The sequence below is a fragment of the Pyrus communis genome, chromosome 9 (assembly GCF_963583255.1).
Source record: "Pyrus communis chromosome 9, drPyrComm1.1, whole genome shotgun sequence".
In the NCBI taxonomy this organism is placed as follows: Eukaryota; Viridiplantae; Streptophyta; class Magnoliopsida; order Rosales; family Rosaceae; genus Pyrus; species Pyrus communis.
Window position 1 is genome coordinate 7,616,067 of NC_084811.1, and position 67,254 is coordinate 7,683,320.

At 37.0% G+C, this 67,254-nt stretch overlaps 1 protein-coding gene, 1 long non-coding RNA gene and 2 pseudogenes across 2 annotated transcripts; 1 reads left to right on the forward strand and 3 right to left on the reverse strand.

Annotated features, from left to right (window-relative positions):
- The first annotated feature begins 3,096 nt into the window (after positions 1–3,096).
- On the forward strand, positions 3,097–4,746 carry LOC137744178 (uncharacterized). Its single transcript, XR_011069599.1, has 4 exons — positions 3,097–3,472; positions 3,584–3,900; positions 4,183–4,370; positions 4,563–4,746. It is a non-coding gene; the product is annotated as an uncharacterized lncRNA (long non-coding RNA).
- A 6,466-nt stretch (positions 4,747–11,212) lies between these two features.
- LOC137744305 (wall-associated receptor kinase-like 20) lies at positions 11,213–15,995 on the reverse strand (annotated as a pseudogene).
- A 1,695-nt stretch (positions 15,996–17,690) lies between these two features.
- On the reverse strand, positions 17,691–41,998 carry LOC137744306 (wall-associated receptor kinase-like 20). Its single transcript, XM_068484147.1, has 4 exons — positions 41,719–41,998; positions 41,141–41,299; positions 25,076–25,801; positions 17,691–18,769 (listed from the first exon to the last, which is right to left on the reverse strand). Exons 1-4 carry the CDS (start codon positions 41,996–41,998, stop codon positions 17,691–17,693), a joined length of 2,244 nt encoding a protein of 747 aa, XP_068340248.1.
- A 231-nt stretch (positions 41,999–42,229) lies between these two features.
- Positions 42,230–57,695, reverse strand: LOC137744308 (uncharacterized; annotated as a pseudogene).
- Positions 57,696–67,254: the final 9,559 nt, after the last annotated feature.

The window sequence follows — 67,254 nt, forward strand, 5'->3', positions numbered from 1 at the left end:
ATTAGTAATGTAATGTATTTCCACATAACTATTATGGAATTTATTAATTATGAAATTTAAAACTTTCATTTATATGGGATATGTCAAAAGAAAGAAATTTTATTATATTCAAATGGAAATATTTACATTTGAAGCCAAGTATTAAACAATCATTATGGCTCAAGACCATCCCAATTATGAAAGCTCCCTTCCCAGGCAACAAACGAAGTCATTAGATGCGCTGCCTTGTTGCAAACACAAGAAGCAAAGACAAATTCTACTGACCTCATCGGTTATTTCAAACATTGAACATCAAAGAGGATGCCTTCAATCACATCAAGTTGAGTTTTTCCGTTAAGCAAATGCACATTTTGTGGAAATTTAAAATTTTCCATTTTATGGGAATATGGTTTAAAATGTACATTTTGTACATATTCAATGTGGTTTAAACTTTTCATTTTATGGAAATTAAAAAGTGTCTACCTCTTCGAATATATATAGCACCCACAACGAGTTACGACTTACGAATCTTCTAATATATATCATTCAAACAAATTAAAATACTCAAAATATCAAAAATTAACTAAAAAGAGAGTTTTTTCTTTTTTTTTTCTTTTCTTTTCTTAAACAATATATACACTAAGAGGGTGAGGGAGTGAATTTAAGCATATTGTTGCTAACTCATTGCGAGTAATTGGCACACCCCCTCTCTTTTAGTATAGATAATATACTTTGTTAAAAAAATCAATGATAATAATAAAAATGCAGAACCCCTCTTAGTGTCAATAATATTGTTTGTTAGAAAAAAAAATCTATAATAATAATAATAATAATAATAATAATAACAATAATAATAATAATGCTTAAATTGCTAATATGGACAAAAGCTAAAAGACTTTCATCAAAATTTAAAAATCAATAATATTTCAATCAATAAACATTGGTTGTTAGGACCACGTCCTAATTTTTCCAATTTTTAATTTCATACTCGACGTTACTAGTAGTTGGAATGAGGTACACTTCCAAATTCGGGGGATAAAATGAAATTCTCGCTATAAGTTGGGTGTTTTTTTTGTTATATTTACAACCAAAATTAGGGGATGATGTATTCAAACTCTTATCATTTGCAAAATTAAGATACTTTTGGTATGTCAACAAGTTCGTAGTATTACTAATAAAGGTGGTTTGAACATGTGAACTAAAGATCTACAAATTCTCCGGTTAGAAGATGCGATTACGGGATAGAGGATCAGGGTAAATAGGGTAGATTAATACATAAGAAGACTTCGAAAGAGACTTAAAAAAAAAAAGAAAAGAAAAGAAAAATTAGTATCCGGTCACTGGTTACTAATGTTCACTGACTGAAACCTTATTAGTTTTCAAAATTTGATAAAAGTCCCTAGCATTAATACAATAATGAATTTACATGTCAGTTACATAATTTAGGATTTTAATCTCACACCTTTATTGAACTCCTAACTAAATTTCAATTCAAAACATTTCCAAAAAATAAAAAATAGAATAAGTTTGTATCCCTTAATTTTTTATAAAAAGGTTTCCAATTTTTTAATCTTATATGTACTCATTCATGTAATTTTTCAATTTTAATCTTAAAATGTACCAATTCTTAAATATACCAATTTGTTGTATGTAAAATGTAACCCTTTTTTTAATAAAATCTATTCAATTTTTTTCTAATCCATTTTAAACTTATATGGGTACATACTTTTTCTTGATTTGAGAATGTATACATATCAAGTTTAATCAAAGAAATTTACTAATGTTATTAAGCTTAATATCTATTATTTTGTGTGGTTTTGAAGAATGTACCCATTTTATACTCACACACACACACACACACAAACACACACAAAATATATTGGAGAGTATAATTTATATTTTAGTAATTTTAATCCATAAATTATGGGTTTTTTTATATTTAAAATCTCATTAATATAAACGACTATAAATTTCAATTTTTAATCTAAAAATATAGTAACCTACATAGAAATACATTATCACATTAATTTTAAGAACTTCGATAAAAATTTGAAAAACCAACAAGGTTTGAGTCAAAGAATATTAATAGTTAAGGACCGCATTCAAAGTGTCCATAAAAAAAATATTTAGAACTGATGGAAAACTTAGTACAAAATCAAGTGCAGCATTGTTCTAACATTCATACATCTAAGGCCAATCTCGGCCAGCCATGTGCCCAGCCCGACCAACGGAATCTCGGTACCAGTGTTGAGCTCAAAAAAGCGAATTGCTTTCGCATTTTTCGCTTTCTGTGTTTTGTTTGCAGAAAGCTTCACCCCTGGTGCGATTTTAAATGGTTCAGTTGTTATATATAGGGCGAGGAAGACGGCAAAAGGGCAGATGAATCATGTCGGTCTTCACATGCACTGTTTGGCCAATAACTAAACAGAAGACGTTGCGTTTATATAAGTTTTCTTTTCAGTTTTCACATGCAAGGTATTATTGAAATGGAAATGGAACGTCATACTGACGGTGACCGACCATTGACTTATTTTACGTAAGTTACTCTTAAATTGTATTGACTCTTCGTGTTCGGCAGGAATTGTAGTTGTATACCTCAACTCAAAAGGCTTGCTTAGAAGTATTTGTAAATTTACATAGAATGTTTTTGATGAAATTAATTTTGAGTTTTAAAAATATTTTAAGTATTTTTTGAAAGAAGTATCATATATGTGTTTCTTGTAAGAAGCACAAGTATTTTTTTATGATCCACTTTAATTTTTACTAAGAATTGGTTTGGAAAATTTCAACAAAAACGCTTTCAATCATTTAAAATCACTTTCAAACGAACCCTAACTTTTATATGAGACTTTGGATGTAACAACCCGTCCAAAATTTTTACGAAATTTGAAATGAGGGTAAATTGGTAATTTCACGTTAGGAGATATTTTCCCTTTTTTTTTTTTGTGTGTGTGTGTGTGTGTTTGTTTTTTTTCTTTTGGGCTTGCTTAGTGTGCCAATGGGGGCCCACCCTAGCTTTTTGGTCCCCGGCTCTCTCTCTTTTCCCCCTCTCTTTTCTCTTTCTTCTCTCCCTATGAAGTTCTCTTTCATCTTTGTCTTTCTTTCCTTCCCCGAGCACACCCACATGCACGAAGGATTACCAATCAGCCACCTCCAACCTTCCCTCTCTCTCTCTCTAATCTCCCTCATCCCTCTCGGACTCTCTCACATCTCACATCTCTCGTCCCTCTTCTTCCTCTGCAAGTGCAGGCACTGAGACCACCACCACCACCATCGTATGTCAACAAATCCGGTGAGTTCCACGATTTCCGATTAGGTGAGCCTTGGAGTCACTTTTCTCTGCCTCAAATTGATGTTTGGTTTGATTGCCAAGTCTGTATACTCGTTGTTGTGAAGGATCAACACGAAATCGACTCGGAGTAACAAACCCAGTTTTTCGACGACTTTTGAGTGGTTTTCCGGCCAACTCCGGCCACGACCAAGAACACCAATGGTATATTTCTATTCCCCTCCTTCGTAGCTTCAAATCCATATATGGCATGCTTGTTATAGTTGTGACATGGAGCTAATCGGACTCCGTTTATCTTTCTGGCCATTTTTGCAGAAATCAGCTAACCCATGGCCTAAAACCCGGTTGACTTGACCCGCAACCCAGAATTGGATCCAACTCGACCCAGACCCGATGGAATATTTTTTAGAATATTCTTTTAGGGAATATTCCTTATGTTGACTTTTACGAAATTTGCTTGACACCTCTCTTAGGGTATTTTGACACCCTGATTCCAAATCTGGGTTCCGTTTTCCCAAATTCAATCATTTTAGTAGGGCTTTACTAATTGGTCCCTGTATGTGCTTAAGTGTGTTTATCAGTGGCAATTCCGTCCTCCCTAGTTTGAACGTCTCTTCAATGATGGATTATCTGTGAGTGGACCCCTTCTAAAATGCATGATTTTATTACTAGAACTGCATACTTGAAAATCATGATTTTATGACTACGGTTTATGAAAAGTTTACTGAGTTATTGGATTTACGCTTTATGAAATATCATGCTTTATCGAGTTTACATTACTAAGATATTTATGAATATGATTTATGATATGATGTTTGAGCTATTGAGCTCTGATGAGATATATTTTGGAAAGATTATGTTCATAATTTTCTATGCTTACTTAGTGGTTATTCATACTTTATGCCTTCAAGCAGGAGATGTAGTGCCTACGGGTGAATGATATATATATGCCTTCAGGCGGGTGATGTAGGGCATTCGGGCAAAAGATTTATATATGCCTTCAGGCAGGTGATGTAGGGCCTTTGGGCGGAAGATTTATTTATGTGTTCGGGCGTGTGATGTAGGGCCTTCGAGCGGAAGATTTATATATGCCTTTGAGCAGGTGATGTAGGGCCTTTAAGCGATTGTGATACCACTACTAAGCACACTACATACGATATATGTTTTATGGCAGGTTATGCTATATGAGTTTTCTAAAATTGGGGATTAGTAGGTTTAGGTTGAAGAATAATTGTTTTCGTATTACTTATATATAAACTTGGTCCACTCATACTTTGTTTTGCGTACCCTTCAGGTCTTAGAATTGAGGCGTACAATCCTGGCGTCAGGGCACTCCCGCATCGATATCTTCGAGTCTTGTCGGTGTAGGACCCATTCCTTTGTTCGTACCTTTTCATAGTATTTCTTCTACAGTATTCTTGATTAGTTGTATGCTCTGAACACGTTCCCACTTTTGCATATTCTTTATTAGTAAAATTTACGTGTTTTATTTACGTTTGTTCTTTCTTCATAATTTACATGCATGTTAATATGGCTTCGTCACCTTCGGGTGTCCGCCAACATATGCCTACCATGATGTTTGTAGAATATCGGGGTTGAGTGTGTCATTGAATGTGGTCCTTATTCAACTACGACATAGTGGTACATTCTACAATAGAAGGGAAAAAAAAAACAACGTATGTGCATATTCAACTACGGCACATGATTAGCAAGCAAATATAACAAGCAAATGATCATTTTTTTAACAAAATAATGTACTATTATTAAGGGGAGGGAAGAGTCTGAAACTATTACAAAATTTAGGGAAAGGAGAGTTTGACCTCGGGATACGTAACATAGGTAGAAATCTAACACACTATCCACAAAGAAATTTTACCACATGTAAGCAAATGATATCGTACCATTTGAATATGTAAAATCTATTTACAGCAAGAAGAGTGGAGAAAAAATGTCTACCTCTTCGAAACGGGTTAGGAATCTTATATATATCATTCAAACAAATTAAAATACTTAAATATAAAAAATTAACAAAAAGAAGAGTTAGAAAAGAAAACACCAGATATTGGGAGATAATTGCCTAAAAAAAAAAAGATTACAATCAATAAATATTGGTTATTAAGGATCGCATTCTAATTTTTCCAACTTTTAATTTCATACTCAACATTACTGATAGTTTGAATGAGGTACACTTCCAAACTCGGGGATATAAAATGAAATTCTTGCTATAAAGTTGGGTACTTTTTGTTTTTTTCACAACCAAAATTAGGGGATGAGTTATTAAAATAAAATAAAATAATTATGGTACGAGTTATTCAAAGGGAGTTTTAACAAAAAATCCGCGGCACTGTTCACTTTAACGAAAAACCATATTTTTACACTAAAAAGTCAATTCTAGTACTATTCACTTTACCCTTTGTTTTGTCTTTATCATTAAAACTCAAAGTTTTCAAACCCTTTTCATTAGTTTTACTTTATTCAAACTCTTATCATTGTGTGAAAAAATAATTGTTATTAATCAATTGAGTTACAAATTATTTGCAAAATTAATAAAATTTTTGGGTGTGTCACAAGACTCACACCATCGTAGTATTACTAATTAAGGTGGTTTGGACATGTGAAGTTGTGAACTAAAGATCTACAGATACTCCAATTAGAAGATGCTATTTTGAGACAGAGACTCAAAGCAAATAGGGTAGTGGAATACATAAGAACATCTAGAAAGAGATTCTAAAAAAATATATGGAGTATTTAGAGTTAACAGAAGATTTGAAACAAAACCGAATGTAGTGTCGTTCTAAAATTCAAACAACCGACACCACTAAGTGAAATGAAGTTTTGTTATTGTTGTTCTAAGTTATATAAAGATTTTCCACTTAGAGATATGGGGATTTGTGTTAAGTTGCACCGTGAGTGATTATTTTACTTGTGTCATAACACAATAGCACTCTGGCCCATAATATATCAACCCACCCATCAAAGTTAATTAAAGATACATCAAATTCATGAGCATCAACGTCGACTAATATTACGCACAATAATTATTAATACAACGTAAGTAACAGTTTGATCATCATGTTAATGAACTTCACCTTAAACGGGAAAAGAGTGGGAGAAAAAAAGTTGGACAATGTGATATTTTGTGGCCGGCCATATAGGAGCTTGTTTTGGAGTCATGCAATTGGCTCTTGTGTTAGTGTAGTTGGTGAACTATCTTGAATAGAGGAAGGAATCCAACTAATCGGTTCACTTTTGCAGTTCCAAGTGAGCACGACAAAGACAAACATCCAATGGAACCCGCCATTCTCTCTATTTCAGCTCGTTTGTCATTGTCATGTCTCCAATGATTTTGACCAATATACGTTACCAATTTGTTTTCCTCTCCTTTTTTTTGGGATACACAATGCCACCGTCTTCCAGCTTCACCAACTTGATTGCTTGTTTGTGTTAAAGTTGAAAATCCTTCATTGCTGAAAAAAACTTACATATAACAGATTTATCGTCACTGTAATATTCCGTTTTAATAAAACAATGATATGTATAAGTTTTTCAACACATCATTTTATTATGGAATTTAGAAGCCACTTGTTCCATCTAAAAAGCAATTATATCTGCAAGACTTATTCCCATAATTGTTTGACGATGGTTAGTATTTCCAGATCTTCCCGTATGCTTTGATTAATCAAAGTTTTGTTGTCATTTTTACAAAAGAAGTTTTGTTGTCATCTCCCATTCTTCTTTTTGAGGGTATAATATTTGAGAGTTGAGAATAACTTGATTACTAAGTTGAATGGATGTACTTAGTAAGGTCCGTTTGGTTTGTAACGAAGCAACACGCTAAACGAATAGCTAATGAGTTAATTACATCATTTTAGTAAATGCCGGCATGCTAATTTACTACCAAGCTCGATCAGCGAGTAGAATGAATGTGGTTGTGGTGTCGACCCCGCTGTTGACTTCTGTTATTCGAGCGATTGCGGTTGAGGAAGGAACACGTCTCGGCCTCTGGGTTCTAAAGCCTGAAGACAAAGCTGCTAATTTCTATGAAGTTCAAATAAGGTTCGGCTTTCAATGTGCCAAACACTGAGTAACTAGGAGCACCTAAACTTGCAGATAGGCTAATGAGATGACCTCTTTCAACAAGGACTCAAAGACTCGTTATTAACAAAGATTTGGATAGATAGTCAGTTGAACTTGAGGCATTGCTGTCACTCCAGACTAAAGGTGCTCCCTTGAAGCATTACGTTACTCCAAATTGAAGTTGTTCCTCGGTCGCCTGACTCTATGACTCCAGTGTTGTTAATCCAAGATTGGCTCCAGTGCTGTTAATCCAAGATGAAGATATTGCAGGTTGCCAACACAATGCTAAGGATATATCGTAGAGCAAGAATTTGTGCAAAGTAATTTTGTGTGTTGAGTTGAAGATCCTTTTCTGCTGCACTGTTTCTTTGTATTTATAGGATTAATATGCTTGAACGTTTCACCTTTTGAACAAACCAAAACCATCTTCATCCTAATTACCACTCAACGTGCTATTTGGAATAATAATATCAAATTGGCCAAAAAGATAAATCACAAATGGATGGTAACATCTTTTATCCATTAGTTGAGTCCAATTACTATACCATCAGTGTGGATGTAAATTTCCGCCATCTTCTCCTTTAATGAAAAAGTATCTGCAAAATAATAACACCAAAGATTAAGGCCAAAAGCGTCACACGCCCATGATGAATTGGGGGGTGGGGGGCTTTGGTCGAAGAATCTCTGATGTCAAAGTTAGAATTTGAGAGAGAATGTGTTTAGGAAATTTTAGGGAGAGAATGAACTTAGCATTTTAGTGGGGAAAATGGGACTATTTATAGGGGTGTGGCTGGCCCTATTTGTAGAATAGGGTATGGCCACTTTTGGTGGAATTAGGGATTTAATTGTAAGATATTATGTGAAATAATATCTTGCAATTAATCTAGGCAATCAATCCTAATATAAATAGGATAATTGGGAGTTACCTTTTGAGTGGGGATTTGATGAGGAGTGATGAGAGAGATTTGAATAAATACCGTTTTGATCACCTTTGACTCTTCATTGATTGAGTCGTTATTGTCCATTACATGCGCGTGAGAATCGCGGTCTGTCTTGAGAGTAATTTTGTCATTTTAACCCAAAAGTCCACGTGTCTCCTCCATAAATTTCTTGATTATTTTTTGCTCCACAATCAGTACCACCACATGCTAATATGTCACATCACCACAAAATTCCAACTCTTCATCAGCCAACCCCTTGCTAATGAAGATCACGTGCATGCATGATAATCCTTTCATCCAATTGGACTTTAGGATATGATTGTATCATGACAATCCTTTCCATTTTTTGCATCATGTTAATCCTTTTCACCTTTTTTGCATGACATTAATTTTTTAGGAAAACTAACGAAAATTTCAAAAAAACTTTAATTTTAATGAAAAATGACAAATAAAGGTGTAGTACATAGTACCAGAAAAAGGTAAAAAAATGATTTTTGGTTAAAAGTGAACAGTACCGGGAATGTTTTGTTAAAACTCCCTAATTTTTTTTACCAGACTACAAGATAATGATATATCATTATCCACTGCCGCAAATCATTAAGAAGCCAACGTCTATCTTATTATGGAACAAACTTCTCGATTTTGTCGTCCTCTAAGATAATTACTATGATAGTCCAATAGTAATATGCAGGAAAAATATTAAAATTCAACGGACTATATCACACGGGCCAATAGCGTTGTGGCTGTAATGGGATGAAATTATCGTATGCTAGTTAGAATGAATCTCACATTGATGGGAGGAGAGACCTTGCATTGGCTTATATGTAAGTCAGGCTACTCCCCATATTACCAATTATTTTTATGGTGGAACCTCAACTTTCATCATAGTATCATAGCAGGTTGTCCCACGTGTGAAGCCAAATGGCCACACGTGCTTCACGTCACTCTGTTGAGAATAAATTCGCCACACATGAGGAGGTGTGTTGAGAAAAAAATCTCACATTGATGGGAGAAGGGACCTTACATGGCTTATAAGTAAGTTGGGCTACTTCCTTTATTGCCAATTGGTTTTATGGTGGAACCTCAACTTTCTTCCATGGTATTAGAGCAGGTTGTTCCATGTGTTAGGCTTGAAAATTTGTCACATGTGAGAGAGCGTGTTGAGAATGAATCCCAATTGATGAGAGGAAGGACCTTGCACGGGCTTATAAGAGGTTGAACTACTCTCCATATTACCAATTAGTTATATGGTGGAACCTCAACTTTCTTCATGGTACCAGAGTAGGTTGTCCCACATGTATCTACCTTTTTTCATGGTATCAAAGTAGGTTGTTCCACATGTTAGGCTTGAGAATGAATCCACATTGATGAGAGGAGGGACCTTGCATGGGTTTATAAGAGGTTGAGCTACTCCCCATATTACCAATTGGTTTTATGTTGGAACCTTAACTTTCTTCATGGTATCAGAGTAGGTTGTCCCACATGTGAAGCCAAACAGCCACACGTGCTCCACGTCATGCCGTTGTGTTGTCCACATGCTAGGTTTGAAAATTCGCCATATGTGAGGGGGCGTGTTGAGAACAATTCCCACATTGATAAGATGATGGACTTTGCATCAGTTTATAAATAAGTAGTACTACTCACCATATTGCCAATTGATTTATGGTGGAACCTTAACATTCTTCACTACATACATTGCTTTGTATTTTGAAAGTTTTTCGGAGATTCTAACATAAGCGCAGGAAACGAATTTGCCAGATTAGTTTGTTTCTCATATTTTTTCCGTTACCAGTTTGTTGCACATATTTGCTTCTTAATGTTCTTGATTGTTGTTAACTGCTACTAGTTTGTTTCTGATGGCTCCAAGATTGGTTATGAATCATTTTTTTTTTCACTGGTAATTAATTGTTCTGCAAAAACTTTACGTTGATCTCTGTCCCATGGTTCAGCTATTTGGTTGCATCGTGGCACTTCAAGTGTTATGGAGCTTGGGGCAACTTGTAATTCTATTTGTAAGAGACTTTCATTTCTGCACGAGTAGATGGGTTTATTCATGCGGTAGCTTCAAGCTTGCAGTTGCTTTCGCTTTCGTCACCTGGATCCTTACTGCCACATCCTCTCACGTGATGTTTTGATCCTATCGGCATTAGTTTAGAGGATTGTGTTGCATCATTCATTTATTTACTCGTAAATGAAAAGGTTACTGTGACTTGCCAAATTTTTTTCTGAGGCAATTTAGCACCCTCCTATTTTTATTTCAGGCGTCTTTTTAACGTTGCTTCCTCAACTGCATCATATCTTAGTCCACTTAATCTACAAAGACGTATTGAATTAGTTCTACAGATTCAATATGATCTCTAGTTTTCCTACCCTTCGGGATTTAGACAGATAATTTAAATTCGTGGAACTTGCATGTAGATTAATTAATGTCATAGATTTGTTGCATGTGCGGGAACGTACATCCTCCTGCAGTGTGCAGCAGATGTGCGATCAGAACATGTAGACGCCCCCTTATGTCCAACTACCATGCAATGTACCTGAGTTTTGTGTTCTTTCTTGTTATACTTCTGTTTGCTGGTTATGTGTATGTTTGTCAACATGGTAGTGCCACTATATACTGACCTGGTGGTTCGAACAGACGGATGGACGATGGAAGCTGCGCTGAAGAAGCCTCTTGAAACTATAAAGGCGTGTAGATAGTTTGTGGCACCATCACTATTTATTGGGAATCTTGATCGATATTTCTTCCCACAAATTCTTTACCCCTTACTCTTTCTTAGAGTTTCATTTATTTGTTATACTAGAAAACATTTATCGATTGGTCAAGGGATGAAGTTTGATGGCAGTTGAAACATAGAAAAGTTCATACAATTTGATAAGCCATACTTTTTTAAATTAGGATTTAGACTAGTGACAACGGCCTTGTTCAAAGAAACTCTGGTGCTGGAACATCGCTCGTAACAATGCCGATCATATACTCAATCTCATCGGCAACTTCTTTCATTGAACGCCGGTTGTGCCTCTGCTCATCCAAGCACGACCCTGCGAGAAATCCCAGTGCCTGCATTGTTTCAGCTTGCTAGCTCCCTCTTTAATAACTGGATCAATAGTATCCATCAACCTCTCTTCTTTCAAAACCCTCTTCATGTACACCACCAAAGTCACATATTCCTCTACTCTGTTGAGATTGATAACCTTCTTAGACATCAACAGATCCAACAAAACAACTCCAAAGCTGTAAACGTCAATCTTATCCGTGAGTTGAAAGTTAATGCAGTAGTCAGGGTCTAGATAGCCGAGGGTCCCCTGAGCAGTGGTGAAGATTTTAGTGTTTTTACTGGTTTCTGTGCTCTCAACCAGCCTCGAAAGCCCAAAGTCTGAAACTTTTGCCTCAAAATTTTCATCGAGCAAAATGTTGCTGGACTTCACGTCACGGTGGTAAATGGGCGGCACTGCAGAAGAGTGAAGATAGGCAAGCCCTTCGGCTGTTCAGTGAGCGATTCGGAGCCTATGGTGCCAACCGATTGGAGCCCATTTTCCGCTGTGATGACAGTGAAGATGATCTGAAAGAGTTCCATTTGGAACGTGTTCATATACGAGGACAGGCCGCTGATCAAGCTCAATACAGCAGCCAAGGAGTCTCACCAGGCTCCTATGGTTGACCTGGCAAAGAATCCGAACCTCATTCAGAATCTGGTCAATGCCCTTGGTGTTTCCAACCTTGGCACGCTTGATGGCGGTGATGGTTCCATCATCAAGAGTGCCCTTGAAAACTTCCCCAAAGCCATCGGAGCCGATTTTATTGTCTTTTGAAAAGAAGTTGGTTGCTCTTGCTATCTCTTTGTTAGTGAAGAATATTCTGCCTGATTTACCACTGCTTTTGGAATACAAAATCTGCTCATGCTTCTTCATCAAAACCTTTAAAGCTTTTCTTTTCGAGCAACGATGCTGGTTGTAGCCTACGACTCCAATTATGCCAACAAGTACTAATAGTCCCCCAACCACGGCTACAGCTGAACACAAATTATTCATAACGCAGCAAAATAACATATCAGATATCTAACAAGAGAACATTATCCTACAGAACATGCCAAATTATATTAATTGACATGGAATGGACTAGTGAAGAGAGCAAACTACCTAGGACTATAATCTTTCCATTTTTGCAGCCTTTTGCACTCTTACAGTTCGCATCTACACACAACAAATAAAATTAGTTAAACTTTGAACTTATAATGAGAAAGATTTGTCACTAAAATTCTGTGCAGGACGTCTATTTTTAAAGCCAATCTGAGAATTTACAAATAAGACGTAAATAAGTTTTTAACAACAATAATATCGGCACATTATCGATGACAAAATTTTTTACTTACTTTGACACAAACCTCGTCTGCCCCACATTATTTGGATCCGTCAAACACTTGGAATTCAACAATTCCTTGCAATCCACTTGGTTCTTGCAGATTGGCTTGTTGTGCCTTGGCTGATTATCTTCACCAACATACAAACCCACAGTTGAATAGTTTAAAATACAAGAAATAAAGACACCGAGAAATTTACGAGGTTCGGCAAAAACTTGCCTATGTCCTCGGAGAGATATTGCTCTTCACTATGAGAAAAACAGTACAAGTTACACATGAGTTAAATCGACATAACCCAATCCCATATCCCTTGTACACCCACTCACAGAATTTTCCCAAGAGCCTCACTCTACCCCAAGAGTTCTTTCACAAGAGACCTTTCACTCTAGCTCTCTTGATTTCTCTCACCCGTGCCCATGGTAGAGCCAAATGCTCTCACCATCTCTTTGGATGCTTTTTTTCTCTTCCAAACCTTCTCCCTCGGCAAGCATTTAAATAAAAATCAGCCCCTTTTCTTCTCCTCATTTCTTCCACCCGAAAGCCAAATAATTATGGCTTTGAAAAAGCCACAAAACAAGGAACAAATCAAGCCACAAAATAAGGAACAAATCAAGCCACAAAACAAGGAAACATAATCCTCATCATGATGTTCCCTCATCAATATTGTTTTGTTTCCTAGCCTAATTTGGCCATTATCCAACAATCTCCACCTTGGCCAAATTCGAAAACATCACAGAGACTCGAATCAACATTCACCATAAGCACCCAAAGTACAAACTAAGGACAACGGTAACTAAATCAAATTCCCCAAACTTTCTGGTACTCATAATGATCTCCACCTCGACTCAAACTGTACCAAAGTCCATTGGCCTTACGTACCAGCATGCACACTCTGAATCAACCTCGTTGGTCCTGTTCCGATTCAGTCACTGCCAATGCATATGCAGCTGCTGCAAGCAAAAAAAAACATTTAGCTTCAGACAGGATCTCGACACATCCTCGTCTCCTCCAGCATGTTTTCCTCCTCTTCATTGTCTGCAACTTGGAAACTTGTCAGTGCACCCATTTCCAGCAACACCCGTCGAGCCAGACAAACATTCCTCACACTTTTCATTCTTCAGGATCATCTCATCACCTGTGAATCCCATAGCTCCACCTGCTGCAAAACCCCTGCAACACTTGAGACTATACATCACCAGGAGATGTGTTGCTTCAAGTACCTAGAGGGCATACTCGAAGTCTTCCGCCACAAAATTGCTGCTACCTGGACCAAGATCATCCTTTCTTTTTCTCAAAGGACAATTTATCTTTTTATGCCCGAATTCTTTGCAGTCATAGCATTGTGGTCCCTTGCCTTTGGAGCTTGATTTGAACCTGCTGTCTCTCTCAAATCCTCCTCCCAATTTTCTTCCATGATTCCAACCTTGAACAGCTAAAGCAGTCTCGTGCCCACCATCAACAATGGTCTTCCTCTTTTGTGTATCATAAGACACCAAAGAAGCCTGCACCTGCTCCAAACTTACTGTATCTTTTCCATGCAATAAGGTTGTCACAAGATTCTCATACGAATCTGGAAGTGAGGTAAGAAGTAAGAGGGCTTTATCTTCTTCCTCAACCTTAACATCAACTTTCCTCAATTGATCCAAGTATCCATTGAACATATTCATGTGGTCCATGAGATTCCCGCCTTCATCCATCTTCAGCTTGTACAACTTCCTCTTCAGATGTAACTTGTTGGTCAAACTCTTAGCAATATAGAGTTTTTCCAACTTCTCCCACAGTGCAGGCGCAGAATCTTCATCCATAACATTGTTGATAATGTTATCAGTTATGCAGTGTCGAATTGTGCTAACACAACGCGACTCCAGCTCCTCCCACTGGTCATCTGTCATTTCTTTAGGCTTCCCATCTTTTCCCTTCAAAGCTCTAACCAAGCCTTGTTGAGTCAAGACATCCTTTACTCTCATCTGCCAGAGAGTAAAACTGCCCTTCCCATTAAACTTCTCAACTGAAAACGACATGTTTGTAGTCATCATGGTGAATAATAAATCTGAACCTTCAATGAACCAAAGCTTCCAACAAAGCTTTGATACCAATTGTTGTGCCTTGGCTGATTATCTTCACCAACATACAAACCCACAATTGAATAGTTTAAAATACAAGAAATAAAGACACCGAGAAATTTACGAGGTTCGGCAAAAACCTGCCTACATCCTCGGAGAGATATTGCTCTTCACTATGAGAAAAACAGTACAAGTTACACATGAGTTAAATCGACATAACCCAATCCCATATCCCTTGTACACCCACTCACAGAATTTTCCCAAGAGCCTCACTCTACCCCAAAAGTTCTTTCACAAGAGACCTTTCACTCTAGCTCTCTTGATTTCTCTCACCCGTGCCCATGGTAGAGCCAAATGCTCTCACCATCTCTTTGGATGCTTTTTTTCTCTTCCAAACCTTCTCCCTCGGCAAGCATTTAAATAAAAATCAGCCCCTTTTCTTCTCCTCCTTTCTTCCACCCGAAAGCCAAATAATTATGGCTTTGAAAAAGCCACAAAACAAGGAACAAATCAAGCCACAAAATAAGGAACAAATCAAGCCACAAAACAAGGAAACATAATCCTCATCATGATGTTCCCTCATCAATATTGTTTTGTTTCTTAGCCTAATTTGGCCACTATCCAACATGGCTCACTCGGCAGGATCCACTCCAACTCCACACCCGGCTCCGGCCACTTCTTCACACCCACTGTATTAACACTTACACCCTCAAAGTTCACAAAGCTCAGGTACGCCGCGCAACCCTCGTCGTGAATCCTTATGATATAAGAAGTCTGGGACCCACCAGTCCTGAACGAACAACACAGCGGAGCTCTCAGGCACGCCGCCGCGGCCACATTGTCTTAGACGTAGCTGTGTCACGGGCCGTTTGACGAACAGTCTATCGGCGCCTGCAAGTTTAGCAGCGCGTCCGTGCAGTTGAACATCAAGACGGTGTTGCTACTGGTTGTCATCGAGCTGGATGCCTTGGCAGTGAAAGTCGGTTGAGATGCAAGTGTTGGGGGCCAGGCCGGGCGGTCGGATAATGATCCGTTGGGTGTCAGGGTAAATGTGCGTTATGGCGTAGGATGAGCTGTTTAGGGCGTCCAGCCATAGTGTGCCGGCGGTGCAGCGGATGTTGTACCACGGATCGCCACACTCGGGTCCCGCACTTAAGGGAAATGGCACCGGAGTGGTGCCGCATGTGCCGCACCGCCTCATGGCGGCTACATGGTAGGGAGTGGATGACAGTAGTAGTGGCATTATCACTGCACGGAGAATTATTGTAGATATGAATTTCTCCATTGGATTGTTTAAGGAGAGACGGTTGAAATTAGTAAGCTAGGCTTATGAATCCGTACTGCTGGCAGCATTGTCATGCGTTCCTTTTTTCTTTTTTTTTTTCTTTTTTCTCTTTTAACTTGTTAGTCCCCAGTTGTACTGCAAAAGACTTCTAGCCCAATTGTTTAAGTGCGTTTATTTTGATACACTGGTCTTGAGTTCGATTCATCCATTGCTTGTATAAAATAACTTTTTAACTACTAGTTAGATTATGGTTTATGAAAATAATATTAGTAGTACCATCTTTACTTTAGGTGTCACATAAAAGAGAAAAACTCTCATGTCACACGAATTTATTCCCTCTCTTTTTCTCATTCATCAAATCTCTAGGATACAAAAGTATTTATTTGCAACAGGGAGCAGACCTATAACTTCACTGGCTACAATTATTTACTACATGCATGGTTAAAAATATTTATCTCTATACCTGTAGTCCGGAGTTTTATTCCTAGCTCTCTAGAATACAGAAATATTTCTTTGCAATAAAAAAAGCTTGTAACTTCCTCGGCTAAAAGTATTTACTTTGGTTAAAAGTATTTATCCCTACCTAAAGTCCAAGTTTAGATAGCTGGTAAACCAAGTGGACAACTAAGATGATACAAATATCAGCCTTTTTTCTCACACATTCTCTTTTCAGACATTAGAATATTAGGTTAAAATAGAATATCGCTTGTATATAAAATATGATTAATAAAATGGAATCCTCCTTTAGCAATGGCTTCTTTAGATATAAATTGTTGCAAAAATTGAATCAAATTAATGTGGTTTCCAAAGTGGCAGCACAGTGCCTACTTTTTATTATCCCATTATATTGATCCACGGAGTGGCCAAACCCGTTGACAGTTGTCAACTTTGTAACATAACTGATCATCTTGGTCATCCAAATACGGGCATTGTTTGTGGAAGATTGTACAGTATATTGTTCGATTATGATTCATGAGTTGGACATTCCTTGAAAGTTGGAACTTCTCGCAGCTCCTTTGCCCTTTCATCTTTCATGATCCGATTGAATTAACAAACATCTGATGTATTTGATATGCATATCACTTATTCTTTGCATTTGCATGAGCATGTTCCCTTGTCTGCTTAACATTCCAAGATCCTAAAGCATCCTAAACTTTGTTTAATTAGCTTCCTTAAACAATGTGAAATCTCCATTTAGCAATTCCAAAAGATTTTCCATGGTTTCATCTCACACTTATCTCTTCCCTACTGGCCGCGGTGAGATGAACTGAATTTAATCGAGAATAATTGTTGATTGTTTTTATATTTTATTTTTAAGTTGACATATTCTATCAATTTCACATTTAGATTGTATGGACTCGTGTGCTCTTCAACTTAACATCACATTAGTAATTTTTTTTTTCTTTTTCCGATTAATCAATAATAGTTACCCATATGACATATTAAACCATAAGGGAGTGGGAACTAATTAACTCTTTCAGTTAATTTTAATTTTTGTTAGGTATTGCCTATGTTACAATTATATGCAACCGATTTTACTAATTTCGACCAAAAAGTACCAAGAAGAAAATTCTACTAAAAATCTTGGTTCTGCTATTTTAAAGTGCGTCAAGATGATTATATGTATCCAATTAAAGCTTGCTGATGACCTTAAATTTGAAAAGGAATTGCCAAACTATCTTGCCATTGAAAGTTCTAATAAGTTGCTGAATCCTCATTTGTAGCAATGCCAATGATGTACTGAATCTCATCAGCAACTTCCTTCATGGAGGGTCTGTTCTGCCTTCGCTCATCCAAGCATGCCAAGGCTAGAGATGCGAATTCCTTCATAGTCTCCAGCTCTGCGATGCCAGCCCCTTCTTTAAGCCTAGGATCTACGGCATCCATTAGCCTCTCTTCTCTTAAAGTGTTCTTGACATAAACCACCAAGTTCACATCTTCTTCTTCTCTGTTAAAATCAATAGCTTTCTTAGAAGTCAAGAGCTCCAACAGCACCACTCCATAGCTATAAACATCGCTCTTATCTGTCAGTTGAAAGTTCAGGTAGTACTCCGGGTCTAGGTATCCAAGGGACCCCTGAGCGCATGTTGTAACGTGACTTGATTCGGCCACGGCCAGTCTTGACAGTCCAAAATCAGCAACTTTAGCGTTAAGCTTTTCGTCGAGTAAAATGTTGCTTGATTTTACGTCGCGGTGGTAAATCCGTGGCGCAACTGAATCGTGGAGATAGGCAAGTCCTTCAGCTGTTTGATGAGCAATAGTAAGCCTCATACGCCAAGTGAGTGAGACCCTATTAGCAGTGTTGTAATTTCCATGGAGATGTTCGAAAAGGGTACCATTTGGAATGTACTCATAGATTAAAAGTGGCTGTTCAAGCTCAAGGCAACAGCCCATCAATCTGACTAGGCTTCTATGGCTCACTTGACATAGAATTCGAACTTCGTTGAGAATTTGATCCATGCCTTTGGTGTTCCCGGGCTTGGCTCTCTTTACTGCAGTGATAGTTCCATCATCTAGAACACCTTTGAAGACCTCACCAAAGCCACCGGCACCAAGAACTTTATCTTTGGAAAAATTGTTGGTTGCTCTCGTGATTTCTTTGCCTGTGAAGAGCTTGGCTGATTTTCCGGTATTATTGTTTGCATTTAACATGTCTTCCCGGGACTTGGTCAAGCTAAAATGTGTTGCTCTGGCAATTTTCTTTTCGCGTTGCTTGTAGACTATGAATGCAAGTGAGGCTCCAAGTAGCATTGCAACGGCAGCAATGATCAAGCCTATGAAGAAAATATAGAAAAGATCACTACCAGTTATTCAATGACAAACGGTATAAATTAATTTCTTATGGGGTTAATGCTTGCCTCCAATGAATGAAGCTAGTTTCATTCTCAGTTTGCAGGGTCTCCAATTCGGACATTTGAGGTCTACACAAAAACACAGGACTGTTAGCTTATGAGTTGCTAATGGAAGATGGCAGGTACTTATATTTATAACTAAATATCTCATTAGAACTAAAAAAACAAAGGTTCATGCCGACTTGTTAAATTACAATTTGTATGCAAATAGGAATATTGACTCGTTAAATAGTTAAATATAAGTAGTCAAGTTTTTTTCATCTGGATATTTCTTCCAACTCCATTGCTGATGATTTTACTGGGAAATTATTTTATGAGGGTTTGGTCAAGTAAATTATGAGAACAAATTCTAACAGGGCAGCTGAATTTTGTACTGGTCTCTTTTAAGTCTAAGTTGTATAACACGGTATCATAAATTATAAGGTTACAACCTCTAACTTTCTTCTGGTAGTGAAAATATAAAATTTCATAATAATTAATTTACTTAGTTATTTACACCATTTATGTTTATAGAGATTTTCAAAATGAGTTACAGAGTTTCAAAATTTTCTCGTTACACATTTGAAATTATATCAATAAATGTAATCTGTCAGTTTGCCTTCGGTTTCTGCGGTGCATAGAAGCCACAATTGCACTAATATGACCAAACTACGTGAATTGGTCCATGTAATGCAAACGTGGCACCCACTTCGACCCTAAAACCGACCTCATGATTGCTATTAGTGTATAAGCTGTGAGCTAAGTAAAGTTAAAGAAAATAAGCCTTGTTTCTAATTGTGTATTCACTTAGTCTTAGATTATGACAAGTGTAAGGCTGAGATTGTATTGTTGGTTGTGTGTATCCAACTAGGGCCATCAGTTAATGTAAAGGAGTGTGAGTGCTCTCTTTTTGACATGTACAGAAATTATTCCTCTGCAACATTTTGCAAGTGAGAACAACAAGAAAATTTTCGTTTCAGCTTCTTCCCTCTCTGTTTTCCATTTTTCTGTTCAGTTCGTTCTCTTCGGATAAAACTTATCAAATCAAGTTTCTCTAACATGGCCTCAGAGCCTAGTTTGATCATTTGAGATCTGGGTGTAATCTGTGAAGCATTCAAGCTACCTTGAGCTTGTTCCGGTTCAAGCGAAGCTATCGGAACTCCATAGATTCCGATTTCGATTTGTGTTCGTCTTGTCTAAGCTAAGAGATGGCTGGGTCTGGTAGTTCTGAGGTGAGAACTCCGATCTTCTCTGGTGAGAACTACGAGTTCTGGAAGATTAAGATGATGACGATTTTCAAATCTCAAGGGTTATGGAGATTGGTTGAAAAAGGGATTACGATCTCAGAAACAAAGAAGAAGAAGAAGGCTGAAGGAAGCTCAGAGGAAGAAGAAGACGATGAGAAAATGGTCGCAGCATATATGCAAGATGCAAAAGCTCTGGGTATTATTCAGAACGCTGTCTCAGATCAGATATTCCCTAGAATTGCCAATGCAGACTCTGCGAAGATGGCATGGGATCTGTTATATGGTGAGTACCATGGTGGTGATCAGGTAAGATCTGTGAAACTACAAAATCTGAGACGTGAATTTGAGTATGCTAGGATGCATGATGATGAAACTCTGTCTGGGTATCTTACTAGGCTAAATGAATTGATAAATCAGATGAAAACATTTGGTGAGATTCTGTCTAATGAAAGGCTTGTACAGAAAGTTCTCATTAGTCTCAGTAAACCATATGATCCCATATGTCTAGTTATTGAAAATACTAAGTGCTTAGAAACTGTAGAGCTGCAGGAGGTTGTAGCAATTTTGAAGAGTCAAGAACAACGATTTGATTTGCATAGTGTTGATGTCACTAAAAAGGCTTTTGCCTCATTCTCTGTGAGTTCAAAAGGACAAACCAGTGGAAATGCTCAATCTGGTACATTCAAATCCTATAAGCACTTGAATTCGAAGGGAAAGAAATGGGAATCTAAGCCTAAGTTTCAACAGAGGTCATTCACTAATTCTACACAGAACTCAAACTCTTCTGGGTATGTGAAGCAAGATGCAGTTAAACCACAGTGTAGAGTGTGTTCCAAATTCCATTTTGGTGAATGTAGATATAAGGGGAAACCTAAGTGTTATAATTGTGATAAATTTGGTCATTGGGCTAGAGAATGCACTGTAGGGAAGACTGTGCAAAAGGCAAACTCTGCAAATCAGGTGGAAGTGACAGGAAATTTGTTCTATGCTAATAGTGCGATCTCAGAGTCAAATGTCAATGGAAACTGGTATATTGATAGTGGTTGTAGTAACCACATGACAGGGGATGGTAATCTGCTTGTTGACATAAAAACAAATGTTGCTGGAAAAGTGCAAATGCCTACTGGTGTGTTAGTGAATGTTGCTGGAATGGGTTCATTGGAAATAGACACTAATAGAGGAAAGAAGTATATCAGGGAGGTTATGCATCTGCCAGGATTAAAGGAAAACTTACTGAGCGTTGGGCAAATGGATGAGCATGGATACTATCTCTTGTTTGGAGGAGGCTTGTGTAGTGTATTTGATGGACCTTCTCTTGATAATCTTGTGATCAAAGTTAAGAAGAAGGAAAACAGATGTTATCCCCTCTCTTTGTGGAAAAACAGTCAACTTGTTCTGAAAGCTAGCACCGATTCAAATTCTACCTGGATTTGGCACAAGAGATTAGGACATCTAAATCTCAGGAGTCTTAAACAACTCCGAGAAAATGAAATGGTACATGGTCTTCCACATCTTGAAAACATTGATGGTGTATGTGAAGGATGCCAGTTTGGGAAACAACATCGTGAGTGGTTTCCAAAAGAGAAAGCTTGGAGAGCAAGCAGTCCTCTAGAGCTTATACACACTGATTTGTGTGGTCCTATGCAAAATGAATCAATTGCTGGGAATAAGTACTTTATGCTTCTCATTGATGACTATACAAGAATGTCATGGGTTTACTTCCTAAGACAAAAATCTGAGGCTCTAACTTGTTTCAAGAAGTTTAGAGCCATGGTAGAATTACAGAGTGGTTTCAAAGTAAAGTGCCTAAGAAGTGACAGAGGAGGTGAGTTTGTATCAAATGAATTCAACCAATTCTTAGAGGCTGAAGGAATACAAAGACAACTGTCTATGGCCTATACTCCACAGCAAAATGGAGTAGTGGAGAGGAAGAATAGAACAGTTGTAGAGATGGCCAAGGCAATGCTTCATGATAAAAGCATGCCATATTTTCTGTGGGCTGAGGCAGTGCATACAGCAGTGTACATTCTAAACAGATCACCTACAAAAGCACTGGATAATCTGACACCATTTGAGGCATACAGTGGCAGAAAACCAGGAATTGGTCATCTAAAAGTATTTGGATCAATCTGCTATGTGCATATACCATCTGAAATGAGACAGAAACTAGATGCTAAGAGTGTCAAATGTGTGTTTGTTGGATATGCTACATGTGAGAAGGGATACAGAGTGTTTGATCCATGCACTAAGAAGTTAATTCTTTCAAGAGATGTAGTTTTTGATGAAACTATGACCTGGAATTGGAAGGAACATTCAGAGAACTCTGTTGCTGTGACCCACATTCAGAATTCACATGGATTGGGTGAGATTCAAGACTGTGCCTCCAGTTCCTCTACATTCTCTCATACTGAAGAACAAGAAGGCAGCATTCAAGAATCTGTTGAGATTCCTCAGTCTTATGATCATACTCCAGTGAAATGGAGAAGCATAAATGATATTATGGCACAGTGCAATTTGTGTATTGTGGAACCTGAAAAATTCGAAGAAGCTGCTCAAGATCAAGCTTGGATAAAAGCTATGGAAGAAGAACTGATCATGATTGAGAAGAATAGAACTTGGGAATTGGTGGATAGACCAAGTGATAAACATGTTATTGGGGTGAAATGGGTATTCAAAACCAAGTTGAACTTGGATGGATCAGTACAAAAGAACAAGGCACGGCTAGTTGCAAAGGGGTATGTGCAGAAACCAGGAATTGATTACAATGAGACCTTTGCTCCGGTTGCTAGACTTGATACAATCCGAACTTTGATAGCTCTTGCTGCACAGAGAAACTGGAAATTATATCAACTTGATGTTAAATCTGCATTTCTGAATGGACAACTGCAGGAAGAAGTCTATGTTGAACAACCCGAAGGATTTGTGATTAATGGCAAAGAAGATAAAGTCTACAGATTGTATAAGGCTCTGTATGGATTGAAGCAGGCACCTAGAGCCTGGTATGGAGAGATTGATAGTTATTTCACTCAGTGTGGATTCATAAAAAGCTTGAGTGAAGCAATTCTTTATACTAAGACAAGGGGAGATAAGGATATTCTAATTGTCTCTATCTATGTTGATGACATAGTATACACTGGAAATAACCAGGAGATGCTGAATGAGTTCAAAGAAGACATGAAAGATAAATATGAGATGACAGATCTCGGGGTGCTTCATCATTTCTTGGGGATGGGGGTTATACAAACAGATACTAGCATTTTTATCCATCAAAGGAAGTATGCTTCTTCCTTATTGGATAAATTTGGTCTAAAAGAGTGTAAACCTGTCTCCATACCTCTCATTACTTCTGAGAAATTAAGTAAAGATGATGGAAGTGGTGCAGCAAATGAGGAGCAGTATAGGAAGATTGTAGGAAGTCTGTTGTACCTCACTGCCACAAGGCCGGATATAATGTATGCAGCTAGTTTATTAGCTAGATATATGCATTGTCCTACCAATAAACACTATGGAACAGCTAAGAGAGTGCTCAGATATGTTAGGGGCACATTGGACTATGGTTTGAAGTATGAGAAAGGCAAGAAGGCAGTCTTAATTGGTTTTTGCGATAGTGACTGGGGAGGATCTCTTGAAGACAGCAAAAGCACCTCAGGCTATGCATTTTCTTTTGGGAGTGGAGTGTTCTCATGGGCTTCTGTGAAACAACACTGTGTTGCTCTTTCTACTGCAGAAGCCGAGTATATCAGTGCTTCTGAAGCCACAGCTCAGGCCATATGGCTCAGATTTGTTCTGGAAGATTTTGGAGAGTTACAAGTCGATGCAACTCCTCTGCAGTGTGATAACACATCTGCAATCTCAATATCCAAGAACCCTGTGTTTCACCAGAAGACAAAACACATTGACAGGAGATATCACTTCATCAAGGATGCCTTGCAGCAAGTGATAATTGACTTAGTTTACTGTCCTACCAAAGAACAAGTGGCAGACATTTTTACCAAGGCATTACCAAAGGACAGATTCAACTATCTCAGAGACAAGCTTGGAGTTGTATCAGCTCAAAGCTTAAAGGGGAGTATTAGTGTATAAGCTGTGAGCTAAGTAAAGTTAAAGAAAATAAGCCTTGTTTCTAATTGTGTATTCACTTAGTCTTAGATTATGACAAGTGTAAGGCTGAGATTGTATTGTTGGTTGTGTGTATCCAACTAGGGCCATCAGTTAATGTAAAGGAGTGTGAGTGCTCTCTTTTTGACATGTACAGAAATTATTCCTCTGCAACATTTTGCAAGTGAGAACAACAAGAAAATTTTCGTTTCAGCTTCTTCCCTCTCTGTTTTCCATTTTTCTGTTCAGTTCGTTCTCTTCGGATAAAACTTATCAAATCAAGTTTCTCTAACAATTGCCACATCTTTGAGAAAGTCAAATAGTAAAAGAAAATTAATATGATTTGATAAGATCAGTGCAATTAGAAAATATTGAAACATCAAAACTCATTTTAAAAATCACCTGAATATTATAAAATATAATTACCTTCAATAATTCCTCCTAATGTGCTTTGATCTGCATATAACATATTAATTAAACATTTTGCAGAAGAGCCAAATAGGATATGAACATAAAAGAAAAATAAAATCTACTTTGGAATGCTAAATATCTAATGATCGCAGTGCTACAGTACTTGTCTTGATTCAAATTATATAAAAGAATACAGTCAATACATTCTGTAGGCACTTTGATTAAAACCAGCGCATGTGGAGTATCCAACACATGTTAGCCAACTGTATTCCAACCTTAGTTTTCATCTAATTAATAAGTTAATTTCCTTATACCTTGTTTAATTAAACCTGAAAACGGAGTTATAAATTGACTTGACGATGATGAAGATGTCAAACATTCGTGGATGGGACGAGGTAGGTCATCGTGACTTGGGGAGAAACTTTGGATTTTCCCATGAGGGAACTAGCTAGTACTATAATTAAGGCAAAACGAAGGGAAAAGAGACACATACTTTGACATATTGCATTGATGGGGTCCCATTGAAAACCAGTCTTGCACAAGCACCTTCTTTGTCCACTCCGATCTACCAAACACTCCGAGTTAGACAAACCCCGACAATCAACTGAAACCTTGCACTCCGGCTCCCGCGGTGACTCCCACATTATCTCCACCCCAGGCTCAGGCCAACTGTTCAAAGGCCCAGAAAAAGAGTCCAAATTGACAAAACTCTCATAAGCCGAACACCTTTCCTTCATAGCCCTAATTTTGTAGGCATTGGCAGACCCACCAGTCTTGAATAAACAACAAATCCCGAAGCACCCGCAAGCGGAGGCAGCCATTGCGTTGTGCTTAATGTAGTCATGGCATAAGCTATTCGATGAGCAGTTTTTCGAGAGAGTAAGCATTTCATACGAACAGTTCATGCCTATCACTGTGTTGCTGCTGGTGATGTTGAAAGGGAGGTTGTCCTCAAGTATTAGGCCTTGGGATTTAAAGTCGGCCGACATGCACGTAACGTTGTTGGCTAACCCCGGCGGCCGGATAATTAGACGCCGGGTTAGTGGGTTGATTGATGTGATTAAATATGATGAGCTGTTGAGGGCGTCAAACCACAGTGACCCTGCATGGCATCGGACTTTGTAGTGCTGCTTTCCGCAGTCTGGTGCCGTGCTTAGCGGGTAGGGTACCGGAGTGTGGCCGCAGTCCTGGCAGCGCTTTACTGTGGCTAAGTTTCGTCCTGTACAGCATAACATTGAAACTGTGAGAATGAGAAGAGAAACTAGTCTGTTTTCCATTTGGTTTGTAGATGGAGGAAAAATGGTATATGCTTATGTGACTAGAGCGTATTAATTTGGGATTCTGAGGCTGAGCAGTCACACATTTGTTTACTTCTGTTATAAAATATAAGCTGGTATTGTACTTGCGATTGTTTCTCATAGGTAACAAAAGGGCTCCTCGGTTTATTTTGTGGTTACAATGACCTTAAAATTTTTAAGGTTTAAATAAAAGCCGTAAATGTTTACGGCGAAGATTCTTATGTTCAGAAATGAGTAGTGCGTAGAAGTTGAACTTTAACTAGGTGGTAACCTAATGCTCGTGATCAGCATGTTTTATGTCATATAGTATCATTTGGCATTAAATCAAATAAGATACACTAGGAACGTTCTCATCTTTTTCCAATCCAAATATCATTTATTCATAATTTAGAAATAAGAGTATTGCATGCTACGTTAGTTGGTAACCAAATATTGAAATAAAGTTCATGACTCTAGTATTATTGAAAATTCCAAGACTCTAAGAACACCCTTTTAATTTCTTTCTTAATACCTTCTAGGAATCACGAACTTCTTCCGCAAGTGTAGGGATAAATATTCTACCTTTAAAGTTAAAAGCACTTGAGTTATAGTGGTGACATTTTTATATTTGTTTGGAATGGATGAAGTCTTGAATTGGGAAGGGGGAAAAGGATCGAAACTATAGTTGATCTTATTCTTGATTTTTCAAAGATTTGATTACAGATTTCAATGTGAAACTTTTTTGTTTTCAATTCTATACGTATTCGTAATTAAATACATAGGATATTTTAAGAATTGGAATGACTCCATACCAATATTGGATATTTTATTTTAGTAAACACATGAAAGTGAAGAATGCCAACCTATAGAGTATAGGCAGTAACTAGTCTCAACTGCCTTAACAGATAAGGACTTATTTCGCAAGGGATGGACTACCCGTCCTCTTCCTGAGTCTGTACTAGGGCTCAACTCCAATACCTTTTGAACTTTTGGACGCCTAAATGGCTAGTTAGGGTTTTTCCTTTTAATTTGTAACCCAAGCTTTGGACATCAATTGAGAGTCTAAATCTCATATCGGGAAAATAAGGGACCTTGTAAGTGTTTATAAATAATTGAGCTACTCTCTATATTGCCAATTGGTTTTATAGTAGAACCTCAACCTCTTTGTGGTATCAGAGTAGGTTGTCTATGTATGAAGCCTAACAGTCATACGTGTTCCACGTCACATAGTTTATGTTGTCCACGTGTTTGGCTTGAAACTTAGTTATACACATGAGGGGCGTGTTGAGGGTATGAACTCCACATCGAGAAAATAATCCTTACATGTGCTTATAAGTACTATTCCTTATATTGCTAATTAGTTTTATAATTCAACCGCAACTTTTTTTTGTCAAAATGAATTGAATGTGTAGTACATGCCTCAAACTTTGAAAACGGGATAATTTGTCCCCAACTTCTAGGAATGGGATTCTTTATTATTGCCTATCAGATGGACACATACTTGGGAGGAGTTAATCTTAAACCCGTGATTACTGTCTATTAAGAATTCCTAAGCATATTTGTAGCTTGAAATTTTCAGATCCAAATCTATTCCCTTTTTTTTAGCCTCCCACCACCAATTCCTACAATTAACAATATGATTTGCATCTTCCAAAACAAATTCTCATCGGTTTGGTGCAACTTTTTTCTTTCCCCTTCCAGGGTCGATGATATTAGGAAGCAAAATGATCTATGTATATGTTACAACTCCCATGAAACGGAAGAATATATCATATATATTTTTATTATGTCAACATACAAAGACGTCGGATTAGTTTTTGATGGGTTAGCATCTTTTGCTTAATTTTCACTTTGTCGACGAGGAAATGATAACTTAATTAACTGGTAATCTCTGCAAGTATATGCGTGTTTTAGTTGAGATGTATCATTCACGTACGTTTTCATTCACATCAAGTGGCTTTCTCAACTCGAAAACAAAACCCCATTGCGTACCAAACTTGAACAACAAAATCAAGGAAGGTCCTTTCGGAATAATCTTATCCATTATTGATATAATGGGACAGAATTTGTCGTCTGCTTCACTAGAATATCATGGTGTGAGCGTATAATTGATTGGACGACCACATCAACGACAACGAGTTTATCTTTAGATCATGGTATTGTTACTACTAATACACTAAAGCTAGTAAACTAATAACATCATACAATAATATTACGGTTTTTTCGAAACCAGCAATAAATTAAGATTAGAAAGCTATAACTTTTTTTTGTCAAAGAAAGAGAAATTGAGATTAAGTGTTCGAATTTTATGAATGTCGAGTTCGATACTAATTTATTCACTCAGTCTTTAGTGTCGTTGTATAAAGAAAACATACCACAGAGACTAACCTTACCACTTAGTATTACGGTTTAGTGATATTTCTCTTTAATAGTAAGACATCCTAATTTCAAATCTCGAAAATTACGACTTTGCAACCAATTTATTCTTCTACCCATGGGCGAAGCTATTAAGGCGCAAAGAGGGCCATAAAAGGAGCACATGAGTCTGGTTTGCTGTATTGCCGCCCCCCCCCTCGTTCGATCGGAAATGAAATCTGGTTTTTTGACTTGCTATTCAGGTCTAGGAGGGGCTGATTGGAAGCTAAACGGGCGTATGTGTAGAACGCCGTTACGTCGGAATCTGAAAATGGATTTTGTTGCAGAGGCGGCGTGCGAGGTAGAAGATAATGTATTTTTTTGAACACCCCAAAATAATTAATTAATTAATTTATTTTAACCAATCTTCTGACTTTTTGTTTTTATTCATTTTTAACTTTTCTTTTTAGAACCACGTCATTTTTGTTTTTTATTTATTTATTAAGCTTGCTACCAAATTATTGTACTAATTTATTGTATAATTTTGGCTATATTTTGAGTTTTCTTTTAAAATGATTAAAATTCTTGAACACTAGATTGAAAATATTCAATGACATTTGATTTTCTTTTGATTATCATAGTTTTTTGGGTTGTGAATATCTTCTGATGTGCTTCATAGTGGATAGATAGGTTTTATACTATTGAATTTCTACTAACTGTAATGTTGTGCATCGAGATTTAGTGTTGGACAATATTAATGTTGCGCTATAAATTTTTGAACATCCTGAGCGCTTGAGCTACTCTTGCTAGATTTGATACAAACCAACCTACCTATTTTGAATGACAAGAAACTTGAAAATTTCGCCCTTCCTGACAAAAAAATTCTGGCTTCGCCTTCTACTTCTTATTGTAAATATATCATTGTTTCAAAGGGCTAACCCTAATTAATTAATTTTTTTGAAAATGAATTTCACATTGATGAGAGGAAAGGCCTTGCAAAGGCTTATAAGTAAGTTCCCCATATAGCAAATTGGTTTTACGGTGGAATCTAAACTTTCTTCATAATTTTAGAGCAGGTTGTCCTATATGTGAAGCCCAATGACCACATAGGTGATGTACCACCCGTATTCCATGTTGATAGAGTTACAGAAGATAGAGAAAGCTTGAGCAAGAAATGAAGCAAACAGAAAAGAAGAGAATTTGTAGAAAAGAATAGTGAGAGCTGAATGTATAAGATTTATATATTGATCTTTGTATTCTACAGTGCTCTATATAGAGTTCTCATTATATAGCTTTAAAGTTATATAACTGATTCTAACTAACTTTTAGAACATTCAATCCTTTCTAAAAGTTTTAACAATTTATTATGAGGTGGCGGTCAACCATAGTCAACGCATGACACACCCCGATCCAATAACCAACTAGCTAAAGAGCTATAATTCTGTGCTGGCCGACACCAAATTAAAAATGTAACCTCATCGTAGGAATGACAAAACACCATTAACTTAATGACGAAGCCATAGTAAGAAAATAATGATGTGAAAGGAGTTGAACAAAGCGTTCTTTATTAATTAAAAATCCAGATATCCTACAAAATCCTAAACAACATCCCTACTTGCGAACACAAGTCAATGGATTCTAACCCATAATTATCACATCAATCCAGAGCTTATAGTAGTACATACAATAGTTAACACAAATTAAGTGCAGTGCCATGCATAATCAACAGTACGATCATGCAGTTTATTATAACTAGATAAAATAGAAAGGAAATCACCCTACCTTGAAGGTGAATAGCCTCACTGCCATGCCTCCTTGTTCTCACTATGTCATGAGAAGTCGAAAGGCAAAGTGTAAGTGGATTGTAACATTTTTCTAGTCAAAATCATTGACTTGCGAACACAAGTCAATGGATTCTAACCCATAATTATCACATCAATCCAGAGCTTATAGTAGTACATACAATAGTTAACACAAATTAAGTGCAGTGCCATGCATAATCAACAGTACGATCATGCAGTTTATTATAACTAGATAAAATAGAAAGGAAATCACCCTACCTTGAAGGTGAATAGCCTCACTGCCATGCCTCCTTGTTCTCACTATGTCATGAGAAGTCGAAAGGCAAAGTGTAAGTGGATTGTAACATTTTTCTAGTCAAAATCATTTTGAAATATTAAACCCCCCCCCCCCCCCCCCTCCCTCCTCCTCCTCCTTCTTTAGAATACATATATAGTTGAAAACTACATAATAATATCTACTAGAATATAGTCAACGAAAACATGAATTCCAAGATAAACCAAATCATCACAATCATCAGCCAAATCCCCTCAGAGCAATCAAATCATACTTGAAAACAATAAATCATACTAGCATTTATTAGTAATATCGGTACTTATAATAATCCTACGGTTATAGATAGCTATACAAAATGTATGATGATATGTGGTGAAAATAAATCACCAGTCATAGAAGTAACTATAAGATCATTTCTAGATAAGTTTCACCAAAGCCTAATTCAAATCAATTAGGCATAAAAAATAGTCTAATCGAAAACGTTGTTTTTATAGGAATTCACTTACACGTATGCCGAGCAAAATTCCTCTTTAGGCTACTTCCCGATTCCAACTTAATCTCACTCGCACATGTGGATGTAGAACTTCTCTTCATTAAGCATTTCCTAACAATTCATAATCCCATGTCCAAAACTATTATTTAGACATTGATTTTGTGTAAACGGAGGGCTCCACATGATTCAGAATGTAAAGAAACCTCAACGGGTCTTGGGTCATGCACGCGTCATCTTGTCACGCGTCACTGTTGTGGTGTCACACCCACTAGACGCGCCGCCATCGTCGCCGGCAAATGCGCCGTCGTACTTGCCACCATGGATTGACGAGTAAGCGTCGCAGTCGCTGGAGCCACGCGTCGGTTGTTAGAAAAATCATAAGAAGTAGACAGAATATACATTTGCCGTCAGAGATTCAGTTAAGATTAATCGAATTCGTTGTTGCCACCCTTGGTTCTAACGGCGACCATCGGCAGAGATTCACTGGAAACTGCAGAACAACCCAGCAACCGGTCAGGGCTTCGAATTTGTTCGAATTACACCCATTTTCACCAAAATTCACATATAAAGGTTGAGAAGTTTACCTAGACTCTAATTTGGACGAAATGGGGTCGAATCCACCTAGGATTTGAAGGAAACTTGCCGAATTTTGGAAGTGTAAAGAACTAGTTAAAACCGATAACCGTGGATAACCGTCCGAATAGATTGGATTTGGGTATGAAAATTCAAGTATATTTTGGATATGGAGAAAAACCGTGAATACTATTCGGTTATGGTTTTGATATGATTGTAAGGTTCCAAATCCGAACAAAATTATATATAATATAATAGTATTTATATATAATTATAATATATATATATATATATATATATATATTATTCACTGAATCCATTATCTTGAGAATACAAAACTTGCACTGTATGAGTTGCATTTGTGTGCAAATTAAAAAGTTTTGATATGAATCAAAATCTATGAGAATCCAAACCAATAGTATTTATGACAGATATAAAAAATCAGCCAACATTATCAACGTTTAGTTTTAATTTTTATACTCCACAAGATCCATTCATTAAATCATGATATACATTAAATATTTAATGACAAAACTAAATTAACATGCATGAAATGAACGAATATATTTTTTGTATTGACGAAGATGGTATAACCGTTAACCGATAGGGAATCCGTTACCCGGTGGGTATGGTTAATGGATAATACCCAATGGTTAATTAGCGGTTATGAATATGGTTAATTTTCGTGGTTATGAGGATGGATATAACATTTCCGTTCCCAAACCGAGCCATTGCCATCCCTATAAAGAACACTACATGCACATGTTAGAAACCTTCAATTTCTAACCAGAATTCACGCACAAAGCTAGAAAACATTACCTTGAATTCAAAGGAATGATCCCCCGAGCTCCATCAATGGCGTTTTCGTTGGTTTTCAACGCGGAATTCGCCCGAGAATCTTGGAGCACAGAGCTCACCCACTTCCAGTCACCAAAACCCACATGCAAGGACACTCTTGTGGTCCTCAGGTCACAGAGAGTTCGAATATGGTAGTCTAGGGTTGAGTTTTGGACGGAAAATGGGAGTTGGTGAGGTTTGGTGCTCTCAGAGCTAAGAGAGAGAGGGACAGAGAGTTAGAGACAAGATAAGATTTTGTAGAAATGAGGGAAAGAGAGGGGGATTAGAGTTAAGCCTACTTAATGATTTCCCCATTTGAAATTACTGAGTGTCCTCACTTAAATTCGTAACTTAACTCTTGTAACTCTGATTTTAATTCTGATTCCGTTCACACACTCGTGAGAAAGAAAGCTAATTTAATAATATAGGAAAATTGAGAAATTGGAACTTAACTTAGAGCTCCACAATTATTCAAGACACCCAACTAGGGGTATTTTGAACCTTTAACATTGTTCAGAAATAAAATACATTATTTTAAGATACAAGTTTGTAACAACACACGTTGTCCGATATGTGTTGTCCAAAAAAAGGATAGGTTGAGAATGAATCCGATATTAATGAGAGGGGCACTTACCATATAGTAAATTTGTTTTACGTTGGAATCTCAATTTTCCACAATTTTTTCTAATTTGCCTTGTGAGAAGCTGGCAGAAATTGGGCCTTGTAGCCGAAAGCTATGGCCTACTGTTTAGCATGTGTAGGTGTGTATGAAATAGAGAGAATGAACTGCTTATAAACTTGTATATGTGAATGTATCTATAGTTTTGGTCATAAACTCAAAAGTTGTAGCTAAAAATGGATCAGGATCCTCTCCTGATCTAAGGATGAGGATTCTCATGATCAAGGAGTGTGGGCCGTTGGATAAAAATCCAACGGTAATAATTATTATAACTTTAAAGGGACCCCCCTGTTTGTAGCCATTAAATAAAAATCTAACATACAAGGATCAAGAGAGGATCCTGATCCGCTAAAAATAACCAACCAGCTCATAAGTTTATGAGAATCATCAATCGATTCTAGACGTGTAAGAAGGAAAGCTTCCTGTCTTTTGAATATGGTTGAGGGTCCTCCTTAGACCATACTTGTGCACTGCTTGATTACCTATCCTAAATCATTCTCCTTTAACTACCGATGTATTTGACTCAATTCCATGTGCAACATATTTACCAAACTTCTTCTCAAAGCCAGATCGTTTACCCCTAGGAGACGAAGACGATAACTGTGTTGGAAATTTGAGTAGAAATTTCTTTATCCCACATTGGCCATTCCCAAAAGATTTCCTCACTTTATAAGGCTTTGTCTCTTATAGAAAGGGATTGGAGTGATAGACTTTGGAGACTAAAATTGGGCTCACCCTTAGGGTTGGACTTTAAGGTGTACTAATTAATTGGTAATTAATATATAATTAATTATCAAAAGATTGGCCTTGGGGTTCGGGCTCTAAAAATTAAATTAATTAATTATTTTCGGAATTCAAATTAAGAGAAATAATGAAGGGTATGTCTTTACACAATCCCATTATGCAGAAAAAATATTACCAAGGTTTGGTCAATTTGACTGCAAACCTGTTGCAACTCCTTTTGATGATGGATGCAAGTTGGAGAAAATTAAAGGCCCTATATCTTAACTTGAATATTCTTAAGTAATTGGAAGTCTAATGTGCTTGATGAATTCAACTAGGCCTGACTTAGCTTATGCAGTAAGGAGGCTTAGTAGATATACAAGTAATCCGGCACAAGAGCATTGGGATGCTTTAGTAAGAGTGTTAAGGTATTTGAAAAATACAGTTGACTATGGATTACACTACACAAAGTATCCACCTGTTGTAGAAGGCTTCAGTGATGCCAATTGGATTTCTGACATTATAGAATCCAAGTCGACAAGTGGATATGTTTTTACCTTGGGAGGTGTAGCAATATCTTGGAAATCCTCTAAACAAAAATGTATAGCTCGTTCCACCATGGAGTACGAGTTTATAGCTTTAGATTTGGCTGGCGAAGAAGCGAAGTGGCTCAAACATTTTTTGGAGGATATTCCAGTGTGGCCAAAGCCTGTAACTGCTATATCTATACATTGTGATAGCATGGCCGCGCAATCAAGGGCCAAAAGTTATGTATACAATGGAAAGTCGCGACACATTAGGCATTGGCATAATACTCTTAAGAAGTTGCTCTCCACTGGAATAATATCCATTGATTATGTAAAGTCAAAGGAAAATATAGCCGATTCTTTGACAAAAGGCCTATCAAGAAAGCAAATATTATTTACATCATGAGAAATGGGTCTCAAGCCAATTCAATGAATCGAACTGGGCGGAAACCTAACCTAGCTGATTGGAGATCCCATGGTCTAGGTTCAATAGGCAAACTGGTTGAGTTTGATTCAAAAGTTGAACAGGCAACTTACCCATTCTTATGATAAAATGTGTGTTGTTTGTTGAAGTTTAAGGGGTTATGTTTTATACATTTAATGACATTAATATCTTGTTATCAAGAGGAATATGGCAGATTATTCCTATTTAATGTCACCTATATAGGAGTAAATGGGGCTGCATTTATGAGAATTGAAATGGCTAAATTCTCTAAAGCTCTTACGAAATTCGGGATCTGTTCAGGGCCAAAATGAACACAACTGTATAAATTGATGTGTGGCAGACATGATATGTGTGTAGCATATTGTCTCGGTTTATTAATGTGGTGAACAGTTCAAGATCTTCCACATCCACTGCGTCAAGAAGTAAACTCGATAGTTTTCACTAGGGTAAGTTCAAGTCCAAAAGAAACTTCACCCGATGCATATCATGTTTATTCTCTCTCAGTTTTAGGCAGGCAAGTCATACATTTACATTCAAATGTGGGGTATTGTTAGAAATTTTGAGTATAATTTTCTTTGTCCCACATTGACCATTCCCAAAAGGTATGCTTACTTTATAAGGCTTTGTCTTTTATAGAAAGTGATTGGAGTAATAGGCCTTAGAAACTAAAATTGGGCTCACCCTTGGGGTTGGGCTTTGGGGTGTACTAATTAATTGGTAATTAATATATAATTAATTATCAAAAGATGGGCTTGGCCCTTGGGGCTCGGGCTCTAATAATTAAATTAATTAATTTTAATTAATTTCGAATTTAATTAATTAATTATTTTTTACCAATAGACTCATCTTTTCAGATGAAGTCTGAAGTGTGAAAGAGCACAGAAAGAACACACCCATCTGAGAAGATGTCTCCCAACAAATGCATCCCTTCCTCATACCTGTTGCGAACATGTATAATCATATTATACATACATCCATCTGCATGGCATTTTGTACACAGAAAAAACAATTCTTCTTCTATAATCCAAAACATCCTTACTGAGAGAACCACATAGAAATTCGCCAGAAGTCAAGTTTTCCGATGCTAGAATTCTGACTTGATCGTTGAATCCTGGTGAAGCAAGCGTCCGTAGAACTACAAGCATTGAGTAGGGACGAAATTTCTGTTTGGACATTGCGGTACGCAAGCCTCGATCTTCAATATTTCTTTTCAATATTATTTTGTTGTTCATACTCTGTTAATTTCCTATTCGCATTTATTATTTGTTAGCTTATATAATTTTATCACAGATTGTTGACATATAGCCAACAAACTGGACGCAGAATACATCTTCGGGTTGAGCCACATATGGGCCAACACTAGGGGCATACCGTATTTTACTACTAGACTAAGATTAGGAGGAAATAATCCACATCCATACAAGCATCAAGCATCACCTGTTGAGCTAGAATTACCCCTGTTAATAAATTCGGAAGGCCACACATTACTACAATTGATTATGCTTAACAACGGGGACATTTCGACCTCCTTAAAATAGTTCCATCAGTATGCTCTTCCAATTAGTTGCTGCAAATGGTGAAGAGACACCATAGTTAAGACAAAAAGCATATGCAACAGTGATGGGAGTTGAGAGACATGATAGAGTTTGTGGTTACAAAGCAAGGGTAACACTGGATATGGTACCTTGGGTTGTACAAACTCAACTAACATCTTCATCATGTCGTCAATCACATAATGGACGAGATTATGCTCTTTTGGAATCTCAATTTTTACAACTTCAAGCAAACTATGCACAACAACATGAAAAGTCTCAGCAATATCAAAATGAAGTTCAGAATTTGAAGCAAGTTATATCTTCATTAGAGAAACATCTTCTTCCACACTCATGACATGAGTCTTCTTCACAACAACAATCTCCTTGTGAGCGTTAATCTTCTTCTTCGCAACAGTCATTCTCCCAACGCGAATCACCTTCCCAACATACTTCATCATCTCGTCAGAATATACTTTATCTGTAACGACCTATCCCCAATTATTATGGTTTTTCTAATTTTAAAGTGTGAATTCATGAAAATGCCCTTTGAGGCAAAAACATTAACTTTTGTTGACCACATTGCCATGTCATGTAAGATCCATTTCCTTGGCGTATTCTTGTAGCACTCGTCACTACAAGTGTGTTGGTGCAAGCCGAATCGAATTTGGAGCTAAAACAAAAAAATTACCTGAATCGGAATGATAAGGGCATTTTGGTAATTTTACCATTGAAGATATTTCTACATTTGGGACCTCTCCTTGGCTGACATGTGGTGAAATCTCTCCCCATTTTTGGGGTGTTTCCTTTCTTTCCTGTGACTTTTCTCTCTTTAGAATTCTCTTTTTCTTTCTCTATTTCCCTCAGCTCTCTCTCATCTCTTCTCTGCAACCCACTCCATCTCCGCAACCCACTCCATCTCCATTCTCGAGTACCATACACCTATATGAACATACAACAGCAACAACAACCTCACCACCAATGCCCTTCTTCCCTTAAGTTCCCTCAACTCTTATCTCTTATCTCTCAGCTTTTCCTCACATCCCTACTCCCTTTGTAAACCGTGCATAATGCATTGTTCCACCGAGCTTGGATACTGAGGAGGAACTCCGGCAGGATTCCTCGACTTTTTGATTAGGGTAAGCTTCAAGATACTCGAAATTCCTTCATTTTCGTCCTTGGGGTTTAATTCTAACCTAGATTATATGTGTTGGACGACGAAATTGCACAGAGATAGCAGGGAGACATTTTCCAGTTTTCGGCAAGAAACTCAGCGGCCTTCAAGATGATTTCGGGCTAACTCCGGCCATATCATGGCCTCCAATAGGTATAATTTGATTCTTTGTCTCCCGGGCTTCAATTTGATGTATTAGGCTATAATGTTTGGTTGAGATTTGAGTTTGATCGGAGCTCAAGAGTTTTCATGCCAAAATCACAGTTTTCTTCCTCGTTGGGTCCGACAACCCACGAGCTAAATCGGGTCGACCCAACCCGCCACCTAGTTTGAGCCCAACCTAGTCCAATAATTTTGGCCTAAACCCAATCCAAAACACGACCCAAACCTTTAAGGCCCAAACCATTAACCTAATAACCCAGGCCTAAAACCCTTGGCCCATTAACCCGAATCGGATCCGACCCGTTGACTTCTGTTTACCGTTGATTGGTCAACGTTGACTTCTTCGGATTTCAGCCGAGACCCTTCCTAGGCTAATTTCGACGTCCTGATTTCAAATCTGATGTCTGTTTTCCCAAATTCTAATGTTTTAATAGAGTTTTATTAAATGTCCTCTTTTTGTGCTTAGGTGCATCAGTGTGGGTGACACCATCCTCGCTAGTTCGAGCGGCTTATGGGCAATGAAATATCTGTGAGTGGACACCTTCTAAACTTACATATTTTTATAAAATATTAGCCTAGCATGCATTTCACACTTCATGATTTGAATATGTTTGATATATTGTTTTACCATATTCCTATATTTACGGTTTATGAGATAGTTATGATTTATCACACTTACGTTTTATGAAAGGTTATATGAATTATTAGATTTTCATATATGAAACTCTATGGATTATGAATATGATTTATATTATGGTTTTCGAATATGAGTTACGAATTATAGGATTTTCATATATGGAATTCTATGGATTTACAAATGTGAATTATCATGGATTTATGTGTTGAGACTTTGAGCTTTTGAGCTCCAGATTTGATATGTGATTTTTGAGGTATGTTTTTGGTGCTTATCTAGCGGGTTATCATACATCACATCCACACAAAACGAGTATGTAGACGTCTATGGCCATAGGACACAGTTGAAGAGATTTATGTTATACCCCCAACTTCACTAACATGGGGCTAATGTCGGTGTGTGATGTTATATGTATATGTTTCTTCTCCGACATAACCCGGAGTCGTACAGATTCACCTTTAGGTGATGGGCCGCCCACTTCTTCTCTGGCATAACCTAGAGTCATATAGCTTCACCTTCGGGTGATGGACCCACTGCAAATACATATATGTGTCATATTTTCTTCTCTGGCGTAACCCGGAGTCATACAACTTCACCTTCGGGTGATGGACCATGGTTTCTTCACTGGCGTAACCCAGTGTCGTACAGCTTCACCTTTGGTGATGGTTATGCCTTCGAGCCACTATAATACCCCTAGAGAGTACAATATTGATGAGATTTATGTATTTGCCTTCGGGTGATGATTGCACCGTTATTGAGCATGGTTTCACTCACACTTGTTTTATGAAAGTTATCATTGCATGCTAGAGTTTTCAGAAAACTTATTATGTAGTACTATATCTGTTTCCAAAACAGGGGGTTAGTATGTTCCTAAAATAAAATGGTTTTCCTATCATTATTATTAATATAAATTATGGTCCACTCACCTTTTTCTGTTTTGTGCCTCCTTCAGGATTTAGATTTAAGGCACATGATCCCGGCATCAAGACACTTCCACTTAGGTATCTCGAGCCTCCTATGTATAGGACCCATTCCTCAGTTCATACCTTTCTATCAGAATTCTTTCACTTTATCCTTAATTAGTTGTATGCTCTTAACACGATTCTGCATTGGTGTTTTTTTTCTAATTGCATATTTTAAGTCGCACGTATGTTTAAAATGGTTTCGTCACCCTCGGGTGTCGACCAGCACATGCCTATCCTGGTATTTGAAGATATTGAGATCAAGGCATGTCATTATCAACACTTTCCTCCGTTTCTATATCCACCATCAACACAATTTTATCGTCCCCACCAGCTATTGTTGTTCCATCTCATGCCTCACCATCCTGAAGAGTTTACTGCAATGCTTAATGACACAGACTTTTTGCAACAAGTCATGTCTCCACATGAGAGGGTTCCTACAAATCACAGTTAATGTTTTTGGTTTCGTACTATTTTGTGGTACTTGAATATGTTTTTATTAACTTGTTGGGACAAATTTGATACTTTTATATTGTATTATGTATGCTTTATTGAAACATTTGCGTTATGTATTTTGAGACAAGTTTGATACCTTTGTTTTATGTATAATATTTAATGTTAAAATTTCAATAATAATGCATTTAGCTTTAATAATATGAATTTAAATTTGGTAATTAAAATCAATTATAAATAATATTGATGTTTTATTAACTTAAATTTTATTTGGAGCGAATAAATCTACACCAAATTGTAAAAAATCAAATATAATTAAACGATATATTTAAATGTAAATAATAAAGGAGGGGCAATATTAACCGCCCCTAATTCTATAAACATCCGCACCTAATATGTTTTCCACGCTAGATTAGCTTACATGGCAGAAAATGTGTTAGGGGCGGAAAAGGTACGTTTGGTATGCAGACGGGACGGGACAGAACTGGACTGAGCGGATGTTTTGTGTTATGTTTGGTACGTGCAGAATGGAACAGGAAGGTTGTTCCGTTCTACGTTTGGTAGCGCATGGACAGAACGAAACCAAAAGATTAAAATGACTAAAATACCCATATTCCGTCTGTTGTTTGATACAATTTTATGCGTGGAACGGGACATGACTTTTTTTTTTTTTTTTTTTTTTTTGAAGTTGTTCGAATTTGAACACTATTATCTTTTTTTTTTTTTTTTTTTGGTCCAAATTTTAATAGGTATATGTTGTGTTCCACATGCAAACCCCTTTAAAATTTGTAATTTTTAATCTCCCAATTTTCTATAGCTCCATTCGAATTTTCAACACAAACTCATCAAATTTTATTATGCAAATTGCAAAACCCACACCCCAATTCAATTTTTAGTCCCTAATTTTGGTCCTTTCAATTGTAGGTTGTTGTTGTACTGGGAGTTCAGGTTCTGCAAACATTAGAATTGGCCTTGTTTCGAAGGACACCCCTCTAAATATTCTCCATTGCATTGTGTGGCAAACCACACAAGAGCACAGGAGAAATGTTCAAGACCAGGTTTCATGTTGTTCCGTAACTTTACGTTGTATTTGTTGTTTCGTGTAGTTTGGTTGGTTGTGGTTGATTGTTGGTGTTTTTAATTTCTTTGGAATGCATTTTGGGTTCAGTTGCTCAATACTCAAGTTATGACTACGCAGTACATGGACCACCAAAAGGCTTATGATATGGTGAGTATATGTCTGTATGATTTGTTGATGAAGTCAGACTTCCTCGACCTAGTGAATATTGGAAGTAATGAGATCGTTAGCATGAATGAGATGGCTGAGATGGTTTTGTTCATGGTTGCCATGCAATGTTGAAAAATATATAAGTTCAATGATCATGCATGTCGTAAACGTTTTAGGGTTTAAACATTGAGAACTTAAACAAAGAAAATGAAATATGCAGAACTTAAACATGAAATATCCAAAATCAAACATTCGTCCTGATTTAAAAAACAAATAATGTCTTGCTAAAGCAATAATGAAAACACTAGAAGTTGATAAAGTTCATCATACTAAAACCACAAATACTAAAACCCCAAATGCTCAAAGGCTCTCCATAAACATTTTAATGAAATCTGGCTTCTGTGAGTCATACAAGGTAGACGAAATACCCATCAGATCGGTATCTTTCACTAACTTCATTGAAATTCTTAGCACCTGATCGTATGGGAGACCTATAGCCTGAAGCTCAAAAGGTAATCTAGCTTTCGCTTCTCTGAAAGTAAAACTTTCACCTAATTTCTTCATTTTAGTAACAGCTTTATTCCAACCTTCATTGATAACAGATACAATATTTGCATCACCATCATTCCTACTCCTCTTCCTCTTCCTAACAGGTTGAGATGCCCTAGATGTAGCAATAGAAGGAGATAGGGTAGGTGAAGGCAGAGGCATCTCGGAAGTCTCACAATCCTCACTTTCCAACCTATATTTTCGATTGCATCTGCTGCTGATTCAACCATACTACCCGTGGCTAGGTCTCACCCAAACACCGTACATAGTTATGGATACAACGAGAATGGCTTATTTGGTTTGCAAGATGCATTGGGATGTTTCTACAATAAGAACCCAAAGAAATCGAGGTTAAGCCTTTCAAAGCAACTAATTGATAAAGAATAAGAAACAAAATTTACCTTCACTCACTCCTATAGTATTTCGTCATTATCCATAACAACACATTTTTTCTCACCATCCCAACCAAATCCAGATGTATTCATCATGTCATATGCAGATGAATACTTTTCTTTTAGACGCTTCAATTTGTTTTGTATGTGCTTCAGCTCTATATTAATGCTAGGAATCTGTTCCCTCATCTTGGAGGCAACCATTACAAAAGTACTAGCCTTAAAATTGCCAATCTCACACCTAACACCATCAGCAACCATATCCTCAAGGATGGTAAGTACTACATCCTCCCCATGATTAATCCAATTACGTAAGGTGGCCATATAATCTATCAAAGAAGCCATATATTACATAAGTAACACAAATAAACATATTCGAGAACTCCCAATTACATAAGTAACACAAATAAACATATCAAAGAAGCCATAACATCAAGATAACTCCCAATTACCACATTACAATAACAAACATCTCAATAATCTTTATGTTACGAATTTTCAAGCCAATTACAACAACTACACTGAGTCCACATCTCAATAAAAGACAATTACAACAACTACCATGTCAACTAATTTTCAAGCCCTCATTCTTCTCCACTTATCATATATTTCTCTTACAAGATCATCCCTCCATTGAGTCTATGTCTGGCTTGACTCAACGGTTTCAATGTAGGCTAATACTTCTAGTAAATCTTCCCCTATAGGTAATTCATCAAATGCAAGCCTTCCATTTTCCTCAGGATCAACCGCTATATACATTTTAATAAAATTATGAAGTAAACCACATGCGGTGATCATTCGTCCCTGAATCTTGATTGGATAGTGGGAAGGACTTCGTAAGATAGCCCAACGTCGTTTGAGGAGGCCAAAACATCTCTCAATGACATTCCTAGCACGTGAGTGTTTCATATTAAAATATTCTTCATGATTCTTAGGTGCACGTGAATTGTCTTCCCACTATTGCAAATTGTATCTAGTGCCTCTATACGGTGCTAGAAAACCCTCACCATTCGTATATCCAGAATCAACCAAATAGTATGTACCTATATTAGTTGATAATAAATTTTAGTTGTTGGCCAACAAAGGTAAGGAAAAATACTAGGTACTTGTCTATCTTACCAGTTAGGACCTTGAGGCCATTAGCTCTAGTAACAGCGTCACCAAGAACTCTCGAATCAATAGTTGATCCCTCCTAATCGGATAACACATATACGAATTTGAGGTCGTGTGTACATACACCTAACACATTAGTTGCTATATGACCCTTCCTTGTTCTATATCTTGGTTCATCGACATTAGGCACAGTGACCCCTATGTATGTTCCATCTAGCGTTCCTAAGCAACCCTAGACAAAAGAAAAACTTATATTAATTAGCAACTACAAATAATTATGTTATTAATGATTTTATTATGATGATTACCTTAAAGCATTTCCATCTCGATTCCGTGCAATCCTCTGGGATAGGGGTTGGTTTTGCAAACAACACATCTTGCAAACTGAGCAATGCACGCAACACTCTACGAACATAACGATTAATAGTTTCACCAGACCTAATGAATCTAACTTGCATTGACCTACTTTTAATGTGGTGGGCTAATATGTTAACAACAGTAGCTACTTGCTCCTCTATTGTAACATGACCATCATCTACCAATCCACCACGAGTTTGTAGTAAATCACATAAAACTGCAAATGCATTCCTATCCATTTGCAGCTCCCACAAACAGTTAGTATCACTCAATCGTGTGATAAGATTTATTTCTTCTCTCCTAACATGAAGTCTAACAAATGTCATCTGCTCTAAACTAGCTATTTTCCGTTGTCTCCTTTGTTGTTGTCTATACCTCAACAATTGTGCATTCATAGTAAAGACTTGTGCCATTATAATCCAAACGTTCAAAAGAACAAAGAATTGAGTCTTATATTCATCCATACCTTCACATGCAAAAAAGCAACACATGAATGAGGGAAGCAACACATGAATGAGGGGAGCATCAACATACGCTAAATTCATTTTAGATACTTGGACTTGGTAAAATTAATGATAAAACTTGGTTTTAGTGGCACTAAAAACTTCCTGGAGAAAACTTCTTGTGGACAGATAAAAATTGGTTTCAGTGGCACTAAAAATTCACCATGCTTAAAAGTGAATATGAATTTTACAGCCATAAAGGGTATCCATAACAAATAAAAAGTACCCATCTATGGAAAGGAAGAAAATAGAAGGGAGGGAGGGAAAAATAGTTCAAGACAAATGAACGGTAAGCAACATATCCACAAAAGGATAATTTTCAAGGAGAACCTCATACCAAATAGCCAACAAAACAAAATAACCAATGCAAAAGTTCACCTTGGTGCTGCCACTTTAGAGCCTTACCAATTAAAGCCGTCAGTCTTGATGGTGGCACCACAGTAACTTCCACAGCAAGTGCTGAGAAATTCAAAAGAAAATAGAACTCGTCAAAGACAACAGAAATTTCAAAGAATAAAATTCATTAACAACTACTAAAATTTTTTTCCTTTGCTATCTACATTTTTTGTCAGATTTCAAAGCCTGACACCTCTGACTGTATCTCACATTTAAACTCTCCATATCTAGGGCCTGGTCTAAATCTACAAACAGGAACAATAAAAAATAAATCAAAGGAAATGCTGAACAGAAAATTTAGTAATAAGAAATCTTTGCTTTTCTTATGCATTATGCCATTTTATGACCATACGAGCATATTTCAGTTCCTAGAAGTCTTCAGACGGCAAGCATATCAAACTTTTTCTCCCCAAACTATGAATTCAATCTTCATGGGTAAGCTTTCAATCTTCTTCTGTTGCCAAATATTTAGTTTTCATTATAAATAAATCAGTCTTCATGGAATTATAATATATTGTGTGGCTAGCCAATTAATATTCTTTCTTATAATGATATACTTGATTGCTGTTGTTGTTCGAAACCCATTTGATATTATAACTTCTCATATATATTGGAAATGATAAATATTCATATATGCCTTTGACGAATTGGCGTGTGTGCATATATTTGTATTCATATGCTTTAATTTGTACTATTTACTTGGATGAAAGTGTTTTGAAGTTGTAATTTGAATGAAATGAGTATGGGTTCAAAATTTTCAGAAAACTTATTTTACTACAGAAAAACTATTACAAGTGGCTTACTATAGCTCTTGATTTCCCAGTCCTTGTGATTTCTTTTTGGTCCAATATTGTATTTGGAAACTAGGCATGTCCATGATTAAACCCATCTGATTTCACTAAATTCCGTTGAGTTTTGATTGATAAAAATCATGTCTAAAGTTGAGTCACAGAGCTGCCAGATAGCAGCAAGTTCTGCATTTTCAGTTTTGGGTCCCCATTTTATATCTGGTATAAGTTTCAATCTAGAGCTCTGTTTCCTACAAATCTTCAATGGATTTAAAGTACACAAAATGAGCTTCAAAACTCTCTTAATTCTGTACCCTTTGGTTCATGTTCGAGCAACAGGTAGTGGAAATTACAAATGTTTTGAATAATATTCAAGGACCAAAGCAGATCGAACCAACCAAAGTAGACCAAAATAGGTAGTGGAAATTACAAATGTTTTGCATATTAACTGAGTGTTAATGAAATCGAAACAAGCAAATCAGAAAAGAATAATAATGCCACTTCAAATTTACATCAAAAATAGGACCTCCTGGAAGCAATTTTTTTATTTTACAAAGAAAGAGAGACCGAGAGGCTACACAAAAACAGATCGAACTTGGAACGGAGATACAGAGCTGAAGATGCTACACGGAAGAGGATGAGGAGGAAGGTTGCAAAGGGGAGATGCAGAGCTGCTACATGGAAGAAGATGAGGAGGAAGGTTGTGATCCGCTACACGGAAGAGGATGAGCGGGAAGGTTGCGAAGGGGAGATGCAGAGCTGAAGAGGCTACACAGAAGAAGATGAGGAGAAAGGTTGTAAAGGGGAGATGCAAAGGTGAAGAGGTTTAGCAGCTGAGAAGAAGAGAGATAGTTTTAGGGTTTATTGTATGATTTTGATGATGTAAATTTTGAAAAACACAAGGGGCATTTTTGTCTTAAAATGTTACAAATTTGTGTCCAATGGATGTGGAACAAGTCGTTCCAGGGGGAGGCGGAATGAAAAATCATCCAAAACTTGTCTCGTGGAACAGCGCGTTCCATTCATTTTAGGCGCACCAAACATGGGACGGAACACCTCGTCTCACTTCGTTCCGTCCCGTCCCACGTACCAAACGCGACCTAAGTACTTATCTGCCCCGGCCTATTTACTAATAACAATGCCACATTTAGGTGCAAATCTAATATCCGCCACTCCTAACTATTAGGTGCAGAAAACCTCATTATTTGCCCCTATTTTAAACTAATAAGTGCAAATGTTTTGGCTAATCTACTTGTTCTTAGTTTTGTAGTGTACATAGATTAAATATGATGACTTCTCCATTCCAATTAAATCCTTACACAATGAAACGAAAAGAATGGGTCCGATTGTGCTCTAAGACTATCACAGTCCCTTAGCACAACGAAATCCCATACTTTGATTCGATCAATGTCTACATCCAAAGCAACCATGAAATAATTAACGGTTTCTGTATGATTTGTGTCTTCCAAAACAAAATCACATCCGTTTGATTCAACTTTTTGTTAAGAGTTTGTATAGGAAAAGTATTTTATTATTTTATTTATATGAATTTGAATTTCAAATAATTATAGAGTTCTGCTCCTTTTAAGGTCTTCATTGAAGACCTGTGAAAATCAAATCAGGATCTTAAGAGAGCAAGACTCATAATTGTACTCATAATTATATTATTAACAATTGAAATTTAAATGTTGACACGCCCCAATCCTGATGTTCAAGGGACATCGGGATGGTCATAAGCTGGCCAACACCCGAGGGTGACGTAAGCCATTTAATGAATGCATATGCTGAGAACATGTAATTCATACGTATAAATTGTAGCAAAATAATAAGAGGTGACTATTCATTTCTGCGTGAAGATAGTGATAGTGCATGACATGTTCAGAGCATACATCTAATTCAGAATACAACGGAAGGTGTTATTACAATGATGTCAAAGCAGAGATGATGACACAATATCACTGGTAGGGGAAAGCCTCGTAGCGTGGGTCGTAAGCCTTGTTCCTATGTCCTGAGGGGGCGCAAAACAAACATGAGTGAACCAAGTTGATATATATATATATATATATATATATATATATTTAAACAGTTATCAACATACTAACTCCCAAAGTTTTATAAAAACTCAATAGCATAATATGTAATAGGTTTTCCAAAAACCCTAGCATGCCATAAAACCTTCATGAAACATATTTCGTATGTAATGTGCTAACTAGTGGTATCAGTCAGTATCTCTCGGCCCAAAGCCATCTACATATATCTCCCTCGACCCAAAGCCATATATCTCCCTCGCCCGTAGGCAAAACAGTGAGCACTAGATACGCACAAAATCATTGAACATAGTTTTTCCAAACATAGGTACATATATCTCAAAACATCTTCATAGCATATAGCCATCCATCATATATACTACAAGGAAGTGTAAAAACATGTTCATAAATAGTATATAGTCATTCATCATATATACTACAAAGAACATAATTTCGATAAAGTATGGTATTCCAAAATATTCTTAGTAAGCATGATAATCATATAATGTGAATCTAGTTTACTCATAAAACGTAGCCATTAAATTATGCTCTTCATGTATGCATTTCTACTATTAAAACATGCATTTTAGAAGGGGTTGACTCACAAATACTCCGTCGTCAAAGAGCCGTACAAAATAGGAAGGACGGAAACACCGCTAATAACTGCACCTAAGCACATAAAGGGTCCAATTAATAAAACTATACTCAAACGATTGAATTTCAGAAAACGGGCATCATAAACGGATTCAGGATGTTAGAAAACATAAAGAGGGACCTCGGATACTCCCACGTGCCGCTGTGGGTTATCGAAAAAATCACCGGCGCCACCATGGACGGTGACGATTGTGTGCTCCACGCATAAGCTCACGCGCAGTTGGGCTGCTGTGTTGGACCAGATTTGGGCCTGGGTTCTTGGGCTTAGTGATGCTAACTAATTAAGCACACAAATTAAAACCCTCTTTTGACAATTGTAGTAAAGATGCAAGTAGGGATCGTTCTAGACCGGGGATTAGGAGGGATTACTAAATCACTTGGAAACTGACTCAAAAACGTAAAACAAACGTTAAAAACACTAAACTAGACTCAACGAAAGCAAAACTAAACAATAAAACACTAAAACAAATCAAAAGACTCAAGAATTACAAAACACTTATAAACACAAACTAAGACACTTTCTAACTAAATTGGACACTAAAGTAAAGGGGGATTGAGGTTTTGACAAAATTAAACTAAATGCACAAATTGTAAATTAAAGGCAGAATGTAAATATGAATTGGATGAAAATATGGATGAATGCTAGCTAGAAGGTTCTTCTCCACACATGTCACACTTGCATACAATTTGATTTTCAGTTGGTCTTTCGATGAATTATGAAACTCAACACCCCGGGTTAATTAGGTCCGCTTAAATTAACCGTCAAGTTTTCCTTAAGTTAATGAATTGGATGGGTTAGCGCAACGCAATTCAAAACATTCTCCAAAAGTCCTTTACGTGAAAAGCACAATAAAGATACAATCAAAGATCATTAAGCATCATGAAAACTATAAGTGTTGACGAGGCATTCGTTACTATGATGCGCATGAAACTAGTGCCAAGAATTCATTTAACGCGATTGTTTATAAGCAACCTCCACTACTCGTGAATATAAGTTCATAACTATTAGGTGAAACTCACTTATATTCTAGCGTCATATTCATGCATGAAAATTAAGCGTGCACTCTCAATCAACATACATAAATAAGTTATCGATCAAGCAGTTAAACAAATTGAATTCACCATTCATGAAATTCCAACCAAAAGTAATCAAATCATATTGCAAGCATAAACATGGGTTCGAATCACCCCCTAGCTAAATAGGGGTTTAGCCTCTCATGTTCACAAAAAGAGAAATACAATTGAATTTAAACATAAAGCACAAAGGATTGATTACACCTAGAACGCCCAATGAATCCACTTGAATTTCTGCGCGTCTAAGTCCTCTTTCTTCTTCTCCTTGATGCGGCAGTGAGGTTAAATGGATGATTTGGATGTTATTTTGGGTTGAAGATGGATTGAGGGAGGATTGGTGGTGCGGCAATGGTGGGAAGTGTGTGGAATATGGCTGGAATGGAAGAAAAATGGACTGGGAAGGCTCGGCAATCAATGGAGAAAGGCTGAAATTGATGGTTGCGGCTGTGATGTAATTTTTTTGTGTGTGAAGGTGGCTACGGATTGAATGAATGGGAAGTGACGGCCTATTGAGAACTAGGGTGGATGATCCTAAGTAAAAATGGCTGAATGAAAAATAATATATATAATAATAGTGAATAAGGTGCGGCTGATAAGAATAATGGGATTATTAGGGTGAATGGCTAATTAGAATAATGGGCTATATGGTGGATGCGGCAAAATGGGGGAAGGCTGGAATTGATGGGAAAAAATGCGGCTGAGAAGAATAAAAATGATATGGTGGCTGATTATCCTTGTTTTAGTTTATTAGGGTCAATGATAAAAAGGGGGGGGGCCACGGCTTATGGTGGAAAAATGGGAGAGATTAGGGTGCATTATTATAGAATGCACGGCAAAGGTAAGAAAATAAATGGGATATGGTGGCTACGGCTTTTTAAGCCTTTTTGGTTTATTAGGGTCCATCCTTAATGGGAGACCACGGCTAGAAAGGCAAAATAGGTTTTGTGGCTGAATGGAATATAATCATCCCCCTAAGGTACGGCTAAGGTGGTAAGACCTAGGGTTTTCTGAAATTTAAAACCTAATTTATTTTTTATTAATTAAAATTAAGTTAAAAGCTTCTAGAATTAGGAAATAGAATCAGAAATTAAGAGGGATTAATTAAAGGGTGCGGCTAGGGTTAGGTTAGGAGAGGGAAATAGGGTTTAATTTCACAACATTAGACAAAAGTGCCCCCCTTGCACGGCAAGGGAAGGGAATTAGAGTTAAAGCACGGCAAGGTTGTGTAATTGGGCTAGGGCCTTGGTTTTGTGTCCTAAAGTGCCTACTAATGTTTCAAAGTGGCTAGAAAATACGGACGTTTAAGTTTAGGAAAAGTTACCAAAACGGGAAACCTAGGGTTAACTTTCCTACTTCAAGTAGGAAACCTTTTTGAGTAGGAATCCTCGTTTTGGTAAGAATTCATCGTTGGAGTAGGAATTCGTCGTTTCTTCAAGTCTTCAACTCATTCATTCCTCTTTCGCTCCAAAAGACTCCAATTTGCATCTTCTTGCACACTTGGGCCTTATAATCTGAAATTACACAAAAGTGGCCTTAAACACTAAAATAACTAAATAAACACAACATAAATGCACGAGAACAAGCTAATTAAGTCGCATGAATATGCTCCTATCAAATTCCCCCACACTTAACTTTTGCTAGTCCTCGAGCAAAACAAAACAACTAAACTAAACAAAACGAAACAAAACAAACAAAACATAACCTAAACCTTCCAACGTTTGCCTCAGGGATTTCCAATGAAACATGACATGTCAAAGATCATTACTCACATAGCTTTTAGTCTTCCTTCCCCTCAAGCACATACTTAATCATAGTCACCATTCACTAGTTTGCATTTAATCAATTAAAACACATTTTGAATGTAGTAACATGCCTTAGAGAATTCCCTCAATTCCTCACTAGTTATGCACTCAATTTTCACTCAGATTTTCTGACTACACACCCTACACTAGTTATATGTGAGAAGATTGATGTAAACATGAAAGACTAGTACTCACATACGTTATAACAAAGAACACAATTTCTGGAGTAATTAAACATGTTAAGATATGATCTCATGAATGGAATGCTACTACTTAAATGCGAGAACCAGTGACACCATATGCTCATACCAAATTCAAACTCCACAATTGAAATGCACAACACTCAAGATAGAAGTCAAGGGTTGTAACGAGGCTTGGGGTATTGGCTCACAAGGAAAGGTAGGGGTAAACAAAAGTTCTTTAAGCAATAGCAAGCAAAGTAATGAAATTGAGACTTAGAATTCACTTAGAATGCAGAAATCAACTTTTAGACAAATAGGGAAGATTCAAACAACTCTTAGGGCCTAATTCATTGTTTTGGGCCCTTACTTCAACAACCAATACTTTTCAACTCTTTTCAACTTTTTTTTTTTTTTTTTTTTTTTTCACTTTTTTTTTTCTTTTCTTTTCTTTTCTTTTTGTTTTCTTTTTCTAGCCGTGCCTATGGCACATAAACTCACATCCATCATCCTTCCCCCACACTTATTTTCTGCAACACATTAATCAAAAGGAATTTATTGCTTACTATGCTTCAAGAACAAGGGTAAGGATGGTCCTATTCTAGGCTAGGTGAGGATGATGTGGGTTAACAAAGAACATGGGCTAACATGGCTCAATGGGGTTAAACTTAAACACAAAATGAATGAAGGGCACATGGTTGTTTGGCTTTGATGGTGGTCACTACACAACTTCATCTTGAATATGTGTTATGCAAATCAATGACATGCTTTGAATGAAATGGGCATGAGTTCTAGCATTTGGAACTAAGTGATGAAACACCCTCTAAGTAGTAACCAAGCAAAGAATACTGAGATCGTGCAACGACTTAGAAAACAATGATGCACAGATTATTACTCTCCAAATAAACGTTTAGGCTCAAGTCTCACAGGGATGTAGCGTTAGTTTGAGTTCCTTCCTTCAAGCATGTTACAAAAACTGATTTTTATCATTTGTGATTACATGTGAATTCGTAAACTATAACTACAACCAAGCATAAACCAAAGAGTATATCAAACGTCCATCCATGTTTGTAACTTTCTTTAACCATCATGCAATTAAAAACCAAATCCTCATCATTGCGTTGGAAGGTGACCTACGACACAAACAAACACACAAAAACAACTCTTTTTGGGTTTTTCAAAGCAATTTTTCAAATTTTTATGGGTTTTTCGGATTTTTAAGTTAACACACACTAAAACACTCTAAAATAGCTTAAAAACACTTAAAAACAGTGGGAAACAAGTTTAGACATGTTAGGTGATAATACCCTACGAATTTCATGCAAAAATATCTCAAAACAGAATGTTACCCCCCCCACACTTAAACTAAACATTGTCCTCAATGTTTTAGACACAATTAAACACATTACACATAACATAAAGTAAGCAACAAAGGAAAGGGTTTAGGGACGCAAATCTGAGTGTGGAGCGATTCCCAAGTTTGTCCTTTGTTGATTGCATGGGTTGCCTCCCAAGTAGCGCTTGCTTTAACGTCTTCCAGCTGGACGAAACCTTCTTTTAATCTCCACTAGGGCTCACGGCATAGAATGGATCCTTGAATGGAAGGTGATACTTGAAGTGAACCGGCATTGGTTTGAATTCTAGTGTAGGTGCCTGATTCATCAAAATCAGCCAGTTAGTATAAAATGTAATGGAATTTGGAGAAGATGACTTACTTGTTTTGTCTGACAAGAACTCAATGACAAACACCACTCCTTTGAAAGTTTCAGGGATATTGGACTTGGCCAGATTGCATGTGATGGTTATGACTTGTCCAATGTCATCAAATTCAACTTCTTTGGGTTTTATGGTTTCAAATATGTCCTCTTTGATGCCTTCTACATCTTCTCCAGCCACTACCTTCTCTTGAATCATTCTTCTTGGTGTACAAAGTCCTTTGAAGAATTCAACACCATCTAAAACTTGTTGTGTTGCACCAAGAATTGGAATAGCATTCTGCACCTTTGGGAAGGCTTCCAAGATGTCCTTTTTACTCTCTTCTTGGTTGGGAATCAAAAACCTGCTAGGAAAAGGGACATTGGGTGGAATAACATCAGAATAACATGAAATTGGGACGTCCTTACTTGTGGTGGGTGGTTTAGAGGGCTTAGGGGGCTGCGGCAAGGGTTGTTCTACCCTTGCCGTGTGCATGTCTTCTTCCTCCTCCTCAATTAGCAGCTCCTCATCCACTTCTAGGCTATGTTTGGACATTTTTAGGTCAGCTCCAACCTCCATAGCACTTCCCAAAGTGATAGCATTATGGATTTCAAAATCTTCCTTCGAGTTTTCAATAGTTGCGTTGGAGAGTTCACTTTGCTCTTGAATTTGTTTCATGAACTCCATAATCTGCCCAATTTGCTCCTCCAATTTACCCCACTTCTTGTCTTGATTTTGTTCGTCCTGTGTCAAAGAGGTTAGTAATTGAAATTTTTTATCATTATCCATGGACATACTTGAACTTGATTGGAATTGTTGTGGGGGAGGTTGTGGTGGCTGCATAGGTGTTGTATAGAACTCCTCATATGGTTGCCAATATGCTTCTTGTTGAGCCTCCTTGGCTTGATTTTGTGACCCCTGCACCAAAGAATTTAATTCATTAAGAACTTGATTATAATCTATTGACGAACTTGAATTTAATTGAGCATATTGCGTATGAAGTTGTGGTGGCTGCATAGGTCTTGAATAAAACTCCTCATATGGCTGCCAATATGCTTCACGTTGAACTTGTTGAGCTTCCCACCACATAGAGTTCGAATGATCCCTCCAATCTCTTTGTGGACATTGTTTGGCTTGAAATCCTTGCCTATATGAAGCACCAAATGTAGGGACACTCTGCATTGTGGTCCTTTCGGCATACGGCGACAATTGAGAAGTAAGATTTGCCAATTGAGCTTGAATGCTAGCAAAATCCATATCTTACTTCTCTAGTACCTAAAATCAAAGAAAGAGAACTAAATCAAATATCAAAAGTAACAACAAACAAAGAAAACAACACTAAGTTAGAAACTAAAACGGAAACAACTAAACCAAAAAGAAAAGAACCAATGGATTAGCAAAGTTGCTAATCCCCGGCAACGGCGCCAAAAATTTGATGCTAACTAATTAAGCACACAAATTAAAACCCTCTTTTGACAATTGTAGTAAAGATGCAAGTAGGGATCGTTCTAGACCGGGGATTAGGAGGGATTACTAAATCACTTGGAAACTGACTCAAAAACGTAAAACAAACGTTAAAAACACTAAACTAGACTCAACGAAAGCAAAACTAAACAATAAAACACTAAAACAAATCAAAAGACTCAAGAATTACAAAACACTTATAAACACAAACTAAGACACTTTCTAACTAAATTGGACACTAAAGTAAAGGGGGATTGAGGTTTTGACAAAATTAAACTAAATGCACAAATTGTAAATTAAAGGCAGAATGTAAATATGAATTGGATGAAAATATGGATGAATGCTAGCTAGAAGGTTCTTCTCCACACATGTCACACTTGCATACAATTTGATTTTCAGTTGGTCTTTCGATGAATTATGAAACTCAACACCCCGGGTTAATTAGGTCCGCTTAAATTAACCGTCAAGTTTTCCTTAAGTTAATGAATTGGATGGGTTAGCGCAACGCAATTCAAAACATTCTCCAAAAGTCCTTTACGTGAAAAGCACAATAAAGATACAATCAAAGATCATTAAGCATCATGAAAACTATAAGTGTTGACGAGGCATTCGTTACTATGATGCGCATGAAACTAGTGCCAAGAATTCATTTAACGCGATTGTTTATAAGCAACCTCCACTACTCGTGAATATAAGTTCATAACTATTAGGTGAAACTCACTTATATTCTAGCGTCATATTCATGCATGAAAATTAAGCGTGCACTCTCAATCAACATACATAAATAAGTTATCGATCAAGCAGTTAAACAAATTGAATTCACCATTCATGAAATTCCAACCAAAAGTAATCAAATCATATTGCAAGCATAAACATGGGTTCGAATCACCCCCTAGCTAAATAGGGGTTTAGCCTCTCATGTTCACAAAAAGAGAAATACAATTGAATTTAAACATAAAGCACAAAGGATTGATTACACCTAGAACGCCCAATGAATCCACTTGAATTTCTGCGCGTCTAAGTCCTCTTTCTTCTTCTCCTTGATGCGGCAGTGAGGTTAAATGGATGATTTGGATGTTATTTTGGGTTGAGGATGGATTGAGGGAGGATTGGTGGTGCGGCAATGGTGGGAAGTGTGTGGAATATGGCTGGAATGGAAGAAAAATGGACTGGGAAGGCTCGGCAATCAATGGAGAAAGGCTGAAATTGATGGTTGCGGCTGTGATGTAATTTTTTTGTGTGTGAAGGTGGCTACGGATTGAATGAATGGGAAGTGACGGCCTATTGAGAACTAGGGTGGATGATCCTAAGTAAAAATGGCTGAATGAAAAATAATATATATAATAATAGTGAATAAGGTGCGGCTGATAAGAATAATGGGATTATTAGGGTGAATGGCTAATTAGAATAATGGGCTATATGGTGGATGCGGCAAAATGGGGGAAGGCTGGAATTAATGGGAAAAAATGCGGCTGAGAAGAATAAAAATGATATGGTGGCTGATTATCCTTGTTTTAGTTTATTAGGGTCAATGATAAAAAGGGGGGGGCCACGGCTTATGGTGGAAAAATGGGAGAGATTAGGGTGCATTATTATAGAATGCACGGCAAAGGTAAGAAAATAAATGGGATATGGTGGCTACGGCTTTTTAAGCCTTTTTGGTTTATTAGGGTCCATCCTTAATGGGAGACCACGGCTAGAAAGGCAAAATAGGTTTTGTGGCTGAATGGAATATAATCATCCCCCTAAGGTACGGCTAAGGTGGTAAGACCTAGGGTTTTCTGAAATTTAAAACCTAATTTATTTTTTGTTAATTAAAATTAAGTTAAAAGCTTCTAGAATTAGGAAATAGAATCAGAAATTAAGAGGGATTAATTAAAGGGTGCGGCTAGGGTTAGGTTAGGAGAGGGAAATAGGGTTTAATTTCACAACATTGGACAAAAGTGCCCCCCTTGCACGGCAAGGGAAGGGAATTAGAGTTAAAGCACGGCAAGGTTGTGTAATTGGGCTAGGGCCTTGGTTTTGTGTCCTAAAGTGCCTACTAATGTTTCAAAGTGGCTAGAAAATACGGACGTTTAAGTTTAGGAAAGGTTACCAAAACGGGAAACCTAGGGTTAACTTTCCTACTTCAAGTAGGAAACCTTGTTTGAGTAGGAATCCTCGTTTTGGTAAGAATTCATCGTTGGAGTAGGAATTCGTCGTTTCTTCAAGTCTTCAACTCATTCATTCCTCTTTCGCTCCAAAAGACTCCAATTTGCATCTTCTTGCACACTTTGGCCTTATAATCTGAAAATACACAAAAGTGGCCTTAAACACTAAAATAACTAAATAAACACAACATAAATGCACGAGAACAAGCTAATTAAGTCGCATGAATATGCTCCTATCACTTAGGTTCGGTGGGCTGGTAACCCAGCCCAAGGGAAAAGGGTTTCAGGTTCAACGGGCCGAGGGCCCTAGGTTGCATATAAGGGGCTTGGGCTTGAAAGCCCGGCCCAAGTGCCTATGGGTTTTTAAAAAGAAAATAAATACAATAAATAAAAACTAAATGGGTTTGGATTTGGGGTTAATGGGCCTAATGCCTGAGTCTTATACAGCCCAAAGGCCTAAACTAACAAGGATTTTGGTTTTCGGCTTTTGAAGGGTTTGGGCTCCATAGATAGGGTCTAACCAGCATTTGACCACTAAACCCTACGATCTAACTACCAAAAAGAAGGTACAACCTAGGGGAAGGGATTATGTACCTTGATAACGTCGAATGGTGGCCAGATCTTTGCTCAAGACTCGCAGGCTCACCAGACCTGGGTTGGGTGTGCTCTGGGTGCCCCGGAGCTTCACAGGTCCTCACGAGGGTGGTGGTGGTGGTGGTGAAGTCGTTGGGTGGTTAGGTGCCGTCGGGAAAATGAGAGGGAGAGGGTCCGAGTAAGTGTGAGTGTGTGAGAGAGAGATAGTTGAGCTGAGAGAGAGAGAAATGAGAGTGTTGACCCGGGGGAAAGAGAGTGAGATATAGGGATGAGTTAGTGGGATGCCACATGGTAGGCGGAGAGAGGAGTGGAATCTGAAAAGGGATTCGGTTAGGGTAGGATTCAGGGATAAAATTGTCATTTCATCAATATTTGGTACAAAATTACAAAGAATTTGGGGAGGGATTTTACAAATGTTGTTTGCGTTTAACACAACTTTCTAATTTAAATGTTGTGTTATTTGCCTTTTCCCTATCACTTCTTACGAACACTTCTTGAGAGAAAACGTACTGTTTTTCGCTAGAAACTAAAGTCATATATAGTGCTTAGACTTTGCTTTGAGATAGTGCCCCATTTTTTTTCAGGAAGTTGCTTTTAAAAATATTTAAGCAATCTCAAACCAATCCATAATATGGCCGTTTGGCCGGAAACACTTAACTTTTCTTAAACATTACAAATCACCATTTACATTTGAAATTTGAGCCATTTTTTGACACAAATCTTAACAACAACAACAAAGCAAACAGTGTATGTTCCCTTTGGTTTTCATACGCTTATCTGCTTCGAAGTTCAAACTAAATTAAACCATAAAAACAAGAAAATAAGAAAAGACTAAACGAAAATAAAGATTAATCATACACAAATTCCACTTAACCCAGCAGCTCACCACCACCATATAGTTTGACAACTTTTCACACCTTCAGCTTTCTTCGGCCAGGCATGCCACGTACGTACTAATCACTTCATACTTTCATATTTCATTCCATTAGTTACTAGCAACTCGGTGACGAAATGGGGACTGAACTCCAGATGAAATCATTTGGGCAGCTGAAGAAGCTGGTGAAGTCCCAGAAAACAGCTGAAAATCCGATGATTCGAAGCGGTCCGAGTTGCCGGACGGTAACCGAATATAGGAAGCAGAAGGCGACTCACAGAGCCACGAGTTTAACACATGATGACCACCTCCTTGTCTTCCATTCTTGTATTCTACTATGGCCTTGTACACAAAAGGAATCAAACCCTCCATTTACTTTTGCAGTTTTGCTTTCCAAAAGGGAGCAAAACAAAGGCTAATAAAATCTTCTTTTGTTTGTGTGTGTGTGTGTGTGTCTTTTAGGGAAGTTTCAGGTTTGGTTTGGGTTGAAGGCGGTGAGGGTTTTAATTTAAGAGGGTGTGTGGGGAATGGGATATGAAATTGTGACGTGGCGGAGTCCAGCTCTTTAAGCCAAGAGACTTCAACGCAAACCCGCACGACGGCCTTGAAAGCTCTATCCGAACTCACACCATTATCATCTTTTGATCAACATCTTACCAAATTTCGTAATTATGGTTTATTTTACTAAGTTCGTTAATTATTATTTTACTAGGGTTTGGTTTGGTTAAGAACTTTCTGAACAAGATAAGTGATTTCTTGGAGCTTTCCGAACAAGATTAATTTATTGGTCGGCTTTGTAATTAAAACGTTTTTTTTTTTTTTTTTTTATGTTCTAATACTAATGGCCATAATCAGCAGCAGTTTTTCTTAGCTGTTGGTTTTGTGTTGCTGTCTTCATCTAATTACTCTATTTTTATGTGTCTGATCAAATTTGATTTCTAAGGAAATTAAGCATTTGTTTGATTGATTCAGCAGGCGCCACATATTTATGAATATTATAAGAATCATTTGATTGGGTGTTTAGTTGGCTGTCTACGCCAAATTATTCTTTATTCATCAAACAAAAAGTTAAACCCAATCCAAATCTCTGTCTAAATACGGTTGGGTTGTCCAATCTTTGACATGTTATACCTCAGTAATCTGTCACTTTCGATATTGCATATATCCATAGAGAATACAATGTTTATGAGTATGAGAGTCAAAAGTTTTGCTAAATTAACTCTAAAATTGACAGCCTATCAATCTTTTTCTCTTGTACGAGTTGATTTGAAAAACAGGCCAAGTAAAGTTTGTCCCACTAAGACCGTCTCCAATGGTTGGGCTAAAAGTCAAATTTTTTAGCCTAAAAAATTTAGCTTTTAGCCCAAAAACAGCTTTTCTACTCCAACCGTTCTATCCCAAAATTTTAGCCCGGGATTATTAAAGAATGAACTTAGGCTATTTTTTTTGTTAAATTAAATTTTTTTTAAGAAAAATCAATATATAGACTATCGTAAATTAATTTTATGAACATTTTAATCTAAAAAAAATTTAAATTCCGATAAATTTTGGGTAGAGTTCACCCCGATTTATGAGCTAAATTTCGGGGGGAATTTGGCATTGGTTTAGCATTTAGCTCAAAATTTCCCCTTGGGTTGGAGTGGATTTGAGGAGAAATTTTAAGAAGTAATTTGGCTTTTAGCCTACTATTGAAGTTGGTCTAATGATAATAAAAAAAAACTCTTTTGCTGTCATATGATATAGGAAGCTCAGGCTAGGTCAGCTGCAAATCAATCATTAATCCGAAGTCAATTTACCAATGGGAAATCAGACTATTGGAATACTCAAAGTAAAAAACTCAAATAGAATTTTTTTACCGGTCATGTATATCTTAAGAAATTATTTTTTTATATATTATAGTCGCCAACCATGTATACCTCTAATATTGTATGTACAGCTACACATATTGCTTGCTTCATCACAGTAAGCACGCCATTGTCTCTGTCGTAGATGAAGTCATTGCCTGCATCACAGTCCAATCCAATCCCACGATTGAAATTCAATCTTCAAGTCACTTTCCTTTCCCAATTGAATTTGTGGCTTCAAAGCAGCCATCGAAAGCCCTCCAAACCCTAAGCAAAAGCAAAACCCTGCGTGCCGGTTGCGCCTAGCTAAACCCTAGTTTTCATGGGGCACTAAAACAAAGCCGCTTCTGTCACGCTGTCAGCCTTCGATGTGGTATTATTTTCCCCCTTGAACTTGAATGCAAAGTCGCAAAAATACAATGGGAAAAAGGTTCATCAACTTGCATACAAAATTGGTTTCGAGCAACATCAAGGGGCTTAGGTATGCAGATTTTGCCATTTCGTGGTGGGGTCGTGTTAAATTAGTCTTTGATTTCGTCTTCAATCAGCACGATCATAGTAATTCCATTCACAAATAAGATTGATAATTATATATGGAAAATAATAGTTTGCTGTTGCAAGGTGTGGAGCGCATGAGATCACATACAGCCTGTGCAATCTTCTATTTCAAGATTTATTGGTGAATGTTGATCATAAACTTGGCTTGTTTACTATAATCTTATAGCATGACGTGACTGTAGTGACACCATTTAAAAATGGGGATAAATCTTACTAGAATCAATGGCAAGATGTTAATTATTCTACTAATTATGCTCTAGCTTCTTAGCAAGAGTCCGTTTGACGGTGATTATTTAGGAAAACACTTTTGTTCTTAGGAAAGAACGTTGAATTATTATGATTAAAATCTAAAAGCTTTCTGGAAAGGTTAGTTTTGCAATTGTGCTAGAAACACTTTTAACCTTCTAAGCATCTGTTTGGCCAAATTTAGCCAACTCTTTTAAGTATAGCACACTAAAAATATAATTTTCAAGGAATAGTGCAGGGCTATATCTTTCATCTCCAATTATGGTACAACACTCACACTTCAACTACTATGTGTTGTTTAAATTAGAGTGGTGATATGCACACCCAGTGTCTTATTTTCCCACCCACCTTATATTTACACCTACCATAAAAGTGAAAAAACATATAAACTATTTTCCTACCCACCATTATTCCCAAAATGACGCTATATAGTTATTCTTCAAATTTTCCTTTGCTTTAAAAGAATTATTATAATTTAAAAAAAAATATCATTAAACAGAGAGTGGTAGAGGTAGATAATGGAGTCCTCAGCTGCTTCCTCACTGTCTGTTACAGGCTTACAACGTCACCAAATTCCCCTTCCAAACGCCTTTTGTTCGACTACAGTTTTGCTTGGGTAATTGACAAATGGAAAGACCTATCAGAGGAAGCTCTTGCTGGTGGCAAAGGAATATTAATGTTGCAGCAAACTCAGCAGTGAAAGCTTTTGAACACCCATTCCTGCTTTCTCCTCGGCACTTGCAAGCGGGGTCTTTGAGACCACCTTCACAACATTAAGGTCTTCTTTGCTAAAGCCAGAATTCAACTATTTCTTACTCAAAGGAAATCTCTCGTAAAAAAAGGCCAGCTGCTCTTCTAGTAAATCATAGGTTGTCTATTCAGATATTATTTTGATTATCATGAACCTCCAAATATCACCAGCAGACAGCAGCCCAATAATTTCAGAACCGTCACTACCAATAACCCCAAATCAGATTCCTCCAAATTCAATATATGGTAGGTATCCAAATTGTTCCAAAACACCAAATAAGATCGGTTTTTAGGTTTTTTTCCTTTTTCTTTTTCTCATTTATGATATTTTAGGTTTTTTGTCAGTATAACTAATGATGTGGCAAGACATGATTGGTTGGTCATTAGGTCTTTGAAGGTCATTTTACACAAGCATAAAGTTGTCAATCAAATTATCATTTCAAAGTGGGTGAAGAAATAAGACATTGAAGCGAGCTTAGTAGCACTCTTAAATTAATTAAACTAGTACTTATTATTTAATTATATTTTTTTACCACATTGTTTTTATTAAGAAGGTGTGTATTTTGAATATGACCCATGTAAGATTGAGAACCATTTAGCAAGATTATATATATATTATAAAGTTTAAAATCTGTTTTTATTTTTTTTTAAATTCAAAAAAAAAAAAAAAAAAAAAAAAAAGATCAGGGTCCCTGGACTTAAACAGCCATGTCATCTTGTGGACAAAAATCTACGGATGCATGATAAAAAAAAACCCGTAGTACAGAATTAACCCAGTTATCTGATGCTTGTCATATGGTGTAACTATTATATTTGTGCATCTCTCCCGAACCAGAATGGGCAGCATAACTTTAGGTCAATCTCGGATCTCCAATTGGCATGCATGTTGCAAGTTTTCTTGGGCCTCTACATACTTGGGCTTTGCCTTTCTTTTTCATTTTTTATAGTACATGTTATGAGGGCTCAAGGCCCAAAGAGATGATGTTACTTGCCTATATTTCATGTCACTGAAATTGCATCCTCACCCTATACATCTCCCTTCACTTGCTAGTCTGGTCTCTTGCACGCGCTCTGGCCACTAATTAATTGAAACAAAAACTTCATGTTTGTCACCACTTTTCATAGTTCCTTGATCACATTTGGATTAATTTGACAGGTCCGAGTTTGAGGCTAGTTTAGTTGGATATATAGTGTGTTCACCCCCTTTATATCCGAGTTTGAATTTCTTTTCTGCAAATTAGAATACTTTATAAGATATTACTTTGTCGAAGAAACAAAAACATAAAAATATAGGTGAAGTTTTAGCATGGGAAATTTTTTCCCAGTGGGGGATGCACGCGTGCTGATATGCCGTCTCAATAGGGAAAGCAGTACAATTGTCTTATATATTCAGTTATATATTGCATAAATACAAATCATTTTGTTTCGTTCATCTTTAGTATAAAGTAAATCCCCACTGCCATGCTACATGTATCTTGAGGGCTCTAAACCAGTAATTCTTATCTTTTCCTCTTGTCCCATATGGTCCCCAAAGAGTACACACACGCATATATAATGCAGCTTTTTGTAAAGAATAAAGAAGGTAGCTTTAATTTGCAGAAAGAAAAAAAAAAAAGCTGCATACCTAGCTACCTCGCAGAAATGGTGGAAAGCACAAGAGAGATGCACTACTAGAAATTTCGGCTTTACAGACAAAATTAGTTTATCGGCAAAAGTCCAAATTTATTGGCAAAGAGTCTTTTCCAATGAAAATTTTCGTCGGCCATTTTGTCACGCAAAGCATGTCGTGCAAGAACCTTCCCGACGAATTTTGGTATTTCGTCAGCTAAGGTTCAACTTTTCCCGACAAACTCTTTTTTATCGGCATTTACATCTTCCCCGACAAATATTTTCATCGATAGAGGCCTTTTAAGCCGACAAATAATACTTTTCAGCCAACAAAATGTGTTTGTCGCCATGGATATTTCGTCGGCAAAGTCTTCTATCTCCCGACAAAATTAGTTTCATAGGGAAGACAATTCATTTATAAAAAAAAAAAAAAAATAATAAATGCTTTAATGCTTAGCTACTACATATGCACATCAAAATACAATACACAAAAATAAAAATACAGTACACAAAAATTATTGATAAGTTTGAAACGTACATCTAGAGTACTTATACAAAAGCATGTCACATAATAAAATTATCTACTGTCATTCCTCAAAATTGGCTGCCATGTAGCATCACAACACATCTTGCGTCTTGCCCCTGCATAATCACAACCATCTAGCACTAGCACCTGCACAATCACAACCATCTTTCACCTGCAGCATACTTGAGAGCAAAGAACCTGTAACAAAATACCCAACAGGGAAGATTAATACCTATATCACATATGACACAACTTCCTAGCCAACAAACACATTGCCAATATACTTAGAAAAGTAATGTCTACAATTAATAATATCTCTGATGTGTATAATTTGAAGATCATTTCAAGTTACTAGTCATCAATTACCCAGATGAATCTTCACTTATTCCACCAAAACCTTATAAATCCTTTCATGCAGCTATAGCTCATATTGACAATCCTAAATGTGAACCATCCACTCTATTTAAAATTCAAAATGTATATGGCTTAGCTATTTGTGATGAAGTTAAATAAAGATAAATTTATTGAATGACTACATGGTGAATAAAGGCTTTCAGCACAAAGTGGTAGTTGTTACAACATGATCCAAACCGACACATACAATTGTACAATAGCATTTAAGGGTTCAGGGATTTGAAATTAACCTTGACTGGTGAATGCATTCTTTGTCCATGATAACAAGTGAGTATGTCACAAGCTGCCGATCTATGAATTTTTGTCAATGAAGAGAAATAAAACTTGCAAACTTTCAAAGAAACACTTTCAAGTCTAACTAAGTTTGTAAGGAAACTTACATCCTTAGATTCATTCTGCAACTTTAGTATTGACAATGGCATGAAAAATTTGCTACTTCATTCTCTTCATAAGCAGTTCCTATAAAACCACCTTTAGTAAATATAATGCCTCACCAACAAACCAAAAGGTATCTATGTTGCATAAAGAAATAATTCATATTCGAATAGAATTAAACTAATCAAAATTTCAAGGAAGAAAACTAATCACAAAATTTCACCATCACAAGGCACTTGTAAATGTAAGAAGTTGTTATCAAGTATATGGTTGCCATTATTCACACCACCCCCATCAACGCAATTTCATTGCTCTTAACATTTTGGGACCATTTTTCTTGATAATTCAGTTTCAATGTCAAGCTTGGAATTAAAAATAAATAAAAAAATTATTTATTATACTGAAATAGTAAAATATACAGAAAATGACAATCTCACAAGTACCATGACCGAATTTCAATTGATTAAATAGAGGAATTGATTATTATATTGCAAGGACTCACAATCAATTTTAACTATAAAACTATTACTGTAGATTGATTGAAGTTTCCCATAAATTGAAGTTAAAAGTAATTTCCAGAACATGGATTAAGCATCCTCAATCCCAGGAAAACCAGAAAGAGAAACTATATGCAACAATCGAGAAAACGGTTTTGGAAAAGTGATCGTTAATTATGTACATACATATATGTGTGTGTGTGTATAGAACCCTAGCTGCTGATGATGGATTTGATATGTATAATATATGGAAACTGTGTCTCTAGCCAGGGAGCTTCATTTGTACAAGAGGAATTAGCTAGGTTTCTCCATCTTGGAATGCATATATTGCAAAAGATAAGCCCAGGGTTTTTCCCTTATGGAGCAGCTAAATATATGCTAGCTAGCTCGTGTTTATTTTTTATTTTTTATATAATACTTAGGCACTTAGTAGCCTATATATTTAGTTTTTGATTTTGGCCAAATGAATCCTAACATATGTTTTATTATTTTAAAAATTTATAGACATGTTAATTAATTTTTCTTAAGCTTTAAAAGATAAGGAACATATGATATATTTTGATTTGGCCAAATAAAAAAGTAAATATATAAGGTACTCAGTACGCAAATGTTATCCCTGTTTTTGTCATACAACTTCAGTTTTTCAATAAATTTTCATATAATTAAATGTATGGAAATTTGATTTGATTTTATTTTATTTTATTTTGGTCAACCAATATTACTTCCATTAAAAACTAGTACAAAGAACTTGCTAAACAACAACAAATAAAGTAAAAGATCCAAGCAGAAAGAGGGATGCAACCCAATACACAACAAGAGGCCCACACAAATTTAAGTCTGATGGCAATAAAAACAAACATCAAAACAACCCTAATCTCAAGCAGCATAAACCAAACTGTGCGCCACCATCGTCACATCCTCAAAGGAAGTCAAACTCTGATCTGAGAAAGTAGATTCCAGATCCAAATCCCCTTCACAAACCACTGCAAATATATCAACCTTGATTGCTTTAATGTTGGGATGAAACTGTGTGTGGACAAAGGATATAAAGGTTTTCAAAATGTGTTGAGTTTCAAATTTAAATTGCATAAGAAATATCCATGTGCATCTAATAAAAATCATCCACAACTATAAGAAAGGATCTAGACTCCGAGTGAGTGGGAATTTTACGTGCGTGTGATTTTTTGTTTAAGCAAAAAAAAAAAAAAAAAAAAAATCACCATGTAATAAATCAAAAGCAACATGAGTTGAAATTGAAATTAAAGGAAAAGGAATTCTTGGTTTTTTGGCCAAGGGACAAACACCACAATTACTATCAAAAGAAAGATTATTCGAAGACAATTATGGAGATACTAATATAAGACGAGAAGGAGAAGGATGGCCCAGACGCATTTGCCATAAATTGGAGGGTTGGGAGGAGACATGTAATAGAAACCACTACGTTGTTTACCCAAGGCAATCATCTTCCCTGTAGCCAAGAGATTATTCGTAGACAATAATGGAAATACTAATATAAGACGAGAAGGAGAAGGATGGCAAAGACGCATTTCCATAAGTTTGAGGGTTGGGAAACTTGGCACGAAATCGATGTCCTCTGCATTGGATATATGTAATAGAAATCACCACGCTATTTACTCGAGCCAATCATCTTCCCTGAAGCCAAGTTCTGCAAGACACAAAAAGTGAAAAATAGTATGACACAACAATTTAGAGAATTGGTGACTTTGCTGCCAAACATGAGGTTTAAGCGGAATGAAGGGACATATAAAACATTATCTAATTAAAGTGATGTCAAAATGAAATTGTATTGTGCCAACGGAAGTGATTGAGGCGATAAACAGCGTGGTGTCTCTATTACATATTTCCAGTGTAGAACTCTACAATCAATACATATTTCCTCTTAATTAACTCTTCCTCATACAAGGTATTATATACAAAACTCTACAATCAATACATATCTACAATTATGGCATTCAAGCCGTGATCCCCAATTTGTGGGATTGACCTAGACTAGAAAAAGGCGTAATATAATCATAATAATATTTCCCTAATTTGTGAGATTTGACCCAGGCTAGGAAAGGCATAGTATATTTGTAACAACCCAGATCCTCTCTAGATCATTTGAAATTGAGCCTAAGGATCAAATGATCCAGGCTGTTGAAATTTGATCTAACGGCTACAAACATGAACCTCTCTAAAAGTTATAATAATTGTAGCCGTTGGATCAAATTTCAACAACCTGAATCATTTGATCCTTAGGCTCAGTTTCAAATGATCCGGAGAGGATCTAGGTTCTATTTGTAAGGAATACTTCCTTAAGGTATCGTTTGGTATGCAGACGGGACGGGACAGAACGCAATGGGACGGGACGGGACAGGACAGGACGGAACGGAACGGAGCGGGAGCAAAGATGCCCTCGGATGGAAACAAGAAGGAAGAAGAAGGAGACGGAGAGGTTATAATTTTGTGTTCCACGGATGTGGAACAAGTCGTTCCAGGGGGTTGAGGTGGAACGAAAATTCACCCAAAACTCGTCCCGTGGAACAGCTCGTTCCACCCGTTTTAAGAGCACCAAACGTGGGACGGAACGCCTTGTCCCACTCTGTTCTGTCCCATCCCACGTACCAAACGGTACCTAATATCATGCCAACCAACCAACTTATCTTTAGTTGCCCATATTTGTACTTTACCTGACGTCATTTTAGGCACATTCCCACTTCTCACCAGAACCACCGTCCCAACTTCCACTCCCTCCTCCACAACCATACTGTTTCTCGCTCTTTCACATATTTTCTTCAAAACTCCAATCTCTTTCTCCCTCATCTGCATATCTGCAACCAAAACGACGGTGTTCGAAACCTTAAACGCCGCCAAACACCCACCTCTTAAAAATCCCGGTTTGCCGTTACACGCCGTCGTCTTTATGTAATAAGGGTGGGTTCCATCCCCATGTCAGTCGTTTCGGAGTTTGAATACGTCCCCGCATTGGCCAATCACGAAAGGATATTGATCTTATCCTTTCACGACACCCCTATCACCTGTTTGAAGAAATGCCCAACTCAACTTGTTCTTAAGTATTCCGTAGTAAATTACACATATACCCTCATCTAACA

Excerpts from the sequence above, each read along its gene's own strand:
- LOC137744306 (XM_068484147.1), bottom strand. The coding sequence starts at position 41,998 with ATGGCTTCTTTGATAGATTATATGGCCACCTTACGTAATTGGATTAAT. Across the intron at positions 41,300-41,718 it reads ATCTGGATTTGGTTGGGATG|GTTGGAATAAAGCTGTTACT; the intron begins GTGAGAAAAAAT and ends TTATCAATGAAG. Across the intron at positions 25,802-41,140 it reads GAAAGATACCGATCTGATGG|GACGAAACTTAGCCACAGTA; the intron begins GTATTTCGTCTA and ends TATGCTGTACAG.